Below are 72,089 nucleotides of genomic sequence, written 5' to 3'. Positions count from 1 at the left end.
ACAAGTAAGAGATGTTAGGGATGTGTCACAACTGTGTACAAGTAAGAGATGTTAGGAATGTGACAAGTAAGAGATGTTAGGAATGTGACAAGTAAGAGATGTTAGGAATGTGACAAGTAAGAGATGGGGACAAAAGTAAAAGCAAAAGAAGGTACACTAAGAGTCAAATTTGGCCCATTTACAGAAGTTAGTAATTTTATGCCCTAATACCCTATAAGGTATGTACTTACTATAAATAGTAATTACATCCATGTATCATGCATATTTTTTGTGATTTGATGTAGCAAAGTTGGCATGTTTTGTGAGTTCAAGATTTAACATTGCATCTTGGATATCAATGTCTGATGATGCTTTCTCAAGTTTTATACAGTACAGTTTTTATAAGTTCCAGGGCCTAAATTACTCAGGTGAGCAATGTGGCCCATGGGCCTCTTGCCTGTTTAAATCTCAACATCTAAGAATGTATTTCTATGGTTGATTTAAAGTAGACCTATACTCGGCCTACGTCACAATCAAATGTAAATGCGGAACAACGCATCCATTTTCCGAAATGTGGTATTTTTACGATATCTGTTTGATTTTTACATGGCGATATGAATGTCCTATATCGCTTTCTTCCAGGGCGTTCTTATCAGCTGCGGTCAAATTTTGCATTAAAAAAAAAGGGGGGGGGGGCTAAAGATGATTCAAGCTTTAGAAAAATCGATTGGAGAACACACAACATTTTGGCGGATGAGAGCATGTCAATTGCATTGTACATGTCTGTGAGGTACATTGACTATTCATGTATGTAAAAGTTTTACAATGATCCATGTTCAATATGTGGAAGTAAATTACGGGAGCATCAGAAAGTTGAATGGAACGGGGGACCAATTCATATTTCCACAAGCATCATAATAATACTATTTCTTTTGTGAGGATCCGGGTTAAAAATAGTTCCTCAGTACCCCTTGCTTGGGGCGGTCCTTCGGATAAGACTGCAAAAACCGAGACCCCGTGTCACAGCAGGTGTGGCACGATAAAGATCCCTCCCTACTCAAAGGCCGTCGAGCATAGGCCTAAATTTTGCAGCCCTTCACCGTCTCTGGTGATGTTTGAAATTCATCAGCCAGACAAGGCTGTGATGATCGGTCTTGACTGTGAATTCCCTGCCCAGCAGATAATGGCAGAATTGACGAGTAAACTTTATTACCGCCAGTAACTCTTGGCGGATAGTGCAGTACTGCCACTGTTCTGCTGATTGCACTGTGCTGTCATAGCCAATTGTTCTTCCTTTTCATTCTGAACTTGACTCAATTCCCCGCCTATGGCATGATCTGAGGCGTCCATGTCCAGAATGAAGCGACCTTGACTGTTCGGTATTCTTAATACTGAAGGCTTTGTCATTGAACAAACAAGTTTGTCTATATTATTGCGTCTTGTTGCTAGGCTTCCCACCGAAAACCACATTTATAAAGGAGCAGCAATATGAGAAAACTGGGGAATAAAACTGCAATGGTAGTTGGTAAATCCCAGAAATCACTCAACACCCTTCACATCACATGGTACAGGCCAGTCGCGGACTGCCTCGATATACTGGTTCCCCATCTTGACTCGCTAACTATTCTGCCTAAGAACTTGACTTTGATTCTGCACAGTTCACACTTCCGAGGTTTAAACTTCAAGCCATACTCTCAGAACCGCTCAAATACCTGTCACAAGTTCGCTAAATGAGCTTGTGCTGAAGCCCCCAGCACCAAGACATCGTACAGGAATGATAGAACAATTTTTCCAATTCAATCTGTGCAACATGAGTTGATGGCCCTAGCGAAGATCACAGGGGCATCGCACAGTTCAAAGCCCATCCTTGTAAATTCAAATAATCCATTCTTCATAATAAAAGCTGTCTTTTTCTGGTCTTCTGGATGGATTTTAACCTGCCAATAGGCTGCATTGGTGTCCAACTTTGAAAACCAATGTTTCCCCACTAAGGTGTCCATACACTCCTCTATTAGCGGCAGAGGGTACGTGACTTTATTCAAGGCCCTGTAGTCCACACACCAGCGGACATTCCCATCCTTCTTCCGTACAAGAACTGGTGCTGACGCCCAATCTGAGGAAGATGACTGGATGACTATGGCTCTAAGCATTTGTCCAGATGACTTTTCTCCTCCCCCTGGAACACAGCAGGGGTGCGGCACATTTGCTGCTTAACGGGACGTGCATCACCAGTATCTAAGCGATGCTCAATCTCACAAACGTTCCCCAGATCAAGATCATTAACAGCAAAGACATCAGCAAACTCCTTAACCAGATCTACTGCCTCAGATTTAACCTCCATTGGCACGCTCTCCAGATTTTGCAGGAGCAGGGCTATATGTTTATATTTGTTTCCTCCCTGAACTGATACACGGCACACCGTGGGGTCGGTACATTCTACCGACACAGCAGGGACTGCTTCTCCTACTTTGGTACTACTACCAATCTTATCAATGTAACTTCTGCCTGTCTGGTTAAGCACACATAATTAAGCTCGTTGTCCTGTGGCATTATAAGTTCATGAAGCTACTATTCCAGGTGGGAAAGCAATGGCAGCCTCCAGGATAAACTCGGGCATATCAATGCTCAAGTTGAACTCAATTATCTGTGCACTGTGTGAAGAAATTCGCACTCTGCAGGTTGACACTACATCGAGTACTGGCACTGACACCTCAGTACTCAGTTTAAAAGTTGTCTCTATGCCTCTGACCTTCAGCGTTCCTGCTTCACAAGAAACTTCGGCACCCTGTGCCCACAGGAAGTATATTCCTAACATGTCATCTTGTAAAGGACCAACATATATTGGGTGTACAAAATCAAAATCTCCGATTCGCAAATCAAGGCTTCCCAAATACTGAGCAGTCATACCCGCCCCCTCACCAGCTAATCAGACATTGGTATCTCTAATTATCTCCGGCCGAGGCATCAGTGTCTTGTAAAAACCTCTGAGATAATAGTAATGTCAGCAGCTGTATCAATAGTGGTACTAACCTGCTGACCTCCGAAGGTGGCGGGGCAATTCGAGCCTAGTACCTCCAGGACCACTACAACATTAATAATCTGTGGGAAATTCCTCCGACTCTTACCCCCGCTTTTATATTGTGACATTCGCGGGGGAGAGTCAGAGCGGACTCCATATTGAAAAGTGGTAATTCAGCAACATCTTACAACTTTATTTCGTGGATCTATCTTCCAAGACCCGAGGATTCAGTTATCGGAAGATTATTCTACAAATAGAGCATGATTAATATGATGCAATATGAATATTTGGCAATCTCTCACCAGAGGGCGTATTACGCTATGCTACAACACCTCTGTCAATGTCTAGATGTAAAGATTCTTGGCAAAACTTATTTTTACCTATTGTATCATAAATAATAATTTTACAAGTTTTAGTTTTAAGCTTTAAATCTTAGAGTAGGTTCACAAAAACAACGAATTCCATGATTATTGTAGTATAGCTAAATAATATCGGGGGTTTTCAGAAACAGGCTACAACTCTATATTACCTGTGTATTTTAATACAAAGCAACGGTCAGATTACTGACCCTGTGAGCAATATATGAGCACTGGTCATCCGAGTATCCAAGGCATCCTGCAACCAGTTGTAACACGGACCCCGGCCAGAGACGACGTTCTCAGTCTCCAAGGCGTACAACTCGATACCGAATACGGTGAGTACCTTAGGATAAGCCTAAGCTATTTACTGCACTGTGCATGCATTAAGATATTCTGCACTCCACTACATTGGTGTCAGAAGTGGGATCATAGAATCTTAGTGGAGTGTATTTACAATTTTCAACTTCATTCGTAATTAGCGTAGGTTTTTTAGTTGTTTTTTTTCCTGTATTGAAAATCGCGCCAAAATTTACATTTATTCTTTTTCCCTGTTTTCTGCAATAGTTTTTGTTCATTCATTCCCTCGAATATATTTTGCTTAATACGTATTTAGGTCGGAGCATCTGACATAAATATCGTATTAAATTTTCATCGTTATACACCCCCCCTTTTTCCCCCCGTATTTCCGCGTAAATAACAATGTTCTCAATTAATATAAACACAGCTTCTTTGGAACAACTAAAATCAATTCAAAACATTGGTGATAAAAGAGCACAAACATTGATATCAATACGAGAAGAAAAAGGTGCCCTTACTTTAGAAGATGTCAAAATGTTGCCAACAATACCCAGTACAATTTGGGACCCCCTGTTAGAAGAGGGTAAAATCAACTTTGAAATACAACAAAAAGAATTATCTGTAGAACAACTCACAAATGAAGTAAGAGTATTAAGAAAATTATACTGTGCCGAAAAACAGGAAAATCAACGAATTTCCTTACAAATGGGTGCTGCCGAGAAAGAGTTAGAAATGAGAGATGAACAAATGAGAGTGATGAAAGAGTCTTTGTCTGAGAGTTGTAAGAACAGGATTAGAGAATTAGAATTACAATATAGAGAGCAGCTAAGAGAGGCCCAAATGGAGTTTGAGCTCAAGTTAGAGAGAGAAATTAGACACAGGGAGAAACCTTCAAGTGCATTTCTGAAGAAAAGGGTGGAATCATGGGATAGAGAAGTTTTAGAGATCGAGAAGGGGGGGGGGGGGTCTCAATTTTTCCTTTGTTGATCAGTTGGCTCCATGGGGTATATATGGTAAACGATTCAAACAGGAGCATGATGGTAGGATAAAGATGGAAAAGTGAGGACAGACTTAGTTCACAAAGAAAGTACGAGGGTCCGAGTCCCCACAAAATATCAACTTTTGATGGGAAATCAGATTGGCACCCATTTTATACCCAATTTTCACACATAGCTAGGAGGTATAAATGGAATGACGAACAGAAATTAGACAATTTAATTGAATGTTTGCGAGACAAGGCCCTTAAATATTTCAGCACTCATCCAGTATATGATCAAAACCATTTCCAAACCTTGGTGCAAAAAATGATTGAGAGGTTTAGTATGAAAGATCCACCACACATAATTAAGCATCAGTTACAAGATGTACATCAGAATGGTGACGAAACTCTTGAAGAATTCGCAGAAAGGGTTAGGGAAATGGCTACAGATGGGTATCCGAATACCCCGGATCACTGTATTCAGACTTTGGCAGTTGATGCATTTTTAAAGGGTTGTTCAAACAAACAGGCAGCTTTAACTGCATTGGATAAAAATCCAACAACCCTAGATGAAGCCATACAATTCCTAAAAAGTGCAATAACAAATCAGAGAATCATATTAGGAAGTAAAAGAAATGAGATAAAATGAGTAACTTTTGAAAATTTGGTTAGTGATGACGAAAAACTAAAAACTAGAGCACTTTACAGTGCACAAGAAAGTTCAAAAACAAATCTGCAAATGACAAGTTTAGAATTAAGAATTAAAAGAATAGAGGAAGAAAGCAAACAGACCAAATCAGCAATTCAGGAAATTTTGAGTGTCATTAGGCCAACACCATTTCCAAAATCAAGGTCGAACAGCATCGAGTCATCCCCTAATTGTGCAACTCGGGCGAATAGTACATCTCCCTCTAGAAGTCCAACAAGGTCAAATACATGCTACGATTGTGGACAAGAGGGTCATTTCGCTCGAGAATGTTCAGTGTCAAGAAACAGATCACCATCACCTCGAAGTAGGTCAACCGGAAATTTAAACTTCCAGAGATTGGGGAAGTAGGGCATTCGTCAACCTACACAGTAGAAACACAAAGGCTCCCTCCTAAGGTGAAGTTCAAGGTCAATGATATTTATTTAAACAACGCTGAAGTTGGAAACCTCCAATCTGTAAAAGTTAAGGTCAAACAACGTGATATGTACAAAGAACCAAACCACAGAAAAGCAATACATATTCCTATAAGGATTGAAAATGTCAAAATCAATGCTGTAAAAGACACTGCTGCATAAATTACAGTGTTTTACAACAAACTTAAACATCAACCAAAGTTGACAGAATGCATTGAATTGAAAGGTGCAGGGAAGGGTCTATTTGGTAGAATGGCTGAACAAGTGAGATTGGAAGTTGGTTATTTCAGTCAGAAACAGGACATAGTGGTCTGTGCTATATCTGATGATCTGGCCTATAACTTTTGGAAGGTCTTGATGTACACAGTTATTGGCCTTAAATCATGCATTGTTTCATTTGACACTAAGGAGATACCAGTAAAACAAATGAAAGGCATTCAAACAAGTCAACATAAATAAGGTATCAGTACACAAACAAACTACATGTATCATACCTCCAAATACAATGCAGTTTGTAAAACTAAAAACACATGCCATGTCCAGAAATATCAGCAATATACAAGTACTTAACATAGACCATGAACCACTTTGTCCACATTCAGTCATTTCTCCAAACAATCCTTACATGGCAGTTAGAAATCCAGATTCTCAGTTTGCAGTTTTGTCGGATCATCCGACTCAAACTGATTACTCGTTGTGGTAGGAACAAAGCGGAAATCACGATATCTGGACGATTATGTGTATTATATTTTGTAACTGTTTAATGTTTTAACAAGTCAACATTTTGTCGTCTCGTCTGTATTGGTTCTGTTCAACGCATAGAAGTAGTTAAAATGGTTACAAAAAATTTACAATTTACAGAGGTATGTTTTGTTTCGGGTAAAATATTCAACATTGTTTTTAAAGGGACTGATTCACAATTTCCCCCCAAATTTTGTTTTTCACTTTTAATGATCAAAATCTATTGTCTAATGTGTTTAAAAGATTTCACATAAAAATTAAGGTTATACATTATCACAGAAGGCCATTTTAGAGAGTTTATTATTTGTTTTGTAAACAAAGATTGCGGTATGTTATTGTTTACGAATTTTTTAAAAAAATGGATATCGATCTAAGTTTATTATATCTTTCACATTTCAAGCATTCTTTGGGTAAAATGTATCATCTAAAAGTTCAAATTTGTGACTATGCAAAATTAAGATGCTTTCTATTACAAAATTAACATTTCACTGGTTTGTTTGTATGCATAAAAAGACTCGAGTCTTTGTTTACATAACACATATTTAAGGCTAAAATATTGCTTTTATTCTTGCGTTCAGAAGGTTAAAATTTTGGCTGTCATTATTAAATCAGTTATATTTTTAATGTTTAACATCAAAAATGAAAAACATGTTTTTCAAAAATCGTGAACCAGTCCCTTTAAGGTTTTTTTTTTTTTTCACTATTCAGTCTATTTCAAATATTTGAACAGGCAAATATGGGGTTGTTGTTTTTTGACAGAGGGGGAAGAGAGATGAGAAATAATTGGACATTTCAAATTTTGTGATGAAAAAGGGTGGACAATTATATTGTTCATGAGCAGATTAGACAAAATTATTACTATTCATTCAGATGGGATGGGGTATATTTGAATGACAGGGGGAATGACATTTTTATTCAGAATTTGGTTGTTTCTTTAAAAAGTTACATATAAATCCAAATTCAAGTTATCACTGTTATGCTACATATTTGAATCAGTTGTGTACATTTGTATATATAGACTTGTATATATCCTGCATTAATTGTATTATCGTTATTTTATTATTATGTTTGAAGTAGTTATGCGCTTTATCCAATATGTACTGTCATTAGTCGGATCACCTGATTTATGTCAGTAGAATAAAGCAGTCCTTATTGTACATATGTTTTGTTAAAGTAGGCTATAGTGAATTTTTAATTATTTAATCAAAGCCTCATTTATGTTGATTTAAGCTAATAAACGGGATTCTTTAAAACGGGGAGGAATGTAGTATAGCTAAATAATATCGGGGGTTTTCAGAAACAGGCTAATACTCTATATTACCTGTGTATTTTAATAGTAAGCAACGGTCAGATTACTGACCCTGTGAGCAATATATGAGCACTGGTCATCCGAGTATCCGAGGCACCCTGCAACCAGTTGTAACACGGACCCCGGCCAGAAACGACGTTCTCAGTCTCCGAGGCGTACAACTTGATACCGAATACGGTGAGTACCTTAGGATAAGCCGAAGCAATTTACTGCACTGTGCATGCCTTCAGATATTTTGCACTCCACTACATTATTCTAGCATTATTGAATGAATGAATATTTATATAAACCTTTTTATTCACTCAGGTATCTCATATTTACCATCTCCTGCTTTTAAAAAAATTCAGACAAGTGTTTGATTTCCTTAGATAATATGTTAACGGTGCTACCGTTTGAGCGAGCACAGCTTCATGTACATGTATGTACATATTTTGTAATGTTCATGATTTGATCAGGTTCAATTTAAACAATATCTATCTGCCTAATTATCATAACATGACTGAAATTAGGTAGCTGAAACAGCTAGGCCATTTTAGTTTTCTCCCATGGTTTTATATTAAAAATCATTAAAATATGTATGCATTATAATGTAATAGAAATATTTTTATGCTATACAGTGAATATACATTTTATTTCTGCTGCCTTCACTGTGACTTGCTTAACCTTTGATGCACGACTTGTTCTGAACTTTATGCTCTCAGCAGTCGACTGCCTGTACTTTCCTTTTCTCTACTCTCAACCTTTTCAAGTTACTAATTTATGATAAAAATGCCCAAACATTAAACCTTTCAAGTTTGTAAAACTGTGGAAACAGCACTGCCTTGGAACATAAAACGCATTTCAATATAATGATAATTTCAACTATTACTTACTTACTTAATCCTCTTCGTGCATGTCTGCACATAAGGCTGAAATCAGCTCCTGCCACACTTGTCTGTCCCTTGCCTTCTTTTCTGCTTCTTTCCAGGTTAGTCCCATCTCTTTCAACTCTTCATCTATCATTCTTCACCAGGTTTCTTTTGGTCTTCCCCCCTTTCTTTTCCCTTCAGGAGTCCATCTGAGAGCAAATATTTGCTGGGCATGCTTTGTTCATTCTCATGGCGTGCCCTAGCCACCTCCATCTGCGTTGTTTAATTTCTAATTTCTAATTGGATGCTCTTTAGAGATGTTTTACTCCATAGGTCTTTATTAGAGATCTTTTTCGGCCAATAGATTTTGCGGATTCTCCTAAGGCAGGTGTTATGGAAGGATGACAGCTTCTTAAGGTCGCTCTGAACAAGTTTCCAGCACTCTGCTCCATAAAGTAATATGGACTTGACATTACTGCTATATATCTTTACTTTAGTTTCAAGGGAAACTTTTCCTGATCTCCATATTAAAGGTCTTAACTGACAAAAAGCTGATCTTGCCTTGCTAATACGGGACTTTCGAGATACGGATCCACTCTGACTTTTATCGCGCGTTGAACGTAATTTGTATGGCATGTCACTTCCGGATTACAATAACAACTAAGTAAACAAGCATGGAATACTTCATTTACTATCAAATTCCTGCATTTAAATGCTATCTTCGAAAGTAAGGAATCACTACTGGTAGCAACCATTTTATAGGAAAATGCATTTGATTAAATTATGTGAGTTGGCGAGGGAAATAAAAAAGGGAATATCTTGAGGATGTCGGTAAAACTTCACGCCTTGCATCCAATGATACGCATCTAAATACGCCTTTTCCCTTTCATCTAACTTACTCCCAGGTATTAAGCACAAATAGTGACTTGGATTGTCATCATAGGACATCGCTATAGCTCTTTACAGGCCGACTGATAGCGAAACACAATTTGTATCAATGTCAACTTTGCCCTACAATTGGTTATTATCACGTGACCGTGGTGTATAAAAGTCAAATATAATCGGTTGTTCTGGCACATCCCGAAAGTTCCGTATTCTCGATGTTATGTCTTTTGATGTTCCATTGTCTTTACTTATGATGGTACCTAAGTATGTAAAGTTGTCTATTTCTTCGATGTCATGATCCTGGATTCAAATTCAACTATTGAGCATGTATATGTACATCTAAAATTGAGAATTGAGAGATTTGTGGTTTGCAATAGATTATAAACAATTTGTATTCGATGTCATACTACGTATGCCTAATGTTTACGTACATGTATATTCAATATTGTCCTGGTAGTATGACTTTTAAACAAGTACGTATTTAGATCCGCCACTGTCCGTCTTATTATGACGTACGTCGAAACGTAGACATGACGTCACACATCATCTTAGCCTGCCTTTCATAAATATTGCACTTCATTAAACATTTCACCTAATCAAATGCTAATGGTGCACTGAATTTTGGAGCTAGGAGACCACAAGATTAGGATGAAAATCCACGTAAGTTCACAATCATATTCCAAGGTGTGACTTTGCGAGATCTCAGCCATTTTTGACAAGGGACTTCTGGGATTGGCGTCAAAAAATTTTTCTTGTTAGAGGTTTGGATTTAGCTCGGATTACTTAGTATTTCCCGCGCTCTAGTCATTAGAGCTCGCAGTACGAGCCAGCACTTCGTGCTGGCTCGCTATTATCATCAGACTGATCATTACAGTTTGATATGCTAAGTTAGTTACAGTAGATTATGACATATACTTTTCAGACGTTGACAAAGGTATTAGATCTACTGAACGGGAACGATAACTCTGGGTAGAGATTGAATTCTTGGTGGAAGTTCGAATTACCGAGGAAATTCGAAATACCGGTGACCCTTGTGGGTTATTAATCAAAACTTTGTATTCTGTTTAAAAGGAGCATTGACATCATAAACTTAAGATATTTGCAAATAAATTACCTGATGATATCCATCTTGGTGACATGAAAAATGTAGATAATTTAGGAGAAGACGAACTGTTGAATAAAACTTGTCTGCAGAGACGGGCACCTGACCTAAAGCAAGCCATTTCGAATATATAGGGCAGGCGGTAAATCTAGTACTGCCAACTCCTGACTCCCGATGGTCCTGGATTGCGATGTTTTATACATAATATCAAAACCGGCGAATAGAATAACTTCATACTTCTCGGGAACAATCTTTATGTCCAAATTGATTCACACAATTAAAAAAAACCAAAAGTATAAATTATTAAACTTGAAATGTCGCCTACTCAAATGTGGTTAATCTATGTTGTAGAGGAGAGGTAGATAAAAGAAATTTGCATGCGATATTATTGAGTGCATTTTTTGATATAGGGCCTTAATTTTTATTTCATTTTCGAAAAAATAGATAAAATGGATAGATGGGTTGGTGAAAATATTTTTTTGATTTTCTTTGTAATTATTCCATCAAATAATATGAAATCAGATTATGTTTTAAACAGGTTGATGAGTATTCGCTGGAAAAAAAAATGCGCTGAAATACTTTCGACACAGACATAATGAATTAAAAAGAGAATGAGTCCGGTGGGAAGAAAACGCGGAACGGAAAACATTTAATCAAACATCAGTAATTACGTCGTCAGGAGTGGGGGGGGGGGGGGGGGTCGTTTTAATCAAACTGACCAAACATCGAGGAAATATGCTTTATTTGATTGAAATCAGAGGTTTACAGAGTGTTTTATAAGAAACTTGCAGTTTTGGCATTGAAAGAACACTCGGATCACCGAAATGTTGGGTACCGGAATCTACCGAAGTTTGCTGAATGATTGACAGAAGTGTTAGCGGGCAGCGACGTCTATGGGTAGATAATGGAAAGAATACATAGTATGAATCAGGGTGTACCCCACCCCTTTCTCGTGGATTTACGTCTTTAACGCACATGTGTCTACTTTATTGCACACTATGCGATTTTGGACTTTGCAGGGACGGATCCAGGAATTGCGGTTACGGGGGGGGGGGGGGGGGAGGGGGAGGGGACTTCGACATGGGGCAATGCAGGGAGTCTGGGGCCGCCTTGAGGCCCCCATTGGGTCCAGGGAGGCCCTGGTGAGGGCCCGGGGGCGAAGCTCCTGGATTTTATAGGGCTTGAAATATGTCTCCTATTCAGTCATTTGTACTATTTTCTATCATTTTTTATAAGGTGAAATTAATAAAATGACGCAAATTCTAAGGATTTTTTTGTATAAAATTAAGTTTTTCCAATAAAGTAGTTCAAGAAATTAAGAGATTTTATAATTTATTTCTCCGGGAGTGGAAGAAATGATTGCTTCTTTTATCGTTTAGTACATTTTTCTAAACAAAATACCACGATTTACTTTAAATTGGAAAATTTTTAGGGGGGGGGGGTCTGCTCTCCCCCCCCCCTTAAATCCGCCACTGCTTTGTGCATCCCAGTGCTCCTTTGTTGGCCTAAATTGGTTGAATAAATATTCTATTTTTCTATTCTGTGTGTTCTTACAACAGGGAGTGTGGTATAACAAGATAACAAATTGACACCACCACCACCACCACCACCACCACCCCATCTATGGAAAATATATTGTACATAAGATTTAATTATTAATCATGAATAAATGTATGATGCAACTAGATTATTCATGTGATGTTTTTGATATTTATCATACAGCATTGCTATTCGTAGTCCGAAATATCTGACGTTTTCCTGGCTTTTTTATGATTTTGATAAATACCGTGCCAGGAAAGCGTCAGAACCGGCGCCATTACGTAAACTGGAAATTCGACGCCTCCAACTGGAGGCGGCATTCTCGGGCCGATTTTAAATACTTTGGAGTCGAATTCAATGTTAAATTCATAATTAATCAATAAAACGATGCTTCGTGTACTTACTACTATCGGTTTTATGGGTTCTTTCAACACATAAAAGTGTCTTGAAAACATTTTAACAAACTGTCGAACTTTGTTTTGAGTCACGTGACTCGTTCACTCAAATGACAGCGAAAAATCGGTTGACTACAATTGTGTGCTTCTGTTATCGAATTTTGGAGTGGTATTTTCTTTTCATCGATATCAGTAAGTACAAAAAGTATCGTTTTATTGATTAATTATGAGTTTAACATTGAATTCGACTCCAAAGTATTTAAAATCTATGGAGAGCCAAAGAGTTCAATATTCTATCTTTGTAATTATGTATTTGTTGTTACTAAATGCGCCATTGGTTCAATGTAAAATAGAAAAATGTTAATCGTTATCTTGACATTTGTAGTATATAACGGTATATTCGTTATTTGAATGGCGTAAGATGTAAAGGAATGTAATGTCTGTGTAGATGCGTAACAAGTGAATGCATTATTTATTCAATGTAAATTTTAAATTAGATCTTCCTCATCCGTATTTGAGTATTTGCACATTGCAGTTGCGAGTTACAGTAAATTTTTGGTAATCCGTCCGATGATAGTTCGACATTCGAATTTGCTCATTCGTTTACTGCATTTCAACATTTGTTTGTTATTTTATCATTATGACGAGGGCGCGCGCTACATCGAATCATTTGGGAAACAGACTATAGAATCATATTGGAGGACCAGTTTATGTGACATTCCCTCGGAGCTATTATTTTCCCGGCCTTTTGAAGTCCGAGGTAAATTATTTTATTTTGTGCAAGGAAGATAAAAGGAAGGGGGTGATCAGATACGAAAAAAGTGCTCGTGGAAATAATGTAAAATTCAAATCTAGGTCATGGCTCAGGCTACTGGTTTTATGGCCTGGCCTAGTAAAAATTATGGAAAAATAGCCCGACTGGTCTATTACATAAAAACTTTAAATATGTTACATGCAAGGTTGGCTGTCATTTAATGAAAACAACTGGTAAATGATAACTGATTCACTTTGTTTACAAATATAAAACCCATAGGCGTCGGAACCGGGGGGGGGGGGGACTAGGGAGGGGCTTAGCCCCCCCTTTTTTTTTTGCAAAGATAGACATAATAACCCAACCCCCCAAACGACGTAGAAACTTTTTGGTTGGTTTAGCCCCTCCCCCTCCCCTCACTTTTCGACGCCTATAAAACCAGAATAGTTTTTGCGTGTTTTAGAATTCTTACCCAATGTACATATTAACTATTCAATATTGTGAATTACGTATTTCAGTGCCAGTAATGCAAAAATGGTGGCGAAGGGGCGCGAAAACGAAAATCAATCCTAATCAAAGCATATATGTAGAGGAGTTTTTGGTCTCGCACAAATAAATGTAACGTCCCCGGTGGTATATGGTTACTAAATGACATACACTGTTTGTTTAAAGTAAACTCATGGAAAAAATCAGTCCAGTCATCTATATTACTATATTGATACTTACAACAATGTTCTACATCAAGTCTCTGATCAAACTACTTCAGCAGCACATTTTCAACGACCTTTAGCGCCAACCGGTTAATGTTGAGTGTGCTAGACACCCAAGTAGTCCCAAGTGTTAACTGGTCCTCCTATATGATTCTATAGTCTGTTTCCCAAAAGATACGATGTAGCGCGCGCCCTCTGTCGTCATAATGGTAGAACAATTTACAAATGTTGAATTGCGCAAATGTGAATGTCGAACTAACATCGGACGGATTACCAAAACACATTTACTACAACTCGCAAGGTTTAACAAACTACAATGTGCAAATTCTCAGCTACGGATGACGAAGATCCAATTCCAAATTTACACTAAATAAATAATGCATTCACTTGTTATGCATCTACACAAACATATATTCCATTTACATCTTACGCCATTCAAATGACGAATATACCGTTATGCACTACAAATGTCAAGATAACGATTAACATTTTTTTTATTTACATTGAACCAATGGCGCATTTAGGAACAACAAATACATAATTACAAAAATAGAATATTGAACCCTTTGGCTTTCCATAAAAATCGGCCCGAGAATGGAGAATGCCGCCTCCAGTTGGAAGCGGCGAATTTCCAGTTTACGTAATGGCGCCGGTTCTGACGTTTTCCTGGCACGGTAAATATCAAAATCATAAAAAAGCCAGGAAAACGTCAGATATTTCGGACTAAGCTATTCGTTGAACCTTTTCTTCACTCGGAGCGACTCTGCCTGGCCGAGTGCATGTATGATTACACTATGTAAGGTAACATAATAAATTGCGCATGTAAATGCACCATATATGTAAGTGCGATTTAATTTAGTTACTTTAGATATCTAGAACTCAGTCTGATTGCCTATGTTTAATGCTAAAACACGGACATTCGGTAGATCGCATGATTAGCGACCTTGTTCAGGTTTCGGCATTTATAAAACGTACTAGATTTACCACTTTTTGGTAAATGAAAACTCTGGTTCAGTACCTTCGTAATAGAATTCTCAGAAAAAGTTACACGATTCTTGTTTAATAGATCACAAACAGTTATCACAAAAAGTTTGATGCCATTCTATTTACTATTACGACAGAAATCATGCAAAAATCGCTATCGGGGACTTTCGGGTTTCGGCTGTACTACATTTACCGCTTGCCAATGCAAAAGCATCCTTCGGAGGCAGATTAGTTTCAATATCTTTTAAACGTTTTTCGTGTTATGGGGGTGTGTTAACAACTAGTCTAATAACTAAATTGAAAGCAGTGACATTTTGCGAAAATGAGAGTAAATATATACCGATAGTTAAATTTACAATGGATTTATCTCTCGGTAACTCGCACGGGAATGGTCTGTTATATGCGGGATGGAACCAGGATCAAGGTAATGTCGCGGGACTGCTTTCAGTGACCACTTTTTTCCAAGTTTTTGTTCGAAGTCTCGAAGAAAGTCTGGGAAGCTGAAAACTTTACAGTTAACTGTTAATTGTAAATCCAGTTGTCAGTTGTGAGGTCAGCACTTATTTGAAAACACAAAATAAATCAGGAACATGTTTTCCTTGAATTTGAGCTTAAAAGTTTTATGAAACTCATTGAAAGTCGAATGTTGTCTTATCCAGATTGCTGTTTATAATTCAAGAGAGAGAGAGAGAGAGAAAAAAGGATGATTATATAAATCACCCATTCTTGCAAGATGAATTGTTTGAATGTGGTGAAATGAATACGTTTATTTGTTACAGTGTCCTTTTTCATAAATAAGATTCTATTTAAATTATATGACCAGCATTTAACAGGTTGGGAACACTTCCCCTATAGCGAGATATTCTCGCTAAAACGCGATTATCCCTCTTTAGCGAGAAATAAACATTACCATAAACAGGTGTTTTGGCGTCTTTATTGAAAATAATGGCAAATCTCGTGCAACGCTGAATAAGTGCGACACGCACTCAACATGATGCAAATTGTTTCTATGAAATTGACAACATAGTAATGAAATTGCATACCAAAGTTGCTGCGTAAGAGGGAAGCAGTCTGAAATCCAATACACATTGTGAGTGTTTTTGTTTTGATTTATATATTTGCAGAAGTATCAGACATTTTAGCACTTTTTCTTCTTTTCACGTGAATCACGAAAAGATGTACTCCGCGGGTGTTTTTCTCTGTTGTACGCAATATATTTATTCTCGCTAGAGAGGGATAATCGCGTTTTAGCGAGAATATCTCGCTATAGGGGAAGTGTTCCCAACCTGTTTAAACCACACTGCACAGGTAATGTCATGGTTGTCACTAGAAATTATTGAAGACAGGTCCCGGACTTGTGGTTTATAAGCAACTTGAGTCCCACAAAAATTTGATGAGTCCCATGAAAATTTGATGAGTCCCATGGATATATAATGAATCTTTTTTATTTTTAGATAATTAAATTGGAAGCAGTACAAAACATATAAATTTTAAGATTTATTTTTAATCATTCGCGACTTGGCCTTGGATGACTAATTGTCCACGCCAACAGAATTATTTCCCCGAATCTCCTATCATCACAACAAAATATTAAACAGCATTTTAATCAAATTATTATTGTGATAAAATAGATGCGTACTAGTTTTGTTTTCCGATGATCTGAAAAACCTACCAAAGTTTACAAACTACGCTACTTTCGATTCCAATAAAAATGTCTACCGGAAGACAAACATTTATATTTAAATATAGATCCCGATTTGTAAAACAAACAAATAAATAAAGTAATAAGATTAAATAACTGCCAGTGGCAAAACGTTCTTCATTTTGCATGTTATCTAATTATCTTTTGAAAATTATATTCTAATTCACTCCTAATATGCTGGTTTCGAGATACGTCGGAGTTATTTCCCTTTGGAGAACTCTCGTACTTAGTAATACGCAGAAGAATTTGTTTACATGCGGGAGTGGGACAATTATTTATCACTGCGTAAGTGAATGTACTAAGTAAGTCTCTCATACACTGTTTGATCACCCAAATTCGACTGATACACAAACTAAGTAAGTGATAAGTATATAGGGAGTAATTAAATACATAGAATTCTTATCCTATCACGTTATTTCGTTGGTCATAAGTACCATATCTAAGATATTTCTTGCAAATATGACATTGTTTGTATGTATCCACTTCGGTAAAACATTTCTTTTGATAGTATTTTGTATAAAATTTCCCACATTTACATATTTAAAGAGAAGCCGCTTTTAATACATTTCATCATCTTCCTCATTGGCTGTAGGTCCACTCTGTCCCACTAAGACATTCGAAGTTCCACTAAATGCACCTCCTATACAGAAGAGTTCGTATCTTGAAACTGGCGTATTGACTGACGCTAAACAAACAAGTCGGATTGGGACACTGTGAACTAGGTGGTATTATTTCGGTTCACTGGAGTGTAACATTTTACCTAGATTTTTTCCTACTACAAGATTTAATTCATACACAATATCAGGGCTTCTAAAAAATTATGATTTTTACTTGGAGTCCATGACCGTTACTGATGCGTCCGCAGGACTCGCCATATCAGACAAACTTGCGTCCCAAATGAATTTTCTGCGTCCTAGATGCAGATTCTTGCGTTAGTGACAACCCTGAGGTATCTGAATTTTAATCAATAAATAGATATTTAAATAGAAAAAAGAAAAAAAACCTCTATCAATATGTATAGATACACAAAGTGTACAACAACAATTTGCCCCCCTCCTCGATTCGAGTCCGATTTTATTATTGAATTCACCGAAACAAACCTATTTTCCGACACGATTAACCTCAGAAATGATTTTTCTTTCTCATCCGTTGCTTCAGAGGTCTAAACTCCCTTGCAACAATCAAACAACGGACATATTTTAATGTTATTTTGAACATTCCCACAAAGGCCTTACTACCATGTCGTGACATCACAAAATCCCATCCTATTTCAATACTCGTCCCCAAGCTGCTTGGTTAATTATCGTGTCATCTTACGTATTAGTGTGCATTTCATTATCACCTCCAAACACCCAATCTCCATAGATAAAGCTACCAAATCAACAGCTTGGGGCTAATAAGACACGATTATCAACAATGGTCCCATGAAGCCCATGCTAGACCTAACGGAAATGTCCAACAAACCATAAAATTAGCATAACAGGATGATTGTGTGAATGTTGTGAATTCAATGGAGCAAGAAACTTGTTGGACTTTGAAATAACACATGTGTTTTTAGCACTTAGTACCGTAAATCCACTTCGAGATACGCCAGGTAATCAAGATTTGAGATACCGAGGTTTTTCAAAAACATGAATATAATAAAACTGGCTGGGGCCGTCGACTCACTTCAAGACATCCATGGTATTCGACATATCGATGTTCGAGATACCAAAGTTTACCTGTGTGTCTCGCTGAAAGTTTTGTAACTTGTCCAACTTTAATAAACATAGTCAAAATCTTCGCTTCGAAAGCATGTTTTTCTATGCTCCCGAAGACTGGAAATAAGGGGCTTTTTCATTGGTTGAATATTGCAATAAGATATGGTAAAGCAACCAATCGCATATAGAAGCCGAGACACACTTTCCAGCGAAAATACCAGCATTATGTCCCACGGGAGGTAAACGGAGAGCGACCGACCGTGGGTTTCCAACGATGGGGTTAATTGAGGATTCAGAGTCCATTTCTGGTATTAAAATTTTGACCTGGGTCCATTTCCAACACATGGTGGTGATTGAGGAGATTTATAGCTTGTTCTTATTATTCTTCCTCTTTTGCTTCTCTCCTGCGCCTAAAACGGTTCGCAGCCCGTTCTCTGTAAACCTTGATGAAGTACAGTTGAACTTCGATATCTGGAACACTGATATCTCGAATACCCTGGGTATGTCAAAGTGATTCAGAAGTCCCATCCACTTATTCTTTAAGTATTTTACCTTCGATATCTCGAATCCTTAGATAGTTCTTTCTCAGTCCCATTGAGTTTGAGATAATGAGGTTTGACTGTATTATTTAGATATTTAAGGATATGATAGGCCAATGTATCTAGTTGTGCAGGAATGTTTTTGTTTTCAGATTGAAGGGGTTAGAGTACATTTGGGGGGATCAAATGGGATGTGAGGTCTAACATCGAACTCTATGGGGGAAAATGAATTCCAAAATTCAACAGATATAACTTGACAAATATGATAAGAGTCCTGGGGTGTTCAGAGGTGGTTTTTGGCCCAGTGTCTTTCAGGTGTGCTGCTGCAGATGGAAGACGGTACAGCACAGGTCTTGCCACATCTGCCCGAGTAGTGATGGTATATTGTTTAATGTCCCTATCAAGAATATTTCACTCATATGGAGATGTCAACATTGCCGGTGAAGGGCTGAAAAATTTAGGCCTATGCTTGGCGCTCACAGCCTTTGAGTAGAGAGGGATCTTTATCGTGCGATACCTGCTGTTACATGGGGCCTCAGTTTTTTGTGGTCTCATCTAAAGGACCACCTCATTTAGTCGCCTCTTACAACAAGCAAGGGGTACTGTGGACCCATTCTAACCTGGATCCCCATGGGATGGGGTGTTTTGATTTGAAAAGAGAATGACAGGGCCTTCCAGAGCATGATCTGACCTTCAAATCAGTATTAAGGTTAAGTTACTCGGGTGACATTGAACTCTGACCTTTGAACATAGATTTGTATTACTTCAGAATCAGGTCTGATAGAGAGACATGGGATCTTCAGAAATGATGATTTTGTTATGGGATCTACAAATTAGTATCAAGGTCAATTAAGTGACTCCAGTGAACTTGTATGATTTTAGAACAGGAATTGATAGAGAATGGGATCTTCAGAAATGATCAGAGGATGCAATCTTGTATCAAGGTCAAATGATTTCTGTGACTTTGACGTTGAAATTAAGATTAGTGTTAGTTTAGATCTGGGACTGATAGAGACATGAAGTCTTGATGTAACCTACAAACTAGACGAATTATCTCCAGTGACTCTGACCTTCATCATAAAACTTTAGAACCGGGACTGATGGAGACATGGGATTATCAGAAATTATGAGAGGATTTTGTTACCTACAAACTAGGATCAAGGTAAAGTGATGCTAGTTTTAAGGTAGCTCACTACACCCAGAAATAGTTTCTCAAATCAGTTCGAATTTATATAATTATAAGAGATATGATGATATACAATAAGTATATATGTCAAAAAGGGAAAAAATATACAAATTTGGATAAAAACATGATTTTCAAAAAATTATTTCAACACATGAACAAAAGACTCTGGGGGATTTGAACTTGAGATCTGCGGTTCACCAGCCCATTGCTTTAACCACTGAGCTACGATGGTAGACAAACAAATTGATCGATACAAATAATTTCACAAAACATTTAAATCGCCATCTTGTGACTTGGTGTCATACAGAGTATAAGCTTTAGTGTATTGAGGTTATACCTTAAAGGAAACAAAAGGATTTTTTGAAAATTTTCAAAATCAAGGTCTTTGTGACCTAGATTTTTAAAAGGAATTAAAATTGGCATGAATTTTATGCAAGGGCTTTATTAATGTGGGGGGGGGGGGGGGGGGGGGGATAGTATTTCTCGGAAAAAGCCCACCTTTATACAGCCAGTACTTTGTTTGGGAGACTTTATAATCATCAGATCATTATCACATTTTTTCATCATTGACATTTATGTGTTGTTTTTTATTCACTGCTGCTTATATCCATAGAAAACAGGGTGTAACAACAATAAGGCATTTGATACTCTATTAAGTTCATTATGTCCAATATCTGTTTGATAAATTTTGTACAGTATTTAGAGTTCCTTGGATTGTTCAGGTGTCAATAACACCTTGGCATCACTGGTAAACAATAGAGGACACTTGCATTTTTCACAACTCTGGTGGGTAAGTGTCACTCCTGGCTCATCAGTCATTTTCTTATCTGGCTGGTCTTGCTTATTCCTGGTCATTGTGCTCTTGTCTTGAAAAAGTGGGCTGTATTATGAAGGGAAATTGCACATATTTGTTACCTGATTTTTAAAAAAGTGGTAGGTGTCTGGTTTTCAGGGTTTGCCAGTTTTGTGAGAATTTATTTTCAAGGAAATGTCAAGATTTCTGCAGGGACTTTAAAAGCAGTTTGAAGAATTTTCACTGTACATGCAGATTAGTATATTATACTCAGGTGACCATTAAGGCCCATTGGCCTCTTGTTTACAAGTATGGTGTTAATTTTTTTTCAAATGTTTACAGGATGTTTTGCTTGTGGAATGGAGACGGGATTTCGAGTATACAATTCAGATCCACTGAAAGAAAAGGAACGGCAAGGTATTTTAACACAGTTCTTGATTTAAAAGATTTTTATGCCCCCCCCCCCAATTTTTTTTCGGGGGAGCATATTGTTGCTGCCGTGTCCTTTCGTTGACAATTTTAAGTTCCACCTTGTAAAAACACTTAAATCATAGCATGTACGTACAGTGTATTTATGAGACATGTCGTACAATATTTCACCTGTTTTAACCAGAATTATTTTATTTTCAATCGGTGTTTACAGTCCACCGTCACTCGGTCATGCATGAATCAAGTGAGTCACATGTCCAGTTCAGACTTTCGAAGGTACTTGATTGATTGATTGTATATTGTTTAACGACCCTCTCGAGAATATTTCACTCATATGGAGACGTCACCACTGCCGGTGAAGGGCTGCACAATTTAGGCCTATGCTCGGCGCTTACGGCCTTTGAGCAGGGAGGGATCTTTATCGTGCCACACCTGCTGTGACACGGGGCCTCAGTTTTTGCGGTCTCATCCAAAGGACTGCCCCATTTAGTCACCTCTTACGACAAGCAAGGAGTACTGAGGACCTATTCTAACCCGGATCCTCAAGGGATTCAAAGTTACTTATTCATCTGTGTAAAACTGTGTTTTGTTACAACAATACATTGCCACAATAAAGTAGTAAATATTATGTGTGCTTGCCTCTATGCTTGTTGACACAAAAAAAATATTCACTTTTATATAAAACAATCAACCTGGTATATTTTGCTTTTTTAAAAAAAACTTAAAACCTGTATTGATTTAAGAAATGAAACTTATAATTCTTTGTTTGATGCATGTATCAAACGAAAAATTGGACAGAAAACTTCATCAATGTGCATAGTGCATTGATGAAAAAGTTTTTCGTCCAATTTTTCGTTTGATACATGCATCAAACAAGGAATTATAAGTTTTATTTTCTTATCATTTAATTATGTTTTTTTAAAAGATGGAAAGGTCACTCAGAATGCTTAATGACGAAACATGTAGACTTGTAGCCAATTCTAGTGCTTTAGTTTCGTCATTCCAGTAGTTTAAATCAGCGATCATGTCGAAATGTACGATGTAGTCTTTCCAATTCACGGTCCCATCGAATGTCGTAGGTTTTCTCCCCTTTGATTCTTGTGTACGTCTGAATCCATGGTATGAGACTTGTCCTATGTGACCATCGTTGGGTACATCGTAGTCATAGATTCGCTCCCTTGAATTTTCATATGGGCGCATGGTCGGCTCAAATTCGTTGATTCTAGCGTTGTTAGTAAAGCTGTGCGATACTGTCGGATTTGACCAACTTGTTCTGGAATGTTCATAACCACGAGGTTCATCATATGAATTTTGTATAGATGTACTTCCATCTAGTTGATGTGAGTTGTGTAACTGGTCATTTTCACACGCGGTATTGGCACCAAAGCGCACCCTATTTTGGTTTACATGCCGTGTGTCATCACTTGGTAATCTTACTTGATTTTGTAATAAACTCATTTGTGACTTCAAAGTTTTTATTATACCCCCCGCAACAAGTTGTGGGGGGTATACTGGAATCGGGTTGTCCGTCTGTCCGTCCGTCTGTAGACGCAATGGTTTCCGGGCTCTAAAGCATTATCCTTTCCACCTACCATCACCATATCATATATATGGACTACCCATGGGATGAAGATGTTCCCTATCGATTTTGGGGTCAAAAGGTCAAAGGTCAAGTGCACTGGACATCAAAGTAGCAATATGGTTTCCGGGCTCTAAAGCGTTATCCTTTCCACCTACAGTCACCATATCATATATATGGACTACCCATGGGATGAAGATGTTCCCTATCGATTTTGGGGTCAAAAGGTCAAAGGTCACGCACACTGGACATCAAAGTAGCAATATGGTTTCCATTTAAATTCTTTAACGGCTTTTTTCATCGCATGGAGATGCTGTGTTCCTAGATACCTTTTGGATCATAATACTGAAGTTTTACCTATTACCAACACCCTTTGGGAGATTGGGGTAAGCGGGGGGTATTCTTAGTGAGCATTGCTCACAGTACCTCTTGTTTCATGTAGAATTGCTTGTAAACTATCCTGTGTACCTGAATGAACACCGCTACCGTCGCCTATCTGGTCCTCATTATGATTAACCCGCAAAAGAACTTCTCTGCTCGACGTACCCTCCATGAATTCTCCTTGTTCTTCTATATTATGGTCACTTCCTTCAAGAATTTCTTCGTTCCTTGACATTTTTGTACCGATTTTAGTGTTACAATCTTTTTTAAAAAACAGCTGATCCCACTGCTGCCACCAATGTAACGAAACCGAGGGTATGGGGTAGTTACATAATCATATAATCATGGGTCGCTGTTTATCTTCTAATGAATTGTCAAGGTAGAAATGGTTGGTTGACCACAATTTATATGACGAACGATGACCAATTGATGGTCCTCTTTCACTTGATAGTCATATGTCTAAGAATAATATTCTATAAAGTTTATAACATTTATTGCAACGATTCTTTGGTCAAATTGTTTTTACACATATAATGGTAACTCGTTTGGTTGGTACGTTATTTAGTTAAGTATACAGTGACGAACCAATCCAGACGTTCCTATTACTAAAAGGGCTTGTAAATTACTATAAAAACGTTATGTCACTCTAATAAATATGTGGTTACATGTAACCTAAACTTGGTACTATTTGGTACCTACCACTGTCTTATTTCTGAAATGTACCGAGTCTCTCTCTTCAGTTGACTGATCTTCTCTCTCCAAACAGCTGTCTTTTATTTACATCGGTTGTTGTTATGACGTAGTAACGTTTCAAACTGATAACGTCATACGTTTATCTAAGTTAGCGCGTTAAATTTGTAAATATTACTTAATAACGTTGTACCAATATAAACATAATAAACATAACATATTTTATAACAATATGTGAATCAAAGCAATCAAGTTCAATAAAATCAATTGTAGTTCGTTTCTATTGTTCATATTTTGCTTATAAATGACTTTAGAAGTAGTTTTGAACATCGGGTTCAGGGTTCATAATATTCCATCATAAGTGGTTAGTCTGAATGAAAATCACAACATTGTAACAAATGATATGGATTTAATTGGATAATTCTAAAGTTACATCTACTATCAGGTCAGTTTAATGTTGTATAGGTATAAAGTAGTGTATTTAATGAGTGAAGTCCTGGGGCGCGTTTTACAAAGGAACTTACGACTTACGACAAACTTTACATACTGGAATTTTCCGGTTTATTGTAAGGTCATTCACTCCAAATGCAAAATGTTTCTTTAAATTGTTGAAAATTAAGCCTCAGAAAAGTTTTACTTCATTCACTTAAAGTAATAACTGTGTAATACAATTTAAGACTTGCGACTTTGCCGTAAGTTGTTTTGTAAAACGGGCCCCTGAACCGTAGCAATATCATCATATAACATAAACCTGTATTGATATAACAGTTATACATATCATCTTATAACATAAACCTGTATTGATATAACAGTTATACATATCGTATAACATAAACCTGTATTGATATAACAGTTATACATATCATTGTATAACATAAACCTGTATTGATATAACAGTTATACATATCATCGTAAAACATAAACCTGTATTGATATAACAGTTATACATATCATCGTATAACATAAACCTGTATTGATATAACAGTTATACATATTGTATAACATAAACCTGTATTGATATAACAGTTATACATATCATTGTATTACATAAACCTGTATTGATATAACAGTTATACATATCATTGTATTACATAAACCTGTATTGATATAACAGTTATACATATCATCTTATAACATAAACCTGTATTGATATAACAGTTATTCATATCGTATAACATAAACCTGTATTGATATAACAGTTATACATATCATCGTATAACATATACCTGTATTGATATAACAGTTATTCATATCGTATAACATAAACCTGTATTGATATAACAGTTATACATATCATCGTATAACATAAACCTGTATTGATATAACAGTTATTCATATCGTATAACATAAACCTGTATTGATATAACAGTTATACATATTGTATAACATAAACCTGTATTGATATAACAGTTATACATATCATTGTATCACATAAACCTGTATTGATATAACAGTTATACATATCATCTTATAACATAAACCTGTATTGATATAACAGTTATACATATCATTGTATTACATAAAACCTGTATTGATATAACAGTTAAAACATATCATCTTATAACATAAACCTGTATTGATATAACAGTTATACATATCGTATAACATAAACCTGTATTGATATAACAGTTATACATATCATTGTATTACATAAAACCTGTATTGATATAACAGTTATACATATCATCTTATAACATAAACCTGTATTGATATAACAGTTATACATATCATTGTATCACATAAACCTGTATTGATATAACAGTTATACATATCATCTTATAACATAAACCTGTATTGATATAACAGTTATACATATCATCTTATAACATAAACCTGTATTGATATAACAGTTATACATATCATTGTATTACATAAAACCTGTATTGATATAACAGTTAAAACATATCATCTTATAACATAAACCTGTATTGATATAACAGTTATACATATCGTATAACATAAACCTGTATTGATATAACAGTTATACATATCATTGTATAACATAAACCTGTATTGATATAACAGTTATACATATCATTGTATAACATAAACCTGTATTGATATAACAGTTATACATATCATTGTATAACATAAACCTGTATTGATATAACAGTTATACATATCATCGTATAACATAAACCTGTATTGATATAACAGTTATACAGACTGTGGACAAAAGTATTCGCACTGGCAATGGCGGCCATTTTGTTTATCGAAAACGCTTGACGGTAAACAAACATGTTTTTGGAGTGTCCGAACAGGACAAATAACTTGTAAATGCAAAAATATTGTAAATAAACAATTAGTTTCTATCAATAATCAATAAAAATATATAAAAGAATGTCAAGTACCTTAATATTTTCGTGATATACCCTCGGGCCCTTTGAACTTTGCGCACTTGTTGTGGAAGGGTGCATGGAGATTTTATATAATTTACTCTAAATGAAGTCCAGATTTCCAGAATTTTGTGATACAGTTCATCACCAGAATTTAATGTACAAATGTGATATGAAGTGTTCTTTTAATTACCAGCCAAATGTTTTCTACGGGGCATAAATCAGGTGATTGTGTGGGCCACTTCAGTGGTGGAATTTGTTTGTCCGTTTTGTAATTGGTTGAAAGACAAGATCAATGAACAGGTGTATGGTCATCCATAAACAGATAATTGTCATCTTGAAAGAGTTTTGCTGTACAGGCCACAATTTATCTACATAATTTTCAGAGTTATTCATGCTGCTATATGTATTGACTCTGCAAAGAGTAATAACGCCATGACACGTAATGCATCCCCAAATATTTTACCAGTTTCGGGGGAAAATACAGTCCGACAGTCAAGATTTATATCACTTCTTCTTCATATATATACTCGACAGTATTTTCCAAAGACAATCTGGCACTTGTCAGAAGAAATTACCACTTTCCTTTCATTTTCCACGGTCCAGTTTATTTTACCCGCACACCATTGCACACTTTTTACACGATTGACAACTCGGACCATATTTTCTTGATACAAACACATATTTAGTATCCATTTCTGTCTTAAACATCGCCAAATAGTTTTCTTTGAAATATTTGCATTGTTATTTTCATTACATCTTTGTAACGTCCTACAGTGGTCCTTTTCTGTCCAACTGTGTCTATCTAACAAGTCTCCGTTGTGCACGTGCACTCACTGATTTCTTTCGTCCACTTCTTTGTTAGTTTTCTGTTGTACCTCGCACTCGAAACTTATTCCAAGCACTATAAACAGTTGATATAGGAATTCTTAATAATTTTCCAACTTCCCCAGAACTTTTACAGCCCTGAACTAATGCTACGATGTTTTCTTAGCAGCCTATACCGAGTTCCGATGTTTACAACCCAATTAATTATGTTTTCTAATCACTCCCTTGCATGTATAAACAGAGTTGCAGACGAACACAAACATCATTACGTCACATAATTGACCTTCAACTCTTTGAATACATCATCGGTGAAAGGATAACTCATGTCTGTGCAAAGAGAGATAACCCGCAATGTACGATACTCGATAAACATGTTTGAAAAATGACGCGATCGTGCGAATACTTTTGTCCACAGTCTGTACATATCATCTTAAAACATAAACCTGTATTGATATAACAGTTATACATATCATTGTATTACATAAAACCTGTATTGATATAACAGTTATACATATTGTATAACATAAAACCTGTATTGATATAACAGTTATACATATCATTGTATAACATAAAACCTGTATTGATACAACAGTTATACATATCATCTTATAATATAAACCTGTATTGATATAACAGTTATACATATCGTATAACATAAACCTGTATTGATATAACAGTTATACATATCATCGTATAACATAAACCTGTATTGATATAACAGTTATACATATCATTGTATTACATAAAACCTGTATTGATATAACAGTTATACATATCACCTTATAACATAAACCTGTATTGATATAACAGTTATACATATCATCGTATAACATAAACCTGTATTGATATAACAGTTATACATATCATCGTATAGCATAAACCTGTATTGATATAACAGTTATACATATCATTATATAACATAAACCTGTATTGATATAACAGTTATACATATCACCTTATAACATAAACCTGTATTGATATAACAGTTATACATATCTTATAACATAAACCTGTATTGATATAACAGTTATACATATCATCGTAAAACATAAACCTGTATTGATATAACAGTTATACATATCTTATAACATAAACCTGTATTGATATAACAGTTATACATATCATTATATAACATAAACCTGTATTGATATAACAGTTATACATATCATCTTATAACATAAACCTGTATTGATATAACAGTTATACATATCATTGTATAACATAAACCTGTATTGATACAACAGTTATACATATCATTGTAATACATAAACCTGTATTGATATAACAGTTATACATATCATTGTATAACATAAACCTGTATTGATACAACAGTTATACATATCATTGTAATACATAAACCTGTATTGATATAACAGTTATACATATCATTGTATAACATAAACCTGTATTGATATAACAGTTATACATATCATTGTAAAACATAAACCTGTATTGATATAACAGTTATACATATCATTGTAATACATAAACCTGTATTGATATAACAGTTATACATATCATTGTATAACATAAAACCTGTATTGATATAACAGTTATACATATCATTGTATAACATAAAACCTGTATTGATATAACAGTTATACATATCATTGTATAACATAAACCTGTATTGATATAACAGTTATACATATCATCGTATAACATAAACCTGTATTGATATAACAGTTATACATATCATCGTATAACATAAACCTGTATTGATATAACAGTTATACATATCATCGTATAACATAAACCTGTATTGATATAACAGTTATACAACATATCGTATAGCTTGGCCTTAATTCTAGTCAACATTTTCCAATTTTATGGTCGTTATTTTGATCTTATTTACCAATACAACAAAATCAAATCAAAATCAGCATTAACGGTTGCAAATAACAAATGAGAAGATATATCTATCCTGAATTGATGAGTATATAGTTATTTATAATTCTATACTGTACAGACTTTGTTAGATAGTTCTACCCTGAATTGATGAGTATATAGTTATTTATAATTCTATACTGTACAGACTTTGTTAGATAGTTCTACCCTGAATCGATGAGTATATAGTTATTTATAATTCTACACTGTACAGACTTTGTTAGATAGTTCTACCCTGAATTGATGAGTATATAGTTATTTACTGTATATTTCTATTCTGTGCAGACTTTGCTGATGGTGGAATTCATCACATAGAGATGTTATTCAGATGTAATTACCTGGCTTTAGTGGGCGGAGGTAAAAATCCAAAGTATCCACCAACAAAGGGTAAGGAAATTGTGTCATGATTTAGAGTTATCATAAAATTTTTATACATTGTTGTATCAAACAGTTCATACTGCAGAGTTATGAATTGTACACTTCACGTGTCCAATGATAAAGTTACCTGTGAAAAATATTGTACAGGTGACTGTATCAAATGATGAAGTCATCTACAAATGTGACATATTGCTGTACCTCTTCATGAACAAATGATGGAGTACAAGTATTCTTTTTACCATGTATGTTCTGTGCATACATTGTACTGCAGAGTTGCTCATGTGCAAATAATTAACCTCTTTTGAATACATTTAAAGATTTTATTAAGATACCCCTTTTCTTCATTCTGTAATTCTAAATACATGTAGTGATGGTATGGGATGACCTGAAGAAGAAACCAGTGATTGAACTGGAGTTTTCCACAGATGTTCGCAGTGTCAGGCTGAGGCGTGATAGGTGGGTGACACAAGCAAATACACACAGTTTTTAGCTCAACTGAGCTTTTCTGATCACCCATTGTGTTAGTCGTCTGTCTGTCTATCTGTAAACTTTTCACATTTTTGACTTCTTTTTCTGAACCACTGTACCAATTTTAACCAAACTTGGCAAAAAATATTCTTGGGTGAAGTGGATTTAAGTTTCTTCATATAAGTAAAAGTAAGTAAGTAATTTTTATTTAAAGTCGGAAAACTATATACAGGTAAACAATAAACATGAGCTAAGAGCTCTTTAACCGACTATATAGCATTAAAAAAAAAAAAAAAAAAAACCCACAAAGCACTAATGATATATAATTGCATGCATAGACATAAAAACAGAAATTTGAAATAAAACAGGATGCATACTTGTATACAGACATCACAAGTCATGCATATATATACACAGGGACTAGCTATATTAAGATGAGCATGCATAACTGAAAACAGTTTGCAACACAAACATAAAAATATGGATACAGTGGAACCCCGTTATTACGTTCCCCCTTTATTACGTTAGTCCGCATATTACGTTGGAATTTCAAAACACAAAACCATTTCTTAACAAACCTATATAAAATAGACCTCGTTATTACGTTGTCCTAAAATGCCGGGACTCGGTATTACGTTGTAAAAATTCCGACAAAAACGTAATAAACCCCTAATTATTCAATAGTGATTCTCAAAATAATAAGCCATTCACACCTTGACTGCCAGAGGCAGTCACCACGTAAATTTCCTGGTCTGTTTGGGGATTAGAGACGCTTGACTGATCACGCTTCGATAAATCTAGCGACATCAATACAGGTGAATACCCCGTATAGAAGCCAGTGATAAACAATTAAATAATGTTTATTTAGAAATTGTACTCTATGAAATTTACTTCATTTTTCATATTTTGATAATCAAAGAAATAATTTCTCAACCGCCTGTGTGTTCAGCATAGTGTAATTACCTTCGCTATTAAAACTCTATTCACGGAAAGCTTTGGTACCAAACAAGAAAGACAAGATTTATCGTAGCAATGTTACAACCGCTTGGGTAACTGCTTGGACATAGGTGACTAAAGGTGTTAAATTAAAAAAATTGTTCGTTGTTTGGACATGCAGCTTGGGTGTTCGTAAATCTCGTCCATACATACACCAATCTATCGGCCGATTCGTGCACGGCATTTACCTCAGTGAATATTTTAAAATCCATTGATGCGCACGTGATTTTAGTGCCATCATTTAGCGTTATAAATGAAATCTTCGTGCATCATTATATTTTTTTTTATGTGGATTGCGCTTAAATTGTTCTCCGTGCATGTTTATCGTTGGTGAGAAGTGTGTAAATGTTGGGTATCGCGTGCGTTTTGTGTCTATAGTTTTGTTGTTTTTAGGATGGGATTTTTTTTTATTGCGTTGTGTATTGTGTAATTAGAGAACTTAATAAAAACGATGTTTTGTTATTTTTTAAATACGAATGTTGAATACGAACCGGAACGAGTTATTGAGAGAAATTTACATGAACGCATTGTTTCAAAATTGAACAAAATGGCGGTCCAAACGAATGCAGAAAAAGCAACGTTTATCAAAACATCCTTATGTATCCTACACCGAAATAAAGAAAAGGGATAAGAACATGAAGAATTACGGACATTAAAGATAAGATGTAAATAAAACAAAGTATCATAGTCTTTTAAACAAAGAAACAGTAAAGATATATTCACACACCCCTTCACGGAGTACCAACGGACGATATACAATTTCCAAATTATATTTTTAACGGATTTAACTGGGAACGTTTATTACGTTGCCCCCGGTATTACGTTATTTTATCGTGACAAAATGGAAAACGTAATAACGGGGTTCCACTGTATATACATAGAATAAATAAATATGCATACCTAAGAGACAGAGCGGAGTAAAAATAAAACAGTTAAATTTGTACATATAAGCTTAGAAGCATAGTTAGAAGTTAGATCAAAACTTTAAGATTTAGGCAGGAGAGGCTGGAATTTGCATGAACTGCATTTACAATTTAATTCCCCACACCAATTTTGAATATAATTTGAGAATAGATTATATGATGTAATATTTCTTGCTTCGTTTGGCAAAGAGTTCCAGAGCTTTGCTGCCTCATATCTGAAAGATTTAATCCCGTACCTGGTTGTTCTAGGTCTTGGTATTTCCGCTGTATTTGTATATCTAAAATTGTATGAATGGTTTTTTATAACAACTAGATCTTGTAAAAAAAGTGGGGACAGTTTGTTGATAATTTTAAAAGTTTCTAAAGCTATTGTTCGCATTCTTCTGGTTTTTAGTGAAGGCAATTTAGATTGTTTTAATAGGTTTTCGTAAGTACTTTTATAGTCACCATAGATAAACCTCAGAGCTCTTTCCTGAATCTTTTCAATTTTGCGGGTGTTTTGTTCAGTGCAGAAGTGCCATGTCAACGGGCAATAACTAAAATTTGACATAATAAATGAATGATATATGGTTAATTTACCTAATTTGCTAAGATGTTTTCCTATTCGTTTAAGAACATTTAATTGCCTTGCTGCCTTTTTACAAATATTGGTAATATGTGTGTTGAAAGAAAGTGTAAAATCAATTGTAATACCCAACAATTTTATTTCTTCATCACATGAAATTTTTATTCCATCTAAATCAAAAACTATGTTTTCATTGTGTGTTTTGTTTCCAACAGAGATAGCTTGGAATTTTTCTGGATTTGCCTGCATTTTGTTTGATTTAAACCATTTAATCAGAGATCTACTGTCATCTTGAAGTGCTGCTATTACCTGAGTTAAAGATTTATCTGATTTTGATAAAGTATTGTCATCTGCATAGTTGTAGAGATTACATTTATTTACAAAGTGAAAGAGGTCATTGATAAAGATGTTAAAGAGTAAGGGGCCGAGGATAGACCCTTGTGGCACACCTTTGATTATATTTGACATGATGCTGGTGTGCTCCCCTACTTTAACACACTGTTTTCTACATGAGAGATAGCTGCTTAACATCTCTCGTGCTGCTTTTGAGAGACCATATGCTTTTAGTTTCAGAAGAAGTAGTTCATGAGGAAGGCAGTCAAAGGCTTTAGAAAGGTCCATTAAAATTGCTGCTGTGTACTTGTTTTTATCCAATGCTTGTTTCCAATCTTCAATTACTCTTAATAAAGTTGACTGACATCCAAAACCTGACCGAAAAGCTGCCAAAAAAGGATTGAAAACATTTTTAAAAAACATTGTTAACTGATTTTCAATTGCTCTTTCAAAAACTTTTGAGATTGCAGGAAGAACACTAACAGGTCTATAGTTACCCTTCTCTAATGAACTATTCTTCTTATGTAATGGTGTCACTTGTGCTATCTTAAGCTGGTTAGGGAAAGTTGATGTTGATAGGGACATGTTAATTAGTTGACTTAGAGGTTTGCTGATAACTGGTAAAGCGATGTGTAAGAGTTTTGGAGAAATTCCATCAATACCAGTGGCTTTTTTAATATTTATTTTCATTATACTTTTTGTTACAAAGTCTTCAGTGACAGCTTTAAAGGAAAATGGATGTTGTTGTGGTAATTCTGTTTTATTTGCTTTTATTGCCTGTATACTTGGGTGATTTTCATCTACTTGTTCTGCATCCCCAATATTTTTAGCAACATTTATGAAAAAGTCATTAAAAATTTCACATACTTCTTTCTGGCTGTTTACAAGCGTGTTATTTTCCGAGAGAATTAAGTCTTTCTGTGTGGTGCATCCTTTGTTTGTTAAAAATGGTTTTACAGTTGGCCAAAAATCTTTTGATTTTGGGCCTCCAGCACATCTTTCAATGAAGTATTGATTTATAGACTTGTTTTTTAGGGTGGTTACATAGTTTCTTTGTTTTCTGTACTTTTCCCAATTTTCAGAGGAGTTTATGGATTGGTACTTGTTAAACAACATTTTTTTCTTGTATATTGCCTTCCTAAGTTCTTTATTCATATATGGGACTTGTTTTGTTTGGATTTTTCTTGATTTCAGTGGGGCATGTTTGTTAGCTACATCTAGAAAGCAGTTGCTAAAATCATTGTAACACTTGTTTACATCTTTGCCATCACACAATAAGCATAATTTGGTTTCTAATTCCACTGCAAATTTTTCAGCATCAAAATGTTTGAAACTTCTACATAATCTGCGTTTCACTTGTCTCTCTAATATGGTTATGTCAACCTGAACAGATATAAAATTGTGGCAGTCACTAATTCCTGAACCAAAATTACATACTTTCCCTGTGTTTGGATTTTCGTTGGTGATAATGACATCTAGTAGGGATGGTTTACCAATTTTGGTAAAGCATGTTGCTTTTTTCACCAAGTTCTTAGCACCATGAGTATCACATATATCAGACAATATTAAGCTTTTTTGTTTGTCAAGCATGTTGATATTTAAATCGCCAATAACGATGTAGTTGTCATATCTACTTATAATTCTATCTAGAGTCTTGCTAAAATCGTCACTAAAAACATTTTCATTCATATTCGGTGGTTTATATGCTCCAACAAGTAACCATTTGTGACCGTTTGATGTTACCTCTATTCCCACGGATTCTATGTCTTTAAATTCAAAGGTAGGCTTACGATCTCCAGCCAGATCGGACCTGAGGAAGGCTAGTACTCCTCCACCATGCTTATTCCGATCAGCTCGCCACATAGTATAATTGTCAATTACAAACTGTGCATCGGGGTAGGAGGCGTCGATTTTAGTCTCTGCCAGAAAAAGCATGTCGATGAGATTTCGCTGTAATATGTCCTTGATCTGATCATACTTTCCTGCGAGACTGTTTATGTTTAAATATCCACAGATAAGCTTAGCTGGATTCGCTTTTCTAACGTTTACTAAGTTCTCCCAGATGTCATGGTCGTTTTCCACGTTGTTTACGCCGGAAGTGTAATTGTCATCTCCTGAGATGTCGATCCCGATCGTTTCAGGCATCATGTCAGCATCTGTTTCCATGCTGGGTGCGGGGTTGTCAATAGATAAACATGCTTTGCAGACCCATTTGAAAGGCCATGCCGTGTTCAAAGAGGAGATAATCACAAAAATCCAAAAATAGGGTGGGGTCATTAAAAAATCTTCTTCTCAAGAACCACCGGGCCAGAAGAGCTGAAATTTACAAGAAAGTTTTCTGACATAGTGCAGATTCAATTTTGTTAAAATCATGGCTCCTGGGTGTTGGATGGGGCCACAATAGGGGATCAAAATTTTACATAAAAATATATAGGAAAAATCTTTAATTCTGAAAAATCACTGGCCAGAAAAGTTTACATTTACATGAAAGCTTCATGACATATTGCAGATTCTATTTTGTAAAAATCATGGCCTTTGAGAGTAGGTTGGGGCCACAATAGGGATCAAAGTTTTACATGCGAATATATAGGAAAAATCTTTAAATATGAGCCAAGGTCTCAGGTGAGTGTTGTGGCCCATGGGCCTCTTGTTTAAAGGCATTGTACAGATTCATGGTTAAAAAATTATCACATATATGTTTTGGGAGTCAATTGAGGGTCCACGGTTCATTTCTAGCATCCGTATTTCTTACAATTCAATTCCACCATTTCAAATTGGCCGCCAAAAAAATCATGTTTGTCGGATTTCAATTAAATTTAGTTTCTAGGGTTCAGTGAGGATCTCGAGTCCATTTTGGGCATAAAAATTTTGACCTGGATCCAATTTTGACATGGGGAGGTGTTCAGGGACATTTGTGTTGGCATCCCAACACAGTTATTGCAGTTATATTCCTCTTCTTTAGTGCTGAATTTGTCCACACGATTTTATGAAAGTGCTTGAACAGATCTGATACAAACTTTGTGGGCTGATAGGGGTCATGAGGAGGGGTGCAAACAATTTCCAACATTTTCTAAATTGCAGCTGACTTAAAATGACTGCCTAAAAATGTCAAAAAATCAAGGGTGTCAGATTTCAACCAAATTTCATTCTATAGTCCTAGTCCATTTTCAGTATAATGATCTCCTGGCCAAAACACAGCACTAAAAATGTGATCACTTAAAGACACATTGCATGTTTTCAAAGGATACAAAATTTTATGCATTTTGTCTTTCTTATGTTTTAATATTGTAATTAATTCTGATGGTTTGTTCGTCGAAATATTGCGATAATTAGCCACAATACGGATTTAAAATAAGCCCCGATTTCAAAAAGTCTCATTAATTAGTTAGGTAGTCACATGGTACAGTGACGTCATATGCGACCTTCTTTGATCAACTGATAGTGAAAATAGTGTTAAGTAGTTGTAAAAACTCAGCTTTTAGGGACCTAATTTATTCAACATGAACACCATTTCAGGGATCGAAATTAACATATGCCCGTCAGTCTGTGACTGGTTAAAAGTCTGGCGGGCGGACTGACATTTGTTTTAGTCAGTCCGATGGGACTGGTTGATTTTCTAAAGCATCATTTTGGAAAATATACTTAATATGAAATTGTATACACATTTGGCATGCTTTGATCTGTAGATCTATATCAGACGAATCTGATTCGTAAAATATAAATCCCACATTTAAGTATTACAGTATTGTCTGAGGCATATTGAGTTAAATTTCATTTTAATAACATTAACGAAATATGTTTAATTATTTCTGGAAAACTCTGTTGGACTGGTAAATTTTTCTGCGGACTGTTTGAAATTATACCCCATCAGTCCGGCTGGACTGGTGACATAAAAAGTTAGCTTCAAGCCCTGCATTTATTTCGATGTTGACAATTTTGCGGAATGTTATATGTTTTAGCCACCAGTGCATACAAATAACGATGTAAATGCCCAAATGTAGTATGGAAAGCAAGTATGAAATCAGCAATTGCGAGTAAATTATGTTTACATGGGTCGATGTCTAAACACTTTTTGGTAATGTTATTCCTTTATACATCTGTAATTGGCGTTTTTCTTTCTTTCAAATAAACAGTGCATTAATGCCTACTCAGTCTCACAGATGCATTTCGAAAATAAATAAATGAAAATAATCAAATTTAACGTGGAAATCACAAGAATTTATTTTAATAAAGCAATTTTATTATTATTACTATTTTTGAATTGTGATCTACACGTTGTTAGGAAGTGGGAGCATGGCGTTATACTGTACTTGATGTTACGAGTTCATTTTTAAACAAATTTAATTGAAGTTAGAAAATACATGTACAATATTTTATTGATTATTAGAGCTCCAGATAATTTTTTACCACAAAGAGTGTTTACCCCCTGATTTTCAAATCAATGAGTATTTTGCTTTCCAGAAAAGTCAAAAAGAGTATTTTGTTAATTTACAGATTATATTTACTGTTTTGACACTAATACAGAATTCGATCACTTAATCTAAATATAATCAGATATTATGTGACTGAGTGTCTGACATACTAAAATTTAATACCTCAATGATAAATTTCAAAATTCCAATGACAATGAAGAGTTTATGATAAAAAGAACTACAAAGGATTTTCACCCGTAAATATACAAGTTTTTATTATACAATATTGAATAAATTTCATAAACACCAAACAAACAAAACTATTTGTCATATACTGTAAATTAAACTGTAATAACTGAGAAATCAAAAGCATTTTTGACCAAAAAATATCAGTTTCAAAGTCAAAAGATTTTTGTCTTTCTATAGCATTTTTTAAAATTTAGACAAACCTGATTCTGCCCATATATATATATTATTTGCACTTTGTTTTCACTGCAAATTACGGCCGGATTACCCTCACCTTGTACCGTTAACCAAGAATTGGGTTTCCTCCACCTGTGTAAAACGAGTGCATGTGTGACGGAAGTCGGTAAATAAATGCATGACTCCCATTCTCGCAAATGCTTTTAAATAGTTAGTGAGACATTGCTGTAGGAGCGGCCTTTCAGTAAAAAACTTAAAGTTTAACGGAAGAAGTATTGTTTGTCCGGTGACATTTTCTGTGCCATGAAGCAGCAATCAATTGTCTACGATTGATAATACAAGTTTTTTCCCCTGTGCTTTCGACCGCACTCTACCTCTTTAAGAAAGAAGTATACTAACAATTAGGCTTATATACATAATACAGTTGTTTTGAGTTATCTCTAAGCCATCGATCTTTCAAAATTGCCATTGTCATCAAACGTTTTTCACAGAGATTATATTTCATGTAAGATCAAGCACTGAGCTAACCTCAATTCTGATGAATAGATAATTTGTACTTATATTATTCTATTATACGTACGCATTACTTTAGGAGTGTAAAGCGTATTTACATTCGCTAATGCATAATTGTACGCCTGATTTTCAACTTAAATGCGTATTTGGTCAAAATTAATGAGTATTTACGCTCTTACGCACCTTATCTGGAGCTCTGGATTATGATTAAAAGTTCAATATCTTTTATCTTAAAATTTTTTGTAAATCTACCAGTTGGTAGAAACTAGGAGCACAAGTTATATGTTGTTACAAGGTGAAGGTCAGTTGATGTGAGTGTGTATTGATAACCAAAACAAAATGCCTAACAGTGCTTATAGCTTCTAATAACCATTTTATTGCAGTTTATCTGGGTCTCTGTTCAACTAGTTTTTGAAAAAGTACATGGACAAAGGCAAATGGGGCTTTTTTTATGGCAAAGTCCTTGTGCCAACAAAAAATTGTCCACATTTTTCTCTCATACCTTCCTTCGAAAAATTGAGAAAACTCAGTCTAAATCATTTCTACTGACAGCTAGTACAATCTTAAAAGGCACAAAACAACCTGATGCAATGTTATTTACAAGCCGTTAACATGATAATTGGGTTTTTTGTCATTAAATCTAAGCTGTTTATGAAATGGCTAACAACTGTTTTCAAACCTTCTCGCTCGAGGTCACGTATGACGTCAAACATAATGGCGCGTAAAATATCGGAAGTAAATATGCATATTGTAATATTTGAATTTCATGGCTTTCAAACTCAAAAACTACGCAAAATGTTTCATTTAAAACACATTCAAAGTATTTTTGGGCATGAAAAGAATAAATTTTGCTGAAAAAATAAAAAAGTTTGGAAACATGGAATGTGTCCTTTAAGGAATAAACAAATATATTGGAAAACATGCAATAAATGATGAATGATGACAAAAATGCTTCAGGCAGTCAACCCACGACCTTGCCTATTCAAATGCTGGAGCCAAGAGAGAGATACAGGGTTTCTGCTTCCAGTAAAAAGGGAGGTGCCCCCCTGCCAATTTGCCCCATTGTAATTTAGACACCTGATTTTACTAAATTCGCCCACCTTGTTTTGAAGAGGAATGCCCAGTTCCTAATGAAAAAGACCTTTCCCTGATAGATTTATTTGAAAAACTTATTAATATGATTACCCCCAAACCCCTCTCTGGCCAATATTGAAAACCACATATTAAAACAGTACACAGATCACATTAATTCTATAATGCACATGTATAAATTTTACCCTGCAATTAACTAAATTTTAACCGTTCAAAATATGGTTTCACAATGTCACAGGAAATCCCCAAACAGGAAAGTCACATCACCGAGTCGCACGTAACGTCAAATCACCGAGTCACAGAATGTCACATCACCGAGTCACACGGAATGTCACATCACTGAGTCACATGGAATGTCAAATCACCGAGTCACAGAATGTCAAATCACCGAGTCACATAGAATGTCTCATCACCGAGTCACATAGAATGTCACATCACTGAGTCACATGTAATGTCACATCACTGAGTCACACAGAATGTCACATTCCCAAGTCACATGGAATGTCACATCACGGAGTCGCACAGAATGTCACATCAACGAGTCACACAGAATGTCACATCACCGAGTCACACAGAATGTCAAATCACCGAATCACACAGAATGTCAAATCACCGAGTCACACAGAATGTCAAATCACCGAGTCACACAGAATGTCAAATCACCGAGTCACACGGAATGTCATGTAATGTCACATCATCGAGTCACACAGAATGTCACAATCCCAAGTCACATGTAATGTCACATCACCGAGTCACACGGAATGTCACATCACTGAGTCGCACAGAATGTCAAATCACCGAGTCACATGGAAAACTTGCCGATGTCCCTGCAGTGTCAGAACAATTCCGGATGTTGTAATATGCAATCTGGTTACCGGTACTATAAAATCTGAACCATAATGGTTGGACCTTTAATTTCCGGATTTGACCCAATATTCGATCTCTTGGAAGTTTTATTAAGGACCACTGAACTTTGAGTTATTGAGTCACATGTACTATTATATTTATCTGTATTCATATGTCTGCAATGCATTCATGAGGAAGTGGCTATCATTACAATTTGTAGAGATATCAAAGGCAAAAACATTGTAAATGTAAATATCAAAATATGGCATTCAGTTTTTTCATGTATGTATACTTGATATCAAGTCATCCTCTATTGATTACAGGATTGTGGTAGTGTTAGACACACTGATCAAAGTTTACACATTTACTCAGAACCCACAGCAGCTGCACGTCTTTGAAACGTGTCCTAACCCTAAAGGTACCTATTACCATAACATAATACATGTATACTGTACAAACTTTCATTGATCTAAAAACTTTTATTGATTGTTTGATGCTCCTCTTGACATGCATGCCTTCTGAATCTCTAAATCATTCTGAATCTCTAAAATGCTACAACATATGTTACACTTACATTGCACTCAACCATATATATGCGAAATGTGCATGGCACAGTTTCCATGAACAGTTTGCTTTGTGTATATACAAAGTGAAAGGTGGAATAAATTTTAAGAAAGTATTTTTGAAGCATGAAATAAGGAGGTGGATCTAGATATCAGATGTTGTAAAAAATACTGTATTGTAAACCAACTTTTATTCATGTGCTAGAAATTTTCTTGAGGTTTGCGAGAATTTCATCATCATGAATATTTCTCGCTGCGAACCAGTCCTTTAATGTTTCTTGTATGTTTAAACTAGGCCTAATCTTTGTCATGAAAATTGGTTGCCGCAATCCATTTCATCATTGGTAAATCATGAAATTAAGTCATCATGAATAAAAGTTGGTATACATTGTACTATTCAAATTGAAGTTTAAACTGAACTTTTTTCATAAATTTCAGGGCTTTGTGTTCTGTGCCCAAACAGTAACAACTCTCTTCTCACTTTTCCGGGGAGAAAAAGTGGTCATGTTCAGATAGTGGATTTGGCCAACACAGAGAAATCTGCTACAGACATTCCGGCTCATGAGGCCCCCCTCAGTTGTATTGCCATGAATCTTCAGGGAACTAGGCTAGCAACAAGCTCCGAGAAAGTAAACAGAATTTAGTGCTCAATGTCAGTTTGATATGTTATGTCTACCATTCCATTTAATCATGATCAGACTTCATCTTTCTTGAATGTGGAATTATGATTTATTTTCCTTCAGACATATTTGTAGATATATGATTGGATAAAAAGGAATCACATGATGCCCTGAAATTTTCAATACATCTCCATACAAAGAGTGTACCGGGTATTATTTTGACAACTATGACATCACAATTTATGAACCATATAATGCCCCGAAATTTTCAATACACTATCTCCATGCAAGGAGTGTATTATTTTGACAACCATTACATCATTTACAAATCAAATGACGCCCTGAAATTTCAATACATCATCTCTATGCAAAGTGATATTATTTGACAACTGTGACATAACAATTTACGAATCAGATGACGCCCTGAAATTTACAATACACCATCTCCATGCAAAGGGTGTATTATTTTGACAACAATGACATAACACATAAGTGATGTGAAAAAATGCATTGCTTACACGCAATCTAATTGAAATCAGTTCTTCTCTAACCGTTACACTGGAGAAGAATCTGACAGCATTGCATATGCACCCCCTCCCATTATAATGCCGCCACCGTGCTTATTGCCTGAAAGTCCTAAAGAACAGATTTCTCCATGTGTACACATCTGTTATAATGCCAACCCTGCATAATGCCATATGCCAATGATTTTCTTAAACAAATGGTCAACTTTTATGGGTTTTACCCTCAATAATAATGCCAATGAATGCTGAACAACTCGCCCCCAAGACAACTCACCCCCTAAACTCGCCCCTTTTCTTGAGACAACTCGCCCCCAATATTATATAGAAATATATTATCACACTTTAATCTTATTTTGTGTGTGTGCATGTGAGTGTATGTGTGTGTAATTGTAATTTTTTTTTTTAAACTTTAAGATAAGTCTTTTTATTTATACTTTAACACGAATGGTGAAATTCAAGTAGAATCATATGCAAATTAATGCATTTCAGAAGAATGGTATAATTTTCAAAAATACTGATCTTCACGTAATTGATTAAAAGAAATAGATGTGTCCACTATTAAGAAAATTTTTAGGTTTTTTTTGGGTGGTGGGGTGGTATCAATACGGTATCTACAAATGTATACTACATAAATGTAAATGTGAAGTGAAGTGTGAATATTCTGATACATGTAATTATTTTTTAATACGTTTCTCAACTAATTCTTGTTGAAAAATCATAAAATTCCCATTTAAGAAATTTTATCATAACGGCTTTGTTTTATTGATTATTTTTATGCGGCAATTTCAAAGTGAAAAGTACTCAAATGTTAAGGATTACCTTAATGTTTGAAGTAAATATAACAGCTTGGGGGAAATCAAACAATTCAATTTTTAAAAGCAACAGAAGCAGATTATTGATAATTAATTTTATTATATGATTGAATTATTCCTAGCCCTCTAATTGGCTGAGATCCAACAATGTAGAAATCATACTACATTATGTTTACCTGCACGTGACCTTCCAGGTGAACATAAGGAATTATTTTTTCCACATAGGACCAAAAGTAGGTCGTTGAAACTTACAATTTAAGCAAAGAACAATCTTGAAGGGTTTTTTAATCATTTAATCATATAATAAAACAATTATTGCTGTTTTTGAGGTCAATACGATGATTTAGCCACCTTCGAAGTACAACATTCACCTCGTCCTTTGGGCTCGGTGAATATTGTACTCCTCAGGTGTCTAAATCATCGTATTGACCTCATAAACAGCAATAATTGTATAATACTACACCAGCTGAAGAGCCAAGCTAATATACTCCCTACCAAAACCTAGCTTGCATAAAAAGACACGAAGTTCGGTATTTATATATACATGTCTTTTTGTCTGTAATGTATATCTTATCTACAATTTTATCTATTTTCGCTAAAACAACTCTTGGATTTAGACCAAAAATAATACAGGTAAACTTCGATTTCGAGGTTCGAGAAATCGAAGTTAATGAATTTGACACCAATACTGTGTATTGTTTTATGTTGCATATTGTTTTATTTGTCAGTAAAAGCTTTACTTTGAAGTTCGGGATTTTTTAAATACATTTGCATTTGCATGTATATTGTGTATCTATTACTGCAACACTTACATTTTATGAATTTCAGTCATTTATCATAGCGATAATCAATTACGTAACTGATTTCACGTTTGGTTTTGTATTTCTGATATCCGGATTTGTGTTACATTTTGTAAATGATAAACCAATTACTGTAATAACGACGAAGATGGAAATGGGAAATATCGCTGCCTTGGATTCTGTGTCTTTTTCGGCTTCTATAACAGAAGCCTGAAACTTTGTTTCGATTGTATGAACTTGAAGATTCCTTTTTATACCACAGCCAGATAATCCAACTATCCCCCAGGTTGGATACCGGGTCCTTCATTACATGTAGATTGCTTATCAGATACTGAAGATTTTGAATTTTGGTGCTGATATTTACACTAAAAAATAAGGTCTTTTTATTGTTTAATTCTTGATTTCTATATCACTTTGATGTGTTTAGTGTTCACTTTGACTTGTAATAGCATGTGTAAACATGTATTACGACAAAATTAAATTCCTATTTCAGTACAACATGTACTCGTCCCCGCGCTGCTTGTTGAATTATCGTGTCATCTTACGTATTAGTGTGCATTTCATTATCATCTCCAAACACCCAATCTCCATAGATAAAGCTACCAAATCAACAGCTTGGGGCTAATAAGGCTAATTATCGGCAATGGTTTCAAGAAGCCCGTGCTAGAACTAACAGAAACGTCCAACAGACCGTAAAATTAGTAAAACGGGATGATTGTGGACTTCAGGTGTGAAGTCAATGAAGTGAGAAACTTCTTGGACTTCGAGATAACACATATGTTTTTAGCACATGGGACAGTAAATCCACTTTGATATAAGCCAGGTATCTGAGCTTCCGTGTTCGAGATACCGGGTTTTTTTAAAATCATGAATATAATAAAACTGGCCGGTACCATTGACTCACTTCGAGACATCCGTGGTATTCAACATATCGGTGTTCGAGATATCGAAGTTTACCTGTAATTGTAAACATGTATGGTATGAGGGAGCGAGTTGTCTTAAGAGAGGGGGCGAGTTGTCCTGAGAGGGGGCGAGTTGTCCTGAAGAAGGGGCGAGTTGTCTTGGGGGCGAGTTGTCCTGACACCATGCCAATTACCTAACACCCATCGGTAATCACACCTGTACTCTGAAAGCGATGATGTCATGTGTGACAGGCTGTACAAAGTATGCAGGTGGTCAGGTTAATTGGCCGATTGCTGAATAAAACTAATGATTATCTACAGATGACTCTCGATAGCTCGAAGTTCTTGATCTCTCGAAGTGAAATCACGGTCCCGATTTTTTTCTCTATATAACTAAGCAAATTTACTCACGATCTCTCGAACATTCGATCTCTCGAAGTGAATTTGGGTCCCGTAAAACATATTTCATTGTTTTTCACTCTCAATCTCTCGAAGTCGTGGTAGCGTATACACACCATTACCCAAACGTATGATTTCCGCTTGGACCTTACCTGGATTTTGTTGGCAGCCGGAGGCTAGTGTGGTCATGGTAATTAGGTGTATACTTAGGAGATACCTCACTCCTGCTTCTTTGTGGAGGTGGGCACTGGAGTAGATAATTAGTTAATTGGTCAGCTTTCACCCAACACTGGGATCCTGTGTTGATTAAACGTTGTATACATAATCCGACTATGAATACAATCTATAATTTGTTTGGACTGGAGAGAGAGTAAGTGTGAGATGTTAATTTAGAGACAATGAATTGGAGACGATAATTCAGAGACAATAATTTAGAGATGTGCCAATAAAATATCATAAATACATGTAATGAATTTTGCGGGTTTCATCACAATTCCAGCATGGCGACTATTGCACAGCAACTTCTCTCCCACGAACTGATCAGTGATACCGAGCAATCTGGGGAAGGACCCGGTCAACCTGGGGGGATAGCCAGATCGGTAATTGCTACTCAGCGTTCCATATTATGCGAAGCCTCCCAGCGCAGCAACTCTGAGCAATCTGGTGAAGGACCCGGCCAATCCGAGGGGATATCCAGATCAGAGATTACAGCGCCTAATGCAATATCTGCATTGGGGACAAGGGCGTAAAACGGAAGTTGAATGTAAAGTATATAGAGACAAAGTACGGGGCTATCCTGGCCGTAGAAAAAGGCGAGAAATCAAAGACTATCATTGCCAAAGACTTCGGAGTTCCACTAAACACCCTGTCTACATGGTTAAAAAAGAAAGAAAGCATTATAGACACTTTTCAATTGACAAAGATAAAAATCCAAACATCAACCTGCTCGACGCCCTGCATCTGCTTAGTCAAGCCTGGAACAGCGTAACTTCAACGACAGTCTCCAACTGCTTTAAACATGCTGGATTTACAGAATCTGACCCCGTGCAACTCGAAGAATTAAGACTTCGACATTGAAGATACCATCCCCCTGGCTAAACTGAGAGAACATGGTCTAAACCCAGATATTCTCGAGAAATTCACAAGCATTGACGACAATATAGAGACATGTTCCAACCTTATTGATGACGCCATCATAGAAGAAATTAAGTTGAACAAATCGGCTGAGCCCATGGAAGAAGCTGACGAATCCAACGAGACCCCCGTTCGCCCTCCGACTGTAGACGAAACGACAACTGCATGTGACGTAATGAGACAGTATTTAGAACACCGAGAAAACAGCCAAGACATTCTACATCACCTTAACATAGTTGTTTTCATTGTGAATAGGGACAATTTTCTGAGAAAATCATCCCAGCAGTCCAAAATCACAAGTTACTTTAAAAAATAGTGAACGGAACTGGCATTTGCACTTGTTCTTCGTGTAAAGTTACTCTAAAACATCGTTTACTTATTTATTAGAATTTTTGCTATGTGTACAGTATAAAATTATGTTTTGTATAATATTGTGTTCTTTGTAGTCAGCGGCAATAAAGCTTAATCGAAAGTTTTGTACGTACGCCTATCATACCACGAGAAAAGAACAAATAAATACATGAATTTTAAAATCTTTTTATTAATGCAAAATAAGGTTCTTTATTTTGAAATTCAGTGAATTACCTGACAAATATACGAAGGAAAATGTGTCAAAACGATCCAATGATCTTCCTGGTAAACATTTCCGGTTACTGTAAAATCTGAACCACGATGGTCGGACTTTCAATTTCCGAATTTCGAACTCTCGATCACTCGAAGTTTTATCAAGGTCCCTTGAACTTTGAGTTATCGAGAGTCACCTGTATATATTTACACAGAATGTAACCCAAATGAATTACATAACTGAATTTCTGTTAACTGCTCAGTGAATTGTCTGTAATGGTGAATTCGTTATATTGTCATCCCCCGCAATACGTCGAGGGAGCACTGTATGTTCCGATATAACAGCAAAACTTTCATGTTAGTGAAAGCCGTCATTTGATTGGTCAACTGTGAATGGTGAAATAACATGACCTCAAATACAATGCTGTCAGATCTTTCTCCAGTATAACGGTTAAAGAAGATCTGATTTTTAGCTCACCTAAGCTGAAGGTTCCAGTGAGCTTTCCTGATCAAAATTTGTCCATCGGTGTAAACTTTTCATCTTCTTCTCCAGAACCAATGGGCCAATTTCAACCAAACTTGGCACAAAGCATCCTTGGGTGAAGAGAACTCAAGAACCACTGGGCCAAAAAAGCTGAAATTTACATGAAAGCTTCCTGGCACAGTGGAGATTCAAGTTTTATTAAAATCATGACCCCTTGGGTATGTTGGAGCCACAATAAAGGATCAATGTTATACATGCGAATATATAAAGAAAATCTTTAAAAATCTTCTCAAGAACCACTGAGCCATAAGAGTGGAGATTTAAGTAAGAGCTTCCTGACATGGAGTAGATTCAAATTTGTTCATATCATGGCCCCCGAGGGTAGGAACGGGCCACATTAGGCAATGAAAGTTTTACATTCTGATATATTGGAAAATCTTCTCTAGAACCACTTTCAATCAAACTTGTAACATATCATCCTTAGGTGAAGGGGATTCAAGCTTGTTGAAATGAAGGGCCATGCCCCCTTCAATGGGGAGATAATCACAAAAATGCAAAAAATAGGGTGGTATCATTTAAAAATCTTCTGGGGCCAGAAAAGCTGAAATTTACATGAAAGCTTCCCAACAAAGTGGGGATTCAGGTTTTTAAAAATCATGACCCCTTGGGTTAGGGTGGTGCCACAACAGGGGATCAAAGTTTTACATGCGAATGTATCGGGAACCAAACTTGGAACAAAGCATCCTAAAGGTATTATATGAAAGGCCATGCCCATCTAGAAGGGCATATGATAATTAATTAATTTGTCGTCAAGTTTGATAATTAAGTTTGATAATGAATTTTTAGTCGTTACCTTTGAAAAGTTTTTTCTGAACCAAGCTACTTGTATAATGATAGTTGCTCAGGTGAGCGATATGGCCCATGGACCTCATCTTTGTTACCCTGAATTGATCCTTTGATGACTAGCAGGTCAAAAATCCAAATTATATATATATATTGGTAATTTCAAGACACATTTTGTTCTTAGTTTTAAAATTATTTAAGATAAACATGATAAACAGTGTGTGAGTGCGCCTGACCGCCCGAGACGCATAAATTTTGCCATGGGCGAACAAATTTTTTTTCCTTATGATTTTTAAGATTAATATTTTCTTGCTGTCATACTTTTATATTGGAATTGGGAATTTTTCCACTTTTTTGTTTGAAATTATGAATTTTTCACTGCCTACTTTTGAATCACCCCAGCAGAAAATCAAAGTTGGTGACCGTATATTTTTTAATCGATTTTAATTCATTAATGTATATTTTACCCTATATCAAAATTTTGATCATCGTCCTTAATTAGTAGATAGTAATAAAAGTAATTTTAAAAATGGCAGTTATTTCCTCAGGTTAGTAAGTCTTTGGCAAGGCTGACAACTTTTACAAGCAGTCAGCCCTGCATGCATGTCTAGCTAATTTTACAGCGAGTTTCAAACACTAATAAGGCTGGCCAATATACTCATATTGACCATCGCATGGGATATTTTGAATTTTGATTGTTAATATTTCCCCTAGCTTGGACACTACCAGATAATTTCCTTGATAATGTATATGATAATTATTAACACTCACTATATCATTCAGAAAGTCAAAACAAATGAGGACTACAGTACAGACTTGCACTAGTCCTGTGTTTGTCATTAGATCTACCAATGACAAGCAAGAGTCGTGTGTGTTGCTTTGTGTGCAAGAAAAACTGACCCAAAAATCATTGTTTAAATTAATTCTGTTTAGTATTGGAAATACTCTGACCCATTTAATTGAAAAGGTAAAGGTATTTATGTAAATCATTTAAAACTTTTTCAAATCATTTTCTTCTTGTCACTCCTTTAAAATGTTGTCAATAAATGTCAATGTCATCACATTATTTGCTGTTTTTCGTAAGAAACAATGCTATCTTTAACTTACCTTAAAAGAAAATGATATGAGATATAAGAATTAATGTGTTCTGACAATGGCACTAATTGTAGACATCTTATAAAGTATTTGATTTGATGAAATCTAAAGACAGGGCCGATTTTGATGCTTACCGTACCCAACTCTTTGTAGAATTACATCATTATAATGAATGCCATTCTAAAGTACATAAATTTAATGAAATACGATACTTCATCTCTATGCTAGGGACTTAGTTTACTTTTGTAAATGTCTTTAGTACGTGGGATAAATTCTTCATACAGTCAGTTTGGGACATAATACGCAGTCCTCCAGGGTTTGAAATGGAAATCTGGGACTAGGCTTCACCTTGCCCACTGCTGGACGTCCCGAACTGACTGTGTAACTACTAGTTCACTATAAATACCATAATGGTCTGCGTTAGGATTTTGAATCTGCCCTTGAAAAAAGTTTTATTTGGAAATTATGACATGCCCCCAAGTGGTAACAAAAGTTACACGGAGTCTTGCTGATGGAGATTAGTTATTTGTAACAGTGCATATAGATTTTTCTTATATATTTTTTAAAATATTAAAATCATTAGCTAGTTGATATAAAGAATAGTTTTTGTATTCATTTTCAGGGGACTCTTATCCGTGTGTTTGATACTCATTCAGGACTCCAATTGCATGAACTAAGGAGAGGTGCTAATAGTGCTCATATTTACTGGTATGGAAATCATGATACCATCTCTCTTTTATTATTAATCAGCCACTGGAGTGAACATTTTCAATAATCTATTTAAATGTGCTCATTTTGATCAGTGACAACATCTTATTGAGGATTACAATCTGGGCACCTGAGACAATAAATAATCAATGAGTATTTTAAGCCAATCAAAGCATAGCTATCTTTATAATTACAGAGTTATTGCAGTTTTAAGTCTTTTCATGAATATGTTTATGCAAACCTTACTTATTTTGATTTGTGATCATACATTGTATAATTAACATGTACATTTGTATTTGATTTGATCAACTATAATTAGAAGATATTTTCTGAAACAAATAGTAGATCTACTGATTTTAAAGTGTAGAAACCCTTTAATCTATAACATTTGACAACTGTTGCAGCACAAATTGTCTTTTCTTTTCTATTTACATTCTCCTAAATGTGATGGCAATAGAATATTTAGTAAACAGATTATAACCTTGGGTCACCAGAATGTTGCCCTCAGTGTAGTATGTTGTTAGGTCCTTGTGAAGCAATCTACTGTAAAAGTGGTTATTTACGCGTGCGGGAAATTTACACTAATTACGCGGTGACATAATTAGCGCTAAATTTTCCCCCACACGTATAGTTATAAATAGTTGTTATAATATATATTATATTCAGTTACCGCATATTTTCCCCTTAAGCATAATGTTGGATGTGGAAGAACGTGTACTTAACCCCATCGTAAAAACCACTTTACAGTAAGTGAGCCAATGAGTAAACACATTCAATTTTCTCCTTTGTTTCAGTATCAACTTCAATCAAGACTCCAGTCTTCTTTGTGTGGCTAGTGACCATGGAACGGTACATATCTTCTCTACAGAAGACCCCAAAAAGAACAAACAACTTGGGTATGATATCAGTAGTTTTTTACAAACAGAATTACAATTTCAGTATTACTGTACTATCAATCCAATATGGGTTTAAATACATTCACATGATTTAATTGATAAATGCCCTGTACATGATAGTTTCAGGTGTGACAAAATTATGAATAAAACTACTTTTAGTTAATTAGAATTATTCTGTCTTTGCAGGATAGGGTCTGCTAGTTTCCTTCCCAAGTACTTCAGTTCTACGTGGAGTTTCTCCAAGTTCCAGGTCCCTGGAGGGGCACACTGTATTTGTGCCTTTGGAGCAGACCCCAACTCTGTTATAGGTGATCTTTTAACACCAGTTTATCATGAATTTGAACTTCAGCAATGACTTGGTGTATTTAGTGGTAAATAGGAGGGTTGGGATAAAAAGAAGAGAAATTATGGGGGAAAAGGAGAGAAGTTAAACAAAGGGAAGGAAAAGTAGGGGAGAGGAAAAGTAAGGGAAATAAGGGAAGAGTCGGATGTAAAAGGTAAGGAAAAGCAAGGGAATTAAGGGTTTTGGCACTGGGAGAGAAAAGTAGGGAAGAGATCAGATAAAGTTAGGGAAAAGTATTCTATAAGAGAAGTACAAGGGAGGTCAGATAAAAGGAAAGGAAAAGGGAGGGATCAGATAAAGTTGGGGAAAAGTAAGAGAAGTAGGAGAGAAGTTTACTCTTTTAAATTTTGAACACATAAAATGAAAATCTACATATCAAATTATTTCAGATGAAATGAAATATGACAATATCTGATAGTGAAAATTTAAGACCACACATATGAACACTCCTCTCCAGCACCTCAAACTGAACACTCAGATTTTAATATTGATATTTCCATTGTGTTTTTTGTCTTTGATATTTGTACAAATTGTAATGATAACCATTTCCTCATGAATGTGTTGCAGTTGTGAACAATGCCTGTATGAATTTTGATAGGGTGAATTTAGTTGTTGTGCATTAATAATTGAACATTTTTATTCTTCACCATGAATATGGCCAGGGCATATAGTGTTTGTCATGTCCGTCGTCCATCCGTCTGTCCTTCCGTCACACTTCTTGTTTAGCTCAGTTTCAAAGAAACTATTCAAGATATTTTTATCAAACCTTACATGCTGATACATATTGGTATCATGTATTCAACTGCATCAATATTTTTTTTTACCTTGACCTTTCGTGTGACCTTGACATCACTTCCATATTTGGTGTTTAGCTCAGTTTCAAAGCAACTATTGACAATATTTTTATGAAAACTCTTACACTGATACATATTAGTGGTAGCTATTCAACTGTGGCATTATTTTATGACCTTTACCTTTCTTGTGACCTTGACTTCACTATTTCCTATTTTGGTGTTTAGCTCAATTTCAAAGCAACCATTGACAATATTTTTATGAAAACTCTTACGCTGTTTCCAGGGTTCAAAATTACCTCATGTCCGTAAGTCCAAGACTAGTAAAAAACATATTGGACTGGTAAACTCTGTATAGCACTAGTCTATATGGACTAGTGAAAATCCAGAAATCAATCTTGAATTGGTTAAGATTTTAGAAAATTTGTCTGAGTCTCTTAGATGTTTGAACTTGTGGTCGGTTACCTGCATGGTTAAGTGTTTGCATGACAATGACATGCAGATCTTCAAACACATGAAGTGCGTTCAAGACCACCGTTCTTCACACGAGTACAAATTCCTGCTGATTCCAAATGCCGAGTATTCATCATGAAAACATGTAGGTTCGAGGTGCAAGAACTCACACCACCTCTGTAAGTAGTGTGGCCGAAGAACACCTGCACTCTCATTCGCTACTCTAACACAGGAGTTCGTAACACATAGCTCATGGCTTGGTCAATCGAGTGAATTTTGTCGACTTTATTGATAAAATTTCGAACTCCTGTGACTCTAAGAACTGAACATGAGAACAACAGGAATGTCGATTTCGAACGCACTTATGGACGTTTATAATATGCATTTATTGCATGATAATGAGGGAGATATGAAGATTTATTCACCCAAGAAAAATCATCAACACCCTTGGGGAATATGATTCTTCTTGGGTGAATTAATCTTCATATCTCCTGAACATTCATGCAATAAATTGTTTATTATACCGAAACAAAGCAAAACTACAAAAGACGACGTAGTTGTATCTGAAGAAAAAAGCAAAAGTATAGAACCCCAGTCCTGAAATGGCTGAAGGAATTTTCGTAGTTGATATACAGAGATGGCAAAATGTTTTGCAGAAGTTGTGAGGCCAATCAGCCAGTAACGTCCACCATTTCTGGACACCCATTGTCCGATTTCACCACGACCGGGTGTACATCTTTCAAACGTAGAAGTGTGACTATTCACGGTAACAGTAAGAGCCATGTCTTTGTCTGTGACTGCATTATTAGCAGTAAGTCGAGCGGGGCAACTGTTGCTGCTAATTTTCAAAGACAATTACGAACTCGGGATGTAGTGTTGTTATACATGCTGGTACTGATTGTTCAGCAAAAGATCCAACAAAAGTAGAAGCTCTTAAATTATTTGCATAAGCAGTGAAGACCCACTTATTAAGGACCTTGTGTGGAACGCTGGGTTTTCTTCTCCAGGAACATACTGTAAAATACACAGGATGGCCCAATGCAATACAACTTTTGCCAGAGTAAAATACTTGACTTGTTAGCATCCAGCATGTTTCACAGCACATTTCTATTCAGTTTAAAAATAAAACAAACAAAACGCATGCATGGGTGTTGAGTTTTTTCTTAAAAGATATTCAAATTAAAAAAAAACAACTTGTAAGTCTTATTTACAAAATCTTTACCATGGCAAGTAGAAATTTTGAAAATGGCAACTAGAAATTTGACAATGGCGACCAGAAATCTTTCGAGGTCGCCATTTTGCGACCTGATATCAGATGTGACTTGGAGCACTGACTATTGAACATTAGTGCTTGAAAAAGTTAATTTCGAACCCTGGATACATATTAGTGGTAGCTATTCAACTGTGGTATTATTTTATGGCCTTGACCTTCCCTGTGACCTTGACCTCACTATTTCCTATTTTGGTGTTTAGCTCAGTTTCAAAGCAATTAATGAAGAATTTTGTGAATATGGCCAGGGCATATAGTAGAGAGGCAGATTGTTGTTTGTCATGTCAGTTTATATGTTTATGGTATGTAAATGAGGTTCAGCATTTCATGCGAGAATGTATATTATTTTCTTTTGTTAGAAGTCATATTGAATAATGATAATCTTTCTATTGATCGCCCAAGGCAACATTTAACCAATGCAAAACTGTTATTTATTTTTATAGCAACTTTCTTTAAATTTTGGTAAATTTGAATAATATTCAGAGTGAAATAAATGGGTGATAATTGAGTTAAATAGTTTAAAGATAAAAACATTTGGAAAAAAAGGTGAATTTTTTTTTATTAGAACACTTCACTTTGCCATAGAAATAATGCATTAGATTGATAAGGGAGAGTGTTAGAAGGTTTTCCTTTTTTATATGGGATATGACTTGTAAACAACTGAGATTTAAGGTAATTCTCTATACCACATCCTAATACTGGAAACCCAACAGATTTCTATCAAAATTATCCTTGGGTGAAGGGGATTCAAGTTTGTTCAAATGAAGGGCTATGCCTCCTTCAAAAGTAAGATAATCACTAAAATGTAACAATAGGGTGAAGTCATTTAAAATCTTCTTCTCAAGAACCACTGGGCCAGAAAAGTTCAAATTTACATGGAAGCTTGCTGACATTGTGCAGATTCAAGTATCTTAAATTCATGGCCCTTGGGGTAAAGTGGGGCCACAATAGGAAATCAAAGTTTTACATGAAAATATATAGAAAAAAGTCTTTATAAATCTTCTTCTCAAGAACTACTAGTCCAGACAAGTTCAAATTTACATGGCAGGTTTCTGACATAGTGCAGATTCATGTTTGTAAAAATCATGGCACACGGGTAGATTGGGGTCACAATAGGGGATCAAAATTTTACATGCAAATATAATGGGGAAATTTTCAAATATTGGCCAAGGTGACTCATGGGTGCCTTACTTTCATATTGCATTACAAATGTCACATGGGGTGGGGCATTCATGTCCTATGGACAGATTTCTAGATTGTCTACATTTTCAACTTCTTCTTGATATAACTACCATTCCAATTCTTTTCAAATTTGGTATGAAGCATCATTGGGACATGGGGGACTTAAATTGTAAATTTCAGGACTCCTGCACCCCTGGGGCCTAAGGGGGCGGGGCAAAAACTGCCAAATATTGACCAATTTTCTAAAATCTTTTCTACAACCGCACAAGTGGAAGAAAAACTAAATGGATAGTGATGTAAAGCAGGAAGGCCTCTACCAAAATTGTAACTTTCATGATCCCTCGAGTAGAGGTTCTGACCCCAGGGTGGGGCCAAACTTGGATCATAGCATTTATGTTTAAAATATTTAAATAACGTCTTTAGTGCTATTGATACTCAATTAAAAGTAAATGGATATTTAGAAAGAGCAGGTAGTCCTTTACCTAAATTGTAAAGGACATCCCCACTTTAGTTGTGACATACGGCCCCCTACGATTTAGTAAAACATCACAGTTGAAATTATATGCAATTTAACAATGCCCCAAGATGTTCATTAATACCTTAACTTAGAGGTTTGGTATTTTATTTTACTGAAAAGTGTGTCAGCATGCCTTCTTTTGAAATCGTGTTTGTCTCTTATTGTTAAATCTCTATTGATATTCATTGAATGACTGGTTTTTAAAGCCTTTGTTTATATTCTCTTTCCTATAAGTCATTTTTGTAATAAAGAAAATTATACCCAAAAGGCAAGACTGGACAATCTTGTGCTGGTGATGAAATTCATAAAAATAAATACAATAAAAATCTACAAATCAATGTTTTCTTTCTACCTCATTTACCTGCATTGTATTGACCTCGGGTTGGAATTCTGTAGTTTTCTGGCTGAGGGTGACAATTAAAACTTAGTTTTCTACCATTATATTCCAATATCTATGGGGAAAAGGACAGTGCACTTACTGAAGATACATCAGTGTTTAATATTTACCAGTAAGTGTAATAGATAAATCAATTTTCATTTGAAAAGAGGGATGGCAAAAAGGGACCACAAGCTACAGCTAAAGTGGGGAGGTCCATCCTTGATCCTGGGGGTAAGGGTTTGGTTCCAGGGTTGAGCCAATATTATTATAGTGATTATATTTTCTTTTATCATTTGAAACTTCTTTAAGTTTGCTGATATGGTATAAAAACTTAATGCATATTTAGGAAAAGCAGAAAAGGATATACCAAACTTGTGAATTTCACAACCCCAGGATATTGACTCTAGGATGGGTCCAAATTAGTCATATTGTGTTAATGTCACATAAATGATATTATGTACAGCCTTTCAAAGTAGATGACTGATAAGGCCTGTGGACTAGTGATACTTATATAACTAATACTCAGGTGACTGATAAGCCTTGTGGGACTAGTGATACTTTTAACTAATACTCAGGTGACCGATAAGCCCTGTGGGCCTCCTGTTAATTGCATTACAGAATATCAAAATTAAACAATGAGTTTCATGGTCAGTCAAAATAATAAAAATTTATAATTTGAAGCACCATTATAAATGAAAAATAAAATAACTCAAGTAGGCCTACCTGCTTTAGTGTTTACCATGTGTTTATGTCTAAGGAATAGAGTGTTTTTAAAAAAAAAAGTTGTATTCCAAACCTGTTCTATATCAAAAGCAAAACTACAATTAGTTTGATAATCAGCATTAGAATATAATCAATATTTTAGCTGTATTATCCATATTTTTCCTAGAGGTTATGATCATTTCAAATTTTTTACAGTATCATTTTAGCTCACCTGAGCTGAAATCTCAAGTGAGTTTTTCTGATCACCTGTTGTCCGTCGTCTGTCCATCTGTCCGTCTTTTTACATTTTCAACTTCTTCTCCAGAACCTCTGGGCCAATTTCAACCAAACTTGACAAAAAGCATCCTTGGGTGAAGGGCTTTCAAGTTTGTTCAAATGAAGGGCCATGCCCCTTCAAAGGGGAGATAATCACATAAATGCAAAATTAGGGTAGGGTCATTTAAAAATCTTCTTCTTAAGAAACACTGGGCCAGAGGAGCTGACATTTACATAAACGCTTCCTGACATAGTGCAGATTCAAGTTTGTTCAAATCATGGCCCCCGAGGGTAGGTTGGGGCCACAATAGGGAATCAAAGTTTTGCATAGCAATATTTAGGAAAAATCTTTAAAAATCTTCTCAAGAACCAATGAGGCAGAAGAGCTAAGATTCACATGAAAGCTTCCTGACAAATTCAAGTTTGTTCAAATCATGGCCTCCGGGAGTAGGTTAGGGTCACAATATGGGGATCAAAGTTTTACATGGGAATAAACAGAGAAAATCTTTAAACATCTTTTTCTCAAGAACCAATGAGCCAGAAGAGCTGAGATTTACATAAAAGCTTCCTAACATAGTGCAGATTCAAATTTGTTCAAATCATGGCCTCCGGGGATAGGTTGGGGCCACAATAGGGACTAAGGTTTTATATGCAAATATATATATGGAAAGTCTTCAGATATGGGCCAAGGTGACTCAGGTTAGCGATGTGGCCCATCCCGGGCCTCTTGTTGGATATTGTTGAGCTAGGATACAAAGTGAATAACAGGCTTTAGTGTATTTTAAAAAAATTTCATGCCAAATGAATTTCAGCTGTCATGGAACAATGTGAGGATGATTGCCACTGGGTGGTTAGTTTGGCATTGGGATTCACACAACATTCATATTTATACAATAATTGCCAGTATATTTTAAGTTTTTCTGGGGGGGGGGGGGGGGGGGGGGATGTGAGGAATGTGAATATTTATAGATGAATGCAGAGAAGAGCATTGATGTAGTTTTTGAAAATTGTCTTTTTCAGTTGTTTGTGCAGATGGCAGTTACTACAAGTTTGTGTTCAACCAGAAGGGAGAATGTACAAGAGATGTATATGCCCAGTTCTTAGAAATGACTGATGACAGATCGTAATTGTGAAAAGAGCCATTTTGCCCCATTATACACACATGTAAAGTGCTTTGCCATTTTTATGTTGCCTGCAAAACATCGAGTCACTTCATAATCACTTTGTCTATCATCTGTGTGTTTGTCATACTCTGTAATTTTTAGCTAAGAGAGATGCAGTTCACTATTAAACAGATTCCTTGCTTGAATTTGACCTTTGTTGAATTTGACCTTTTTGTTAAAACTTTTTAAAACAATTGTATCTGAATGTAAGAGATATCTATCATTTTTGCAAACAATCCTTTGAAAATACATGTACCAAGTGCAATTTTTTTTTTTACATTATTAACTAAATGTTTGGTCAGTTTGCTTCTTTCCTTAAAAAGAAGAAGATATTTAAGCAGTTTTTCAGTGAATGTCTGTACCTTTTCCATGCATGTGTACTGATTAATTCTTGAAACATGGCAGGAAAATCTGTCTGATATTTACCAAAGAAAAACATGGCTTGCAGGAAAATTAGTCTGGATGAATTTATTTTTATTATTACCAGATTCTGTGACTAGAAAATGAGTGTTCATTCATCTTTTCTAAAATTGATAACAGCCTTAAAACTATTTTGAAAAGTTTTGTGTTTACTTAAGTTAGAAATTTCACTGGTTATATAAACGTTTTGTGTTTATTTGAGTTAGACAATTCACTGGTTATAGAAGAGTTTTGTGTTTATTTAAGTTAGAAAATTCACTGGTTATAGAAAAGTTTTGTGTTTATTGAAGTTAGACAATTATTTACTGGTTATATAAACGTTTTGTGTTTATTTGATTTAAAAAATTCACTGGTTTTATAAACGTTTTGTGTTTATTTGATTTAGAAAATTCACTGGTTTTTATAAACGTTTTGTGTTTATTTAAGTTAGAAAATTCACTGGTGAGGAATACATATAGGTGTTCACCCCAAATTCTGTTGAATCTTTCAAATCAAGAAAATACTGATGAGAATTTTTATCAACATTTCATGATATGAACATAAGATTATTCTTTAGCATTTTGAATGGTATGAATGTGATTCCATTCTGTATTAATTTTTTAGCCCACCTGAGCTGAAAGCTCAAGTGAGCTTTTCAGATCGCCTGTTGTCCGTCATCTGTCTGTTCGTCTTTTTGTAAACTTTTTACATTTTGGACTTCTTCTCCATAACCACTGGGCCACTTTCAACCAAACTTGACCAAAAGCATCCTTGGGTGAAGGGCTTTCAAGTTGGTTCAAATTAAGGGCCATTTCCCTTTCAAAGGGGAGATAATCACAAAAATGCAAAAATAGGGTGGGGTCATTTAAAAATCTTAAGAACCACTGGGCCAGAAAAGCTGAAATTTATATGAAAGCTTCCTGACATAGTGCAGATTCAAGTTTCTTCAAATCAGGGTCCCCGGGGGTTGGATGGGGCCACAATAGGGGATCAATTTTTACATACAAATATATAGGAAAAATCTTTAAATATGAGCCATGGTGCCTCAGATGAGCGATGTGGCCCATGGGCCTCTTGTTATATCAAATAACACTAGCATAACTTTCTAGCAAAAGATTAAAAGTTGAAAACTGGGAGCTAATAAAATACATACTGGGCTCAAAATTTTAAAGTTTCAAATAAATGTGCCATTTCCACTGTACAAATAACTGCAAGTGGCTATTTGTAAGAGCAATTCCAATACACAACTGAAATGAAATTATTTAAACTAACAGTGTCTTTGATATTTAGTAAATGCAGTGGAACTTTATCTCATTATTATTGATTGATTAAATATTGTTTAACGTCCCTCTCGAGAATATTTCACTCAAATGAAATTGCCGGTGAAGGGCTGCAAAATTTAGGCCTACACTCTGTGCCTACTGCCTTTGAGCAGGGAGGGATCTTTATCTTGCCACACCTGCTGTGACACGGGACCTCGGTTTTTGTGGTGTAATCCAAAGGACCATAATTTTCTGTAATTGTAAACTTTCACAATATATTCAATGTTGAAGGATCTTTATTTGAATGAGTTCCTGACCTCAGCAGATGTTGAATTGCGCTGTAGGCTTAATTTCAGAAACTTTAAACAACCTTCATCATAACTCTTTCAGAATCTTAAATAGGGCATTTAGGAATAGCATTCTTCAGTAAGAACTTGAAGACTTGGGGCTTTTACTTTTAATCCTTGTGAAATTGACAGTTTTGAATTATCTTTTAAACAGAAATGTATAGGGTTTGATATTTATTACTACATGTACATGAATTTGCATTTATTATATCATGGATGTGTTGTCTAATATGTTTGGAATGTTGCATCAGATTTGCATCAAACGCTTTCAACATGTAACTCTGGTTACCGTTATGAAAAACCATATCAGGTGTCCACACTATGTGGAAAATATTTCAGCTGTAACAGCTGAAAAATTCAGGATAGGAGGTTGTAGTCAATACATATTTTCAATCGTAAATTCTGTATTGCTTAATGGTATATAAACTTCACGGATTTGAATATTAATATTTATTATGGAAATAGAAAACAACTGTATTTTTCTAAGAAATTTGTAGTATATTTTATGTAAACTTCTGTTATTTCTTCTACATGTACATACAATTATTTCAGTATAGAGTCCAACCTTGTTATCTCGAACTCAATGGGACTGAGAAAAATCTTCACGATATCTGAGGATTCGAGATATCAAGGTTAAAATACTTACAGATTTTTGAATCACTTAGACATATCCATGGTATTCGAGACATTGGTGTTCGAGATAACGAAGTTCAGCTGTAATTGCAATTTAAAAGATGTCAGCAGCTTTTCAGGCTTTATGAAACTATGCTTGTGAAATGAGGGGCCGTTTTCTTATGTCATATTTGAGAAATGCATTCTTAAACCAAATTTTGATGCCAAAACAAGATGATGGATGTGTAAATACTTTGAATATAACAGAGAACGGTTTTAGCTCATCTGAACTGAAAGCTTAAGTGAGCTTTTCTGATCACTTTTTGTCCACCGTCTACCTATCTGTAAACTTTTCACATTTTCAACTTCTCCAGAACTTCAGGGCTAATTTGAACAAAACTTGTCACAAAGCATGCTTTCGTAAAGAGATTTCATGCTTGTTCAAATGAAGTGCCACATCCTTTTTGAAGTGGAGATAATTAAAAATCAGTAAATATTTTGTGGCATATTTTTAAAATCCTCTTTTCAAGAACCTCAGGACCAATTTCAGTCAAACTTGGCACAAATCATTTTTATACGCCCGCATAAAAATGCCCTGAATAAATAAGGGAATAATGATGGGAAATACACATCTGGGTGAAATACGGGTATTATATGTACATTCGCAATCCAAAATAAACATGTCAAAAAAGCGGGGGAGGGTAGACGTGGCCCCCAGCCCCCTGTGTACGTTCCTGATATAACATTTACACAAGTTCAATTCGTTTGAAAGAAAGGTGCCTGTATACATTTCTTTAAATCCCAAAGGAACTCGAATTTATGTGTTCCCCTATTAATTATTTTGTCCGCAAGATTCGTCCCAGAAAACTTTGAAACATGCTTTCGGTCAGAGCAGAAATGATTTCATTTTGAAGTACATCTAGATTGAATGCAAATGTGGGTTTCTTGTGCATTATAGTATACTGACATTGTATTATATCAAATAAAACCTCAACACAAACTTTATGGATTTAGGAACATTTTATGGAATACATTGAATTTGAAATTTCGACGTACAGCGTTATGTCCATTTTTATATCCATTGCGCCAGATCTATGAAATGAAAATATTTATGAATAAATTACACTCAAGTCTAAAAGTAACCATTATGGCATGATACCGAAAAGTTAAAACACACATGTCCTGCATTGCATGCATGCGATTTTTTAGAATATATGTATTCATATATTCGTGAATGAAGTTCCTACACTTAAAAATAATCTTGGTCTTTTTGTAATCTAATTAAAATTAGATCATATGATCCTTTCATCTACTATCGCTACACGTGTTATACATTTTGTTTTGTGATTTGGTTTACCATTCCTTACACTGTGTAAATGAAGGAAAACTTGGTGAAGGGCGCAATTCTACACCATACAATCAGAATACACGTGTAGCAATGCAAAATGTAATAACCAGGCATGTATCACGACGATACATGCCTGGTTATTACATTTCATAATTTCTTGCCATGCAAAATAATGATTTAAAAAAATAAACGAAAACAACAATAAAACAAAACAAAAGACCCAAATGAACCAAGATGTTTCGTCCGCTTTTCAAAGTCGTAATTCGGGGGGGGGGGGTGAAAAAGGAAAAAAGCCTTTAACTTTGACTGCCTCAATAATCCACTAACCCCCAACCCCCCAACCCCCCCCACACACCCACACACTTCAATCGTTGTGGGATGGGGTGGTTAGAGTTCTCAACTATGAGTGCCTCATATATATTTTTTACCCAATCTTCATTTTCTTATAAGGGTAAAGCTGTTTATGAAATTAAAAAAAAAACTTGCATGTTTGGTGATACCTGCATGAAATGCCATGTAAACAGTCAATCAAACAGCAGCATTCTGTAGTCATGTAAACAGTCTATCAAACAGCAGCATTCTGTAGTCATGTAAACAGTCAATCAAACAAACATTCTGTAGTCATGTAAACAGTCAATCAAACAGCAGCATTCTGTAGTCATGTAAACAGTCAATCAAACAGCAGCATTCTGTAGTCATGTAAACAGTCTATCAAACAGCAGCATTCTGTAGTCATGTAAACAGTCAATCAAACAAACATTCTGTAGTCATGTAAACAGTCAATCAAACAGCAGCATTCTGTAGTCATGTAAACAGTCAATCAAACAAGCATTCTGTAGTCATGTAAACAGTCTATCAAACAGAAGCATTCTGTAGTCATGTAAACAGTCTATCAAACAGAAGCATTCTGTAGTCATGTAAACAGTCAATCAAACAGCAGCATTCTGTAGTCATGTAAACAGTCAATCAAACAGAAGCATTCTGCAGTCATGTAAACAGTCAATCAAACAGCAGCATTCTGTAGTCATGTAAACAGTCAATCAAACAAGCATTCTGTAGTCATGTAAACAGTGTATCAAACAGAAGCATTCTGTAGTCATGTAAACAGTCTATCAAACAAACATTCTGTAGTCATGTAAACAGTCAATCAAACAGCAGCATTCTGTAGTCATGTAAACAGTCAATCAAACAAGCATTCTGTAGTCATGTAAACAGTCTATCAAACAGAAGCATTCTGTAGTCATGTAAACAGTCAATCAAACAGCAGCATTCTGTAGTCATGTAAACAGTCAATCAAACAGAAACATCCTGTAGTCATGTAAACAGTCAATCAAACAGAAACATCCTGTAGTCATGTAAACAGTCAATCAAACAGAAGCATTCTGTAGTCATGTAAACAGTCAATCAAACAGAAGCATTCTGTAGTCATGTAAACAGTCAATCAAACAGCAGCATTCTGTAGTCATGTAAACAGTCAATCAAACAGAAACATCCTGTAGTCATGTAAACAGTCAATCAAACAGAAACATCCTGTAGTCATGTAAACAGTCAATCAAACAGAAGCATTCTGTAGTCATGTAAACAGTCAATCAAACAGAAGCATTCTGTAGTCATGTAAACAGTCAATCAAACAGAAACATCCTGTAGTCATGTAAACAGTCAATCAAACAGAAGCATTCTGTAGTCATGTAAACAGTCAATCAAACAGAAACATCCTGTAGTCATGTAAGCAGTCAATCAAACAGAAACATCCTGTAGTCATGTAAACAGCAGCATTCTGTAGTCATGTAAACAGTCAATCAAACAGAAACATCCTGTAGTCATGTAAACAGTCAATCAAACAGCAGCATTCTGTAGTCATGTAAACAGTCAATCAAACAGAAACATCCTGTAGTCATGTAAACAGTCAATCAAACAAGCATTCTGTAGTCATGTAAACAGCAGCATTCTGTAGTCATGTAAACAGTCAATCAAACAGAAGCATTCTGTAGTCATGTAAACAGTCAATCAAACAGAAACATTCTGTAGTCATGTAAACAGTCAATCAAACAGCAGCATTCTGTAGCTCAAAGCTTAAATTTGTATGTATTTTAAATATTTTTATGTCGTATACACAGTGTAATATAATAACAAGGCATTACATGTACGTGTACGAAATGCATCGGAATCCATGTCACATGTTGGATACACGTACTGTATACATATATTGGGTTTAGTACTACGCAATTCCAATGAGATATGACTCAATTTGCACACCCTTGTTAACCACTCTAAGACACATTGGTACATGTATTTTATAGAATAGTTCTTAAAAGTTATGTACACAGACCTTACAAATGAAAAAGAAAGTGAATAAAAATATCGGCAATATTTTTCTAGTCCTTTTAGATTTAACTGTTAAGCCGAGTAGGTTAGTGTGTCGACTGCAAATCTGTAGATCGCGAGTTCGAATTCAACAAGGGTTTTCAATTTTGTTTTCATATCTACTAAAACTGCATTTTTTACTAGATGAAGTAAATTTGAAAGTATTCAATTTCAAAATAGTGTATACTTTCTCTGGAGAATGATTGATTGTGTACTGTTTAACGTCGCTCTCGAGAATTCTTCACTCATGTGGAGACTTCACTATTGCCAGTGAAGGGCTGCAAAATTTAAGCCTATGATCAGCGCTTAAATGACCTTTGAGAGGGAGGGTTCTTTATTGCACCACATCTGCTGTGATACAGGGCCTCGGTTTTTGCGGCCCATTTCGTCGCCTCTTGACATATTCTGACCCGGATCCCAACGAGATCTCTGGTGTAGTATTCCTCTGTGTAGTATTCCTCCTTAAAATCTATGGGGTAAGAATAACCTATACTATCAGTTAGTCACCCACAATTATATTTTCACCTCAAAAGTTTTAAGCATTCAACAGAAATGATGTAACAGTCAGTGTTAATATATTGAAAGCCTGATTATGTAAAACCAATGCTGAAAATATCTTATTACAGTTGAGCACAAAATCTGATTAAAAAATATAATGAAAATTATTTAATTAGTACATGTATGATAGTTAATTAAAATTGAAATTATTTAATTAGTATGATAGAAATACTGGTAGACAAGAGGATCTTGCTGATTTAGATCTCTTTTGTATGGTTGCATTCCTGAACTGTTTGTGCAATTTTATTACTGTACATATTCAAATTAAAAAGCACAGAAGTGAAAAATTGTACTGTTACTAAAATTCACAAGATATAGGAAAGGGTTTAATGAAAAAGTGAAAATAACGAACTCATAATTTCTATATTTCAGACAAGTAGGTAAGCTTTCATATGATTGTACTGCCTAGATTCAGTGTAATTGCCGCACTCGCTAGGCATTGAATTTCGGTCAATCACATAGATATTTTATATATATACTTTCAATTCACGAAAGGCTACAAAAACATTATTCCAATGCTAATATATAAATAGTGCATGTAGTTGAAGGTAACAATGAAAATTTTCACCCCGAGAAACCATTGTCAACCTCGGCTGTGCCTCTGTCGAGGAGTGAAAAATTTCAATGTTACCCTCAACTACCTGCACTATTTGTTTTATTATACTGAATGCCATACGATCATTAGATATAAGTACCAAAGCACAAAATTTTTACCGAATTTCCTTTTACCTAGATTCTGTAGTAAACATTTCAATATGGTGAAATTAATTGAATATTAACAAGTTCTGCGATAGTTGCACGTTAGGTACCAATATACCTGCCATCTGCCGATTAACTATGTTACTTTTAATTGATCTATTTCATTCAAAATGTTGTTGTGATGCACTGCAGACCGCATCTATTTCAAACGCTCAAAAGCCATTTTTCTAAAATCTTTTAAAGACGGTTCGCATCAATTTGATGCATATGATGATTTTTACAGAGTAGATATTCAGGGCGGGGCCAAACTTGGCATATAGTGTTTATGTGTAAAACCTTTATATAACATCTTTAATACTATTGAAACTAAATGGATATATTTTGAAGATGAGGTAGTCATTTATCAATATTGTAAATTCCATTATCCTAGGGGTAGGCCGGGGTCTTAATATCAAGGTGGGGGTCAGAATGATCATAGCTATTAAAAGTCTTTATCAATTGAAAACTTATTTAATTTTGCTGATACTGTATAAAAACTGAAGGCATATTTAGGAAAATTAGAAAGGGACGTACCAAAATTGTGAATTTTGCATTTTACAACAGTTAACAAAATAAAATATCGGTTTTGAGGAGTGTTGGAGCAGTATAGAATTAAACAGAACAGACATACAGTATACATGTATATAGCATTAGTATCTTTATGACAATTTGCATCGTTCATCACTTCGTTTCAATACTTTCAGTACTTTGATTTATAATATCACCCGCTGTGAAGTATTGTTTCCCGTTGCTAGATACTATCACCCTGGAGCGCATGCTTTCTATTCTCGGAGGGAAATATGGGTTTTTTTCCAACTATTTCTTGGTCAGTCAGATTTTAGTATTTCACATGAAAGAATAATAAGATATAACGTTAACAATAAAACACTGCAACCTCCCAAACAGTTTACATGATAAATGATAGAAATAATTATAAAAATTTGTCACACTATTCTGTTGATATACGGCCTAGACAAGCTTCAGTACTAAAACATTAAAAGTTGAAACTCCCGCCATCTATAGAGGCTGTCATGGTGTGGAACTCTTTTGTATTCAAGACCACAAAATCAATAATTTTGACGTCACACCGTCTGTTCCAGTTTTGATGAGATTCTAAAATGTGCATGTGATATGGTAGATTTTACGAATAAATAGGTCGATGCCTTCCTGTCAAGCTGTTAATTACTCTAATGCGTAGGGAAGATGTGAATTTTTTTTCTCGAAATTCCTGACCCAACCAAGTCATGTAAAAAGAAAAGACTATGTAAACTGTGGATCCACCATTTGTGTGATGACAAATTGAGATTCGGGACATTTGTATGAAGAAACTTGTACCGTATGCCTAATTCCCTCTTGCAAAAGAACGGGCCCAAATCTATACGGCTCCAAACTTAACTGTTCGTGACTTGTCTTGTTTACAGTGCTGCTGATGAAATAAACCGGAACCGACGGTGTGACGTCATGAATTAAACTTCAATGGCCGCACTCTTAGCGGCGGGTAATTTAAAATATATGATAGATTAATATTGATTTAATCGTCAAGCAAGGATTTTTGTTGTTAAAGACTGTCATTTACGATATCAGAAAGTAATACTTTATTCATAAAAGCAACAATGTAGTTAGGGTTATCTTTCCCTTTAAGATATAAATGGCATTCATTAGACCTGTGCTTGAATATCATTATTAAGGTCTTCCGTAACAACGGAAGACCTTCTACTGATTGTGCTGGTTAAGATTATTCTTATTATTCTTTTTTTTCCTTCTTTTTCCTAGACGCTAACTTTGAAGCTTCATATCTCGCTCATTTCTGCATGGATTTTGCTCAAATTTTCAGGGTTTAAAAACTGTACAGAACAATTTTAAAATCATGTACTACATTTAAGAAATTCCCTTCTGTTCACGAGTTATTCCCCTTTGAATGAAATTTTAGGGGCTTTGGTTTCCAGACAAAGGCTCCGAGACTGTATAAGCTTGAGCAGAAAATGCATTGAAAATGAAAAGTAGGAGCATTGTAGTTGTGCACATCGTTTTTTGTTTTTTGATTACAGCGTTCGAAATGGTGGTTGACAGGGTTAAAAAATTAGGACGCCTAAAGGAGCAAAAAATTACACATATTTTCCTTTGTATCTTTTAAACTAAAAATATTTTGTTAAGACGTGTAGAACAAAAGTTGTGCAAAATGTTAAGAGCTTTCTTTTGATATCCCTAAAAAGGGGCTGGCCCCTTAACTTAGGGATCTGAGGATCTTCTAAGCTTTCGCTGGAAAAGTTGTTCTTTAACATCTTATTGATCTCATAAACATAATATTTTGCTCGAGTATTATGTTATATATGAGTAAAAAGCTTGACCCGCAAACAGGTAACCGTATCATTAGGTAGGTGAAGGGGGAAAAATATGCGTATAACTTAAATAAACTTGCTTTAATTGATAAATCTGACTTCATGAAATGCTAATATTCTTTTAAAATAAGGTTTTAACGTGATTTATGGTTCCTTTAAAAATCATCTATCGACAACTTTTTTTTTTTATTATTTAGTAGCTTTAATATAAACAATCGTTCCAAAGAGGAAAAGGTTATCTCTTCTACGTTTGTTATTAAAACAACAATATATTTAATTGAAGAAACAAACCTTCAAGCATAGAATAACTCAGGCATTAGCTACACGCATCTTACATACACCGCGGCGTTTGTTTTTGTTTACAATTACATAACCGCCTCGAGGAACCATCGCGTGTGAACCAGGGCATGTACACAAAGTAAACATTGTCGTCCTAAATATAACACAGAATGTTATGTTTTTTATCATATTGGATTTTTCGAATAATTCAGTCTTTCCGGGGATGTATATACTTGTTTATACGTCCCTGGTCTTACGTGAAATTCATACGCGACTTCTGTGCGCACTGTGTACATAATATACCTACATGTATTTACGCAGATAGATATTAAAGTTTAATGAAATATTCAAGATTTGAGAGCAATTTATTTGATTTGTATGTATAAATAATTCAAACTCGATGAATTATTCTCTTCAGTTTGAATATTATGCTATCATAATTTTATTGTATGATAAAATATTGGCAACAGCTATAAACCTTTATTGTATGTCCTGAGCCATTTAATAAATAGTAATTTTTTCTTCATTATTGGGACTGAAAAGTTAAATGCTGAAAGAATTTAATCCCACATACACGCGCGCCTCAAAAGACTGATTCGTGGAATGAGATCATACACGCATGTACTTGAGTAGTATAAATTTATTAAACACCTAACGATAAAAATTTATAGTACACCTTTATAGCTTCATTTCAATGATATATATTAAATTCTCAAACTATTTCATAATTACATACGAGAAGTCAGAATCGCCAGCGTAGCCAAACTACTTATATCGTTACAGTACTTATCTTCCTGTCACAGTTGATTATTTTCTTTCTAAAAACTTAACTTGTATTCGTCTTTTGTAAAATCACTGGATAAGTATTTCAAATAATTTTCCCCGGGGTGATGTTACGTATCACAAACTGAAACGCGAAATCCATGCATGCACGGTGCTACATGCATATGAACACCACTCGATTTTGTGGACTTGTCTGGTATCGCGGAATCATTTTCCACGTTATAGACAAAAAATATATTTAAACACTGTTGGGAGACTGGAGCTGCTGTGAATTTACCGCACCAATGTATCTGCTGACTATTCAGGACCTGTTCTTATATTAAATAATGATATATCAGGTGACAGAGTATGTCTGAAAATTCTGTATTTGAAATTACCATCCATTACAGAGAATGTAAAGAGTTTTGGTTATTGATCTTGACAAATGACAGATCATACCTTCCTAGTCACAGCATGGGTGGAAGGACAGGAAGTTGCGGTTCCTACCATCCAGTATTTTTGACAACATATGCTTGACAGTATACTATACAGATCGTTAATTTACGGTCATGCCCTTTCAATCTACCTTATGTCTACCTCTTTTGTTCTTACCTATTGAGGATTTTCTGTTTGGTTTCCTGCCTCCAACTATATTGCTTTCTACGGACTTGAGTCGTGACTTTTACAATGATAGTACGCTGATAAAAATGTCTTTGCGCGTTCATTTCGGTGTTACATCATTTTATACATGAAAAAAAAACCCATTAAGATTTACTTATTAAAGAATTGATTAATCATATTTTCCTGTTAAAACATGAAAATTTGAACACAGATGCTGAATTGCATACATGTATTACTTCAATTTATAGTAATTCAAAAAACTTGCTTCGTGGTCTTCGAGATTTAAGGCCAGTGCTGTTCAACCCAAAGATGTCGACATTCGACGGAAGACCTCTCGTTGCTTTGCAACGAGCTTTGCTCTAGTTAGTATTTATTATTGTAAATTTATGTAGCGCTTTATCTAATTAACACAATTACCTTAAAGCGCTTTGCATGTAAAACAAACTAAAACCAAATGACAATAAATGCATAAAGAAAAAAGACATAAAATCATATCATACTGGAGTAGCTAAGAATAGGCAAAACTATGTTTTGTTTTATATAAATTATTCTGATGTTGTTTGGGATGATTGCTCAGAAAAAGACTCTAAATTATTAGAAGACATTCAAGTTTTGAAGCAGCCAGAATAATTACAGGTTTAAAATATAACTTCTCTTGTTCAAAGTGGTATGATGAACTACGATGGGATCTCTTACCAACAAGGAGAAAAATTCACAAGTTGCTATTTTTTTTTAAAATATAATTACTGGCTATTCACCTCAATATTTGTACGATTTGATAGAACCATATTGTCCACCAACTCGTTTTTACAATCTTCTGATTTGGTCCTTCACGGTTTAGAATTCCTCAGGCTACTGACATACAAGTTGATGTTACAGGGGTTTCAACAGTCTCGTTTAACGTCAGCATTTTACAAATTCTATGGTCGTTAAAACGATCTAGTTTGCTAATACAACCTATCATTGGGTCAAATTCTGTCGGACGTGTTTCATACCGATTGTTAGACCGTTCTTGGCACTTTGATTTTGGATGCGGATTGCTCCGTTTGCCTGGTCGGGATATAGGGCTCTCGGTGAGTGTGACCGTTCGACAATGGATGCTTACTCCTCCTAGGCATTTAATCCTACCTCTGGTATATCCAGGGCTCCGTGTTTGCCAAACTCTTTATTATGTATTCCTTCACCTAGTTTAGAACTTTTTTTTAGCTGACCTGTTTTTATAATCCTAGGAAGCAGAATTTATTCAAAAACTTCTACACGAGAAAAAAAAAATATTTTGCTGTGGCCTTCAATTCGATATTTATCGACGTTTTATCTATTAACAATAATAACTTTCATTCTTATGTCGATTCGATATATCCTTGTGAACTCGAAATAAAAGACACCACAGTCGTCCACTTCTGCTTCACACTTAGATATTTTATTGAAAGTAGATATTAACGGCAAACTAACAACTCGATTTTATGACAAACGGGATGATTCAGCTTTTCTATCGTCAATTTCCCATCTTTATGTAGCAATATTCCATTATCACCTGCATAAGGTGTTTATATCTCAACTGATTCGATACGCACAAGCTTGTTCTGCGTATGGTCAGTTTTTAAATCGAGGCAGGCTACTCAGTCTGACAAACAAGTTGATAGTGCAGGGGTTTCAACAGTCTCGATTGCAAATTCTGTGGTCGTTATAACGATCTAGTTTGCCAATACAACCTATCATTGGGTCAAATGCTGTCTGACGTGTTTCATACCGATTGTTTGACCGTTCTTGGCACACTGATTTTGACTACGAATAACTCCCGTTTACCTGATCAAGATATGGGGCTCACGGCGGGTGTGACCGGTCGACAGGGAATGCTTACTCCTAGGCACCTGATCCCACCTTTGGTGTGTCCAGGGGTCCGTGTTTGCCCAACTCTCTATTTTAGTTATGAGATTGATCACTGTTCGTTACCTTCACCTATCACTTCAGTGGTAAATAGGAAGAAAATAGAAAGAAGTGGTCCATGTCTGTAGAAAACAAAGACGCTGTACAAGGTGAAGTAGATAAGTGTACAGGTGATAGTGAAAGGTTATTTATATTATTAGCTGAAGCAACTGAACGCATAGATCAACTTATGATGTTGGGGTGGAGTTTACAGGAAAGAAGTACTACGAAAGCAACACAACAATCAACTGATTCAAGAATAGAACAGAATGTGTTCTTACAAGAGAAAAATTGCAAGAACAATACTAAATTTTCAAGAGTTAAGCTTCATCCATCCCAATTTCATACAGCACCCCAAGGCTCTTTAGCTATAAGACTTCCAAACTGGAACTACCCTCCTATAATGGAGACAAGACCTAATTTAAAGAATTCTGGGATACCTTTGATGCTACAATCAACAGCAATAGTAACCTCTCTCAGACTGAGAAATTCAACTTTCCTCGGAGCAAACTCACAGGAGAAAAATAAGATTCATATAAACAACTTTGTATTATAACTATATACAGTAAAACACAATCAAAGTGATGCATCAGGAACATCATATTTCGCTTCATAATCGGCGTAATTTGTAATAAGTGTGTAGAGGTGTTTTAATGTATATGTAATGAAGAATAAGTTGAATTTTGCAAAAAAATGTGTCTTGCTGATACATGTATAATGTACAGAATGTGTCCAAAAGCTGAAATATTGCCAAAACTGCATTATACCCAACCAATCAATCAATCCACTTTGTGACATATTTTTCTCAGTATAGAGTCAATTAGGTAATTTCTTAAAGATAGGCCTTAGATAGGTCAGTCTGGTATACTCAACAAGGTTAGTGAGATATCAAGAAAAAAAAAAATCTTCCGGAAAGTTACAAGTATTATCCAATACGCCAGTTTCGAGATACGAACTCTTCTGTATAGGAGGTGCATTTAGTGGACCTTTGAATACCTAAGTGGGACAGAGTGGATATACAGCCAACGAGAAAGACAATGAAATGTATTAAAAGCGCTTTCTCTTTAAATATGTAAATGTGGGAAATACAAAATGC

The 72,089-nt window shown here is 35.4% G+C and overlaps 3 protein-coding genes across 3 annotated transcripts in view; 1 reads left to right on the top strand and 2 right to left on the bottom strand.

The window, feature by feature from the left end:
- Positions 1-10,804, bottom strand: part of LOC125668655 (enoyl-CoA hydratase, mitochondrial-like) — a 53,277-nt gene extending 42,473 nt beyond the window's left edge. Inside the window, exon 1 of the mRNA XM_048902981.2 lies at positions 10,653-10,804. Within this exon, the coding sequence (XP_048758938.1) occupies positions 10,653-10,761 (109 nt within the window). The 5' untranslated portion in view covers positions 10,762-10,804. The remainder of the gene's footprint in view (positions 1-10,652) is intronic.
- A 4,446-nt stretch (positions 10,805-15,250) lies between these two features.
- On the top strand, positions 15,251-61,059 carry LOC125668654 (WD repeat domain phosphoinositide-interacting protein 3-like). Its single transcript, XM_048902980.2, has 10 exons — positions 15,251-15,443; positions 21,282-21,356; positions 29,355-29,456; positions 29,816-29,903; positions 40,342-40,436; positions 41,020-41,210; positions 49,381-49,466; positions 50,261-50,362; positions 50,549-50,670; positions 57,296-61,059. Exons 1-10 carry the CDS (start codon positions 15,377-15,379, stop codon positions 57,400-57,402), a joined length of 1,035 nt encoding a protein of 344 aa, XP_048758937.1. The 5' UTR covers positions 15,251-15,376; the 3' UTR covers positions 57,403-61,059.
- On the bottom strand, positions 31,951-34,903 carry LOC130054186 (uncharacterized). The gene is made up of 2 exons (XM_056162812.1): positions 34,476-34,903; positions 31,951-32,112 (listed from the first exon to the last, which is right to left on the bottom strand). Exons 1-2 carry the CDS (start codon positions 34,896-34,898, stop codon positions 32,080-32,082), a joined length of 456 nt encoding a protein of 151 aa, XP_056018787.1. The 5' UTR covers positions 34,899-34,903; the 3' UTR covers positions 31,951-32,079.
- Positions 61,060-72,089: the final 11,030 nt, after the last annotated feature.

Source organism: Ostrea edulis, chromosome 4 (assembly GCF_947568905.1).
Source record: "Ostrea edulis chromosome 4, xbOstEdul1.1, whole genome shotgun sequence".
Taxonomy (NCBI): domain Eukaryota; kingdom Metazoa; phylum Mollusca; class Bivalvia; order Ostreida; family Ostreidae; genus Ostrea; species Ostrea edulis.
Note: the sequence above shows the minus strand (reverse complement) of the source record. Positions and strands in the feature narration are given on the sequence as shown.

Excerpts from the sequence above, each read along its gene's own strand:
- LOC125668654 (XM_048902980.2), top strand. The coding sequence starts at position 15,377 with ATGGATTTATCTCTCGGTAACTCGCACGGGAATGGTCTGTTATATGCG. Across the intron at positions 29,457-29,815 it reads AAAGTATCCACCAACAAAGG|TGATGGTATGGGATGACCTG; the intron begins GTAAGGAAATTG and ends AAATACATGTAG. Across the intron at positions 40,437-41,019 it reads AACGTGTCCTAACCCTAAAG|GGCTTTGTGTTCTGTGCCCA; the intron begins GTACCTATTACC and ends CATAAATTTCAG.
- LOC130054186 (XM_056162812.1), bottom strand. The coding sequence starts at position 34,898 with ATGGAAACAGATGCTGACATGATGCCTGAAACGATCGGGATCGACATC. Across the intron at positions 32,113-34,475 it reads TAGAATCCGTGGGAATAGAG|ATATACAAATACAGCGGAAA; the intron begins GTAACATCAAAC and ends ATACAATTTTAG.